This window comes from Equus przewalskii, chromosome 20 (assembly GCF_037783145.1).
Source record: "Equus przewalskii isolate Varuska chromosome 20, EquPr2, whole genome shotgun sequence".
Taxonomy (NCBI): Eukaryota; Metazoa; Chordata; class Mammalia; order Perissodactyla; family Equidae; genus Equus; species Equus przewalskii.
In genome coordinates, this window is record NC_091850.1 from 14,911,958 (window position 1) to 14,984,046 (window position 72,089).

Sequence of the window (72,089 nt, forward strand, 5' to 3'; positions counted from 1 at the left end):
TTTTGCCTCAGTTGGAGACGTGGTAATGTCCCATTCATTTATCCATTATGAGTAGGCAATTCATAAATCTGAAGTTCATAAGAATTATTTTAAACATTTAACAAGCACTTCTATGGTGCCTACTATGTACCAGATGCTGTTCTAAGCACTTTACAAATAATAGCTCATTTAATCCTCATAACAATCCATGTCTCCATTCACAGATAGGAAATCTGATGTCAGGAGGTACCTTGCCCAAGATCACTCACTAGGAAGTGGGGGGCCAAGTTTCTAACTCGGGGATCCTACATCCATCTCTCAATCACCATACTCTTCATCCTCTTTGTTGGGGCCCATAAGAGGTGACTTCAAGAAAGTATGGATGAAAAACGAACGCTGGTGTAGAATGAACTGAGGAATGTGCACCATCAGATCGGGGACATAAAAGAGTGACCACAGTGGATTGATGAGGCAGCAGCGCAGAGTCTCTGCTCACAAATCAAACGTTACTTGGGAATTTCAGGCTTCCCAATGTTCTCAACACCCTCTCGTCCCTCTCCAGCCCCCACACACCAGAAATAACCAATTTGGAAACATCTCACCAGCCATTGTACTTCCAGCTCACAACAAAGGAGGGGTAATTTGCAATATTTTCTGCCTCCTAAATGTCAAGATGCAGAGACTACATGGATCCATAAACAGAGGCAATGCTTTTATCATCTATAAATAATTGTTTAGTAGGCTGTGGCACAAAGACACTTCCCTTGAGCTGGCAAAAAAGGAAAAACCCTCAGTAATTTTACATCTCATCTATGACGCTATTGTTTAGGTGGGGGGTTGGGGGGTGGGTTATTTTGTTTTGGTTTGGAGGTTTGTTCATTTCTCTTTTTTTTTTCTTTTTGGCTTAATTTGATATTCAGATCACATGGTTGTGAAAATTAATTTGCTCCACACTCATCTGTAGGTCTTTTGTGTGGCAGCATTATATACATCTCACTATTTTCCTTAGATTCTGGTTTCTTTTATGGTGACTTAGAGAAAGTGGTAATGTTATAGCTGAAGAATTTATGTTATAATATTGGTCCTTCTCTGGCCTGAAAAGGACTAATTGTTCTCCACTCTGTGCTGCAGCGATTCCCTGCTTCACTGAGTTATTATTGACCTGTAGTTAACTATCTGGGTGGGCTTCTGGTAATAATTAAACTGCCGTCTCCATTAAATCCGGGGGAGAGCAAACCGTGAGGACGGCAGCGGGGCTTGTAGTAACATTTCACCATCGTAAAGAGGACGGCTTGAAGGACACTTGTGTGTTCTTTCTCTGTTCCTCCGGCCATAAAACTATGAACATCTGATGATAAAGCAGTCTTTGAAAACCCTGAATAATTTATTGGACTCTTGCTCACAGCAGGGTCCCATTGTTTTTTGACACTTCATTTCTACAGTCAGTCAGTGGCTTTGGAAGCACATTAAAGCCTCCTTCAAATGACACTTTAATCCAAAGCCCAATGAAGTCCAGATTTGGAATACTTAACCCTGCACCTCAGCATTTGGAAAAAAAGGAGAAAGAGAGAGGGAGGGGAAGAGAAAGAAAGAATATTATGGAAACGGCATGGATCATTGGCAAAAATGTCCTGGAATCCAGAATTGAGTATTAATTTCATCCCTCCAAAGGCTTCACTGGGATCCAAGAAAAACGAAAGCTTCCTTAGGCTCTTGTCTCCTAGATTCAAAACTCAGAGATTGGATGCTTCAGTTAAAACCAGGTGGGGCTGCATTATAAAAAAGATAACAGCAACGGTGGTGGAAACATGATATAGAAGCCTGAGGCAGATGTAGAGGGCTGATCTGGTGAATCCATAGTTTGGGCCTGGGCTTCCACTCCGCAGCCCTTCTCCGTCCTCAGCTAGCCAACTCATGGTTTAAGATGCTTCCTTGAGCTCCAGCCACTGTGTTCGCATTCCGAACAACAGGGAAAAGGAATGAAGAAGGAACATGCTCTCTCCCTTAAAGAGCTGTTCGGAATTCACAGCACATTTCCCTATCACATTTCATTGTCCAAACTTGGACATCGTCACACCTTAGTCACAAGAAAGCAAGAAAAGGTAGACTTTTAGCAAGTAGCAAAACAGAAAACAGGCCCAAAATGGAGTTAAAACAAGACAACAGGCTCCAAATGGAGTCACTCAAGCTAAGCCCCACATCACCAAACTGAGACTTAGCTTTATTACAGTTTTGGCTCTCCCAGATAGGGAATCTCAAACCAGTCAATCAAGAATTGCCTGATCAGCACTAGTTAGGTAATCTTCCTGAAAGATCGCTGCCATCCCCTAAGGGGAAGTAACCCTGCATTAACTAACCTAATATAACCTTTTTTCCTGCTCCCTTCTGCCTATAAAAGTCTTTCATTTTGTACTGCTCCTTGGAGCTCTGTTCTATCTGCTGCATTGGATACTTCCCAAATTGAATTGATTTATGTTCAAATAAACTCTTAAAACTTAATATGCCTCACTTTATCTTTTTTTTTTTTTTTTGAGGAATATGAGCCCTGAGCTAACATCAGCTGCCAATCTTCCTCTTTTTGCTAAGGAAGACTGGCCCTGAGCTAACATCTGTGCCCATCTTCCCCTTCTTTATATGTGGGACACCACCACAGCATGGCTTGATAAGCGGTGTGTAGGTCCACATCGAGGATCCAAACGTGCGAACCCCAGGCCACCGAAGTGGAGCATGCAAACTTAACCACTATGCCACCCAGCTGGCCCCTCAGTTTACCTTTTAACACCAGCTTAGCGGGAAGCAGAGAATGGATTTGTGGAAGCAATTGACAGTCTCTGCCCCATAGAAATATAGGCTCCCCTTCGGGCATATTGCAATGTGTCAATGAAATACTAATATTCCTTCTCCAAACATGGCATTTAGACAACATTGCACAGTGATAAACTGTTTTCTCTCGTCAATCTCGCCCTCTCTGACCTGTACCACTGTTGATAGTGCCCACCAGCATCATCCCCAAATCTGACAATGTCTTTCAGGTTTTCAGCTGGGTATCTACATTGTCTGCATTGTTTAGAGTTGTGAAATCAGAAGATGCTTTCTGGGGAAAAGCAAACCAAAACGTCAAAATGTAATAGTAAATACTAGAAGTAACTGGTACGACAAATTAACAAGAGAGAAAATTCCCTTCTGAAAGTGTTTGGGTGATGATCAGGGAGGAAATGGAGAGTCGTAATGATGCTAACCAGAGAGTGGCATGAGGACAAAGAACACTGAAGCTTATTGGTCATGTGATACATATGAGGCACACCAGAATCACCAGTATTATGCCAACCCTTGTATAGACTGTCTCATCGGTTATCACAAGAATCCTATGAGACAGGTAACCTTTTTTTTCCCCCACTATTTCACAAATAAGGAAATTAAGCTTCAGAAAGATTTGGAGACTTGTTTGAGGTCACACATAAGGTAAAGGGAAGAAATAAAATAAAAAGAGATTTGGAAAGGATCACGAAAATTACTGACCAGTAAAATGGCCCAGAAGAGAGGGCTCTTGCATGGAGACAGGTCACCTTGTGACGAGCAGGGACCTTTGCTGGAGGACATAGCCAGCCCCAGCCCAGGGCAGCCTAGCAGGAGGAGAGTGAGGAATCACTCCTTGAACTCCCTAGTGGCCCTTTTGCTGATCTCTTGAGGATGTCCCTGTTGGCTGAACCCAACCAAAAGTCCAAGGGCAAGGGGGTTCTTGACAGAGTCTACACGGGTCAGCTCCCTAGAGCAGAAAGCAGGGTTGAAAGGGAAGGGCTGAATGCAGAGGGGCAAACAAGATGCCAGCACAGAAGGCAGGCCATCATTGTCCTCCCCTCATTGCATTCAAGGACCACAATGGGTGAGTAATAGAACTTTGCCCATTTTACCCTAAAAACTTCCCTACCCATTCCCCCATCCACACCCACAAAGGGGAGTCAGGAGGCAGGATGTGATTCACCGCCCTCTTACTGCCAGCCGGTAAGAAGTTAGGACTTTGGCCTATTGTATTTAAAGGTTTCCAAAACATGATCTAAACTGTGTAAGAAAGAGGCAATTGACTATCCTATTTTTAAATTTTGCTGGGGGTTGGAAATTAGAGAACTCTTGCACATAATTTCTTCCATGGTATGTAGACACTCACAATCAAGAACTCTCTCCTTTTATTTCAATCATTTATTCACCAAAATGTCTTCCCCTTATGTCTCTTGATTCTCCTCAGGGAAAGAGAACAGCAAGGCAGCAAGATTCTTCAAGTGGCTATTTCCCCACCTGCAGACATGTCTCTACCAAGATCTTTCACCTCAGGCAGGCAGGTCTCTATTCCATCCTCTATGTGTGATTGGTTTTCCCTGTATCTGCTCTTTTGCGCACTATCCTTGTCTTTATTTTGCCCTCCTGAAATCCCTGCTTTTCTGGTCTTTTCTGTCTCAACACTTACTTCCCACCTACTCACTTCTTCAAGAAAGCCTGTTTTGACTAACTCATTCCCCAAAGGAGTGTCAGTTTACTTTAAATTTCCATAGCAACTATGCTCATCAGCAGAACACAGTGGATCCTCAGTATCTATTAGTCCTGCCTGAATTTTCCTTGACCTGTTTGAGTAAATGGTTTTGGTGTATAGAGAAGAGCTTCATTCTTTTTCATGAGGATGTACTCTTTCATTATGTGAACTTACCAATATTTTTAATCAATCTTCTATTGGTGGACACTTAGATACATTCCTTCATTGTTTCACCATTATGAACAATGCTATATTGAACATAACTATAAATATATCTCTGTGAGTATTCTGTAAGACAGATACTAAGGAGTAGATCTTAGTACTTAGTACATTGATCATTTTAGTACATTGATTATTTTAATATATACTACCAAATTCCTTTTTTTAAAAGTGGTAGCCATTTGCACTTCTACCTAGTGTATGAGAGTGTCCTCACACTCCTCCTCCATTGGCCCTGCAACAATGGATGCTACTAATCATTAAAATGTTTTCCCAGTCTAATAGGCAAAATGGTGTCTGAATATGCGAATTTGGATTTCTATGATTACCAGTAAGATTGAGCATTTTTTCATGTGTTTATAGAGCATTTGTATTCCTTCTCCAACTTGCCACTCTTAGCCTTTTGCCATTTTCTTATTGGAATGTCTTTTTCTCATTGGCTTGTAGATATTCTCTATTTAATATGGATTAAGCCCTCCTTCCTGTCCTATAGCACAAACGCTGTCTCCTAGTCTCATGCTTGCCATGCATTAATTGGTTTCTTTGTGGGTACAAATTCTTAAGTTTTATGTGGTAAAATATGTGAACCTTTTTAAATCTCCTAGTAATTCTAAAAATACAAAAACTTATAAAAAAATAAAACTTTCTCCCTCCCTTCTTCTCTCCTCCCCTCCCCCCCTTCTCTTTAGCCACACAGCTCTGAAATTTTTCATCCATTGTGTTGAGCATCTGATGTTCTCTTTCAATCTGGAAACAGTTCTTCAGCTTTGGAAATGTTTCTTGGATTATTTACAAAATCTCCTCCCCTCTATTTTCTTCATTCTCACTTTTGAAACATCTGGAACTCTTGAATCAGTCCCTTAAATTCTCTTTTCTCTCTAATCTATCTTTTGACCTTGTTGCTATATAGTTTCTGGAGATTTTCTCAAGTTTATCTTCCAAATCTTCTACTGAGATTTAAATTTGTTTTCATACTTTTAATTTCCAAACAATCTCATTTTTGTCCTTTAAATGTTTTATTTTTATAGCTTCCTGCTTTTTATATCAGAAGTGGAATACCTTATCTCTCCAAGGACATTAATGAGACTAAGTTTGTTCTTTTGTTTAATTTTTTTTTGAGTTTCCATCTTCCTGCATAGACTCTGTTTTCCCCAAGTTGCTTTTTGCTATTTTTTTTTCCTGGTCTCTGGCTTTTGTGTCAGAGGCTTTCTTTAAATGTCTGCTGATTCTTGCCACTCATTTACTTTTAAGAGTGAGGTGCCACAAAGCTGGGTATACGCTCTGCGCATGGGGCTTCTCTGGGAGGAAGGTCTGCCTGTGCCTCCCTGTTGAGGAAGCCCCAACGTCAGTCATTTTTAGGTGTCTTCTTAGACCGGTTAGGTGCCATGCTAGAAGGGCATAATTCTAGGCAAACGTTTAAATATGGGGGAAGGAGTTTGGTGGTCTTAATGGTCAGGAAGTAAACTTTCACTTAACCCTTTATTTTCAATATGGCACCCCACTCTCAACTGTGCTTACTGCCTCCTAGCCCAGATCCTCTGTTTATACGCTTCAGACAATAAACTTTCAGCCTCTGCCAGGAGTGGGTGGAGGCAGGCAGCAAATGCATGAACTGGGTTAAGATCTGGGAGCCTACTACTAATAAACAAGGTTTCAAGCCACCATACTGAACTAAACCCTGGCTTCTCCTCTCCCTTCCATAGGCACCTGGCACCGCCAATTCCTGAGACTAGGGATTCCACGGTGTATATCAGATTTCTTCTTCACATGTCCCTCTGCCAGTTTAAAATTCAGCTCTCTCTGTGTTGCTGGATCAGCAATCCCTCATTCTCCTTTCCAGTTCCCAAAATGTTGTTGCTATTGTCTCCTCTCCAGGGCTATTTTGCCTTGTGGGATTATAGCTGTAAAAAATACTTTTCCTGTAATCATAATGGATTTTCAAAAGGGAGTGGAGGCTAACAAATAGATTTGATTCACCAACTTTGACTAGAAATTTCTGAGAATTAAATTTTAACATACATATTTAAACATGTTTCCCTATCAATCTCCATGTTAATGAATATCTATATCCTATCCTCATACCCACACCCACATACAAACAAGAAAACAAAAATATAAATAAAGAGTCTCAACACACTTTTAAATTTCTTCTGCACTTTGCTTTGTCTCCTGAGTTAAAATCAAATTCTAGGTTTATTAAGATATATTAATTTTACTTAACTAGCAGTATTAATGATTCTTTTGCTCATACTGCCTCTTCCACTCACTCAACAAATATCTGAGTATTTCCTATGTTTCCAGAATTGTTTTAGGACCACATATTCTTCCCACATGTAGTTTACATAATAGTGGGAGCAATGGGCAATAAACAAATAAGCATGTAACCAAACATCATTGTTTTAGATAGTAATATTTGCTCTATAAAATAAAGCAAAGTAAAGAAATAGAAAAGAATGGGGGTGACATTTTGGATAATGTGGCCAAGGAAGGTCTTTCTACAGAAGTTACATCTGTGCGGAGAGCTGCATCATATTCAGAGCAATCTGTGAATACTAACGTTGTCTAGTTGTAATCGGCATTCATTCCCACTCCCTTCTATGCTCTCTGCTATATTACAGAGGCTGGAAATCTATATTTCTTACACTTCCTTGCCAGCAGGTTCTGGATACAGTTAGGTTCAGCCAACGTGATGAACTCATCTGAGAGCTGGAATGTGCAAAGGAAGGAATGGGCTTATGCCGCCAGGATCCACTGGTCCTACTATGTACCCCATCACCCAGAAGAAGCTGGTGTTTTTGACTGATGGAATAGCCTATTGCAAATTCAATTACAGCACCACCTGGGAAATAGGATTTTGCAAGGCTCAAGTGCTGGTCTATAAGTTGTAGGATACGGTCCCAAAGAATATCCAATAAATGGTGTTGTTTCTACTCTAGTCACAATAAGTCAGAGGATAGAAGTAGGAGTGGCTTCTCTCATTAATACAACTTATGAACCACTCATGAAATGTTCATTACCTTCCTTATGTCTTTGGAGTCTGCTAAACAGACATATTAGTTCCCAAAAGAGAAGTACTCCCACCAGTAGACACGACATGTATTCCACTGAATGGAAAGTTGCAACTGGCCTCCTGGTCACTTCAGGCCTCTCCTGTCACTGAACCAACCATCAAGGAAGAGGATTACTCTCTCACATAGAATGATTGCTCCTAATTATGAAAGGATATTAAGGTTGCTACTGAACAAAGGAGCAGAAAGATGATGCAGGGAACCCAGGGAATTTTTCTGGAGCACTTTCTACTATATCTATGCCCCATGATAAAAGTTTTAAAATAACTCTACACAAATAGGACGACTAATGACTCAGACCTTACAGAAATCCTATATAATTAAAACTGCTGAGAGCTCAGGCTTTTCAGGAGACAGTCTAGTTAGCTCATCAGGTAAAAAATATCCTGACTAACTGAGCTTCTGGATGAGGGCAAAGATATCATGAATAAAGACAGTTATACACTCCAACTGTAGCCTTACGACCAGTAGAAGAGACAGGGACTGCAGCAAGTATGCATCTTTTCCTTTGTTTTGAAGTTTATAAATTTGTGTTTCTCAATCAAATTTTCCCGCTCCTTTTTCCTAACATTTTATATAATTTATTTTTAGACTATATTTGCCTTATTCTACCATAAAATAGAGTTCCTTTTTTCAATAGTAATGTTAGGTGGAATATAATGAGTGTGGCAAAGGTCATTCTGAAATATAGAGATGAGGAAGAGAAAAAAGAATTAGTGAAGATAACAACGAAGGTGAGTCAGTGAAGTAGAAGAAAATTAGGAGTGTAGTGCTCTGGAAACCAAGAAAAGAAGAGGCAGTAAGAAGGGAGAAGCTTCCTCTGTATGATGTTGCTGAAGAATCCATGTGAGATCAAAGACTTGACCATGGGATTTGACAGGTTGTTGATTATTATTGGCCAACTAAGAACGGATTTTGTGGAATATGTGGTTTACAAAACCTGACTAGGGCCCGGCCCCATGGCCTAGTGGTTAAATTTGGGCCACTCTGCTTTGACAGCCTGGGTTCAGTTCCTGGGCACCTACACCACTCAGCAGCCATGCTGTAGCAGCTACCCACATACAAAATAGAGGAAGATTTCTACAGATGTATGCTCAGGGTGAATCTTCCTCAAACAAAAAGAGGAAGATTGGCAATGGATGTTAGCTCAGGGCAACTCATCCTCATCAAAAAAAATCCTGACCAAAGTGGGTTATAGAAGAGGTAGGAAGTAGAAACAGTGAGTATAGGAACCTCTTCCAAGAACGTCTGTGGTAAAGGGAAGGAGAGTTATGACAGTTTGGGTAACTGAAGGGGAATATAGTGTCACGGGAGGATTTTTTCAAAATCAACACTATTACATTTTAGTAGGCTTTTGAGAATGATCTGGTAGAGAAATGCGAAGATACAAGAGTGAATGAGGAAACCTCAGGGAGAAGTCCTGGAGTAGGTAAGAGAGGACGGAGTCTAGTGGGTATGTAGAGGGATTCACCTTAGTTGAGAATATGACAATTTGTCCATTGTAACAAGAGATAAGACAGAGAACATGGACACAGATACAGGTAGATTAGTAGATGGAAATATTCAAGGGTATTTATATTTCCTTTTTTCCTTCCAACAAAATAAGAGTCAAACACATCAGCTAAGTAGGGATGAGTGGAGAAGATTGGAGGGTCAGTTTAAAGAGAGAGAAGGTAAGAAATACAGAAAAATGGAAAGGCAAATTTATTGGAGATACATATTAGAAGTATTAATAATGACAGCAGGCATGAAATTTCTAGTCATAAATATAAAGTGAGATCAGTTAACAAGATTCTTTTACTCTAATTACATTCAACTGCTTAAATGCAGAGAAGTTGTAAATTTGGATTTAACTTGGGGTTGAGGATTTTTTCAGACAAAGGAAAGGGGCTTAGGGGTGTTTACAAATGCATGATCCGTGGATCATGCATTTGTAAATGAGGAACCATTTGGTAATGAGGAACCATGGAATCTAAGCTGGGTAAGAAGAAAAGTGAAGACAGATGGAAAGCAGGCTGTAACACAGAGGAAAATTGGCAGGTTAAAATATTGAAGGGGTTGAAATATTGTTTCCATCAAGCTACTAGAGTAGTGAGCTGGAGAGACAGGAAGTGGTAGTCAGCTTGACAATGAGATTTCAAGATGGTACAGTTGCTGCGTACGACAAAGTCTAGAGGATGACTGTGGGAGTGGAGAAAAATGATCACTGGAAATGAGAAGGTCCAGAAAGTAAGTGTATGATGAAGTTATCCAGAATTATGACTTAAGTATGAGGAGGAAGAGAGCAACTCTTCAATGAATGAAGAAGAGTCACAAAGTAGTGAGGGAATTCCTGCAACAAAGAAAAGTAGTGTGGGTATGGTTTGAAGTTCAGGCACTTCAAAATAACGAGGATTTTTACGGAAGAGGGAGTTATTTTGAGAACAGCTCCAGAAACAAGAAGAAAATTTACCCCATTGTCAAGCTCTGCAGTGTTGAGGGGCTTTAGAGAAAGCAATATCCTCTCAGGAAATAGTCAAGTTTCAGAAAGAATAAGCAAAACAGAGAAGAAAACAATTGAAGAACAAATTTCTTTATCCCAAATCTTCCTTCGTAGATACATGTTTTTGTTTTAGTGGAGTACATCCTCTAAAGATTCTTTCAGAGAGAGCCTATGGACAGTAATATTGAGTCCTTCACTGTTTAATAAATGTCTTCATTTTCTCTCAAACACTTGTATGTTTGCTACAAAAAGAACTCAAAATTTCAAATAATTTTGTCTTTCATATCTTAACTTTTCTTTCACATATTTCTATCTTTGGGTATTGGGCCTGAGTTCTGGGGACATTCCTCCACAATGTCTTTCAGTTCATGAATTACATCTTCAGCTGTGACCATCCTAACATACGTCCTGTCTGATATTTGATTTTTATAATTGCCTCTTGCAGCTTTTAAATGTCAATAATTTTAATTGGTTTTTTCATATCATTCTATTCTTTTTTTTTAAAGATTTTATTTTTTTCCTTTTTCTCCCCAAAACCCCCCAGTACATAGTTGTATATTCTTCGTTGTGGGTCCTTCTAGTTGTGGCATGTGGGACACTGCCTCAGCGTGGTTTGATGAGCAGTGCCATGTCCACACCCAGGATTTGAACCAATGAAACACTGGGTTGCCTGCAGCGGAGTGCACGAACTTAACCACTTGGCCAGGGGACCAGCCCCCATATCATTCTATTCTTGGTCCATGGTAGTAAAATTGTCTAGAATTCTTCTGAGAAATTTAATTTAGCTTATTTAAAAGTCTTCTGTCTGTCTTTTGAAATCTAATTGCTCCTGTGTTAGTTCTTTTGTTTAATGAATTTGGTGCCTTTCCTTTTTAGTAGTGGTTTTCTTCAAATGTTTAGTGATTCCTGGTTAAGTATTTGCATCTGTAAATGAGAATTCCTGTTTTCATGCCAATAAATAAACATTCTATTTATGACAGCTAGCCCCTTTGTACATGTGGAGGTGAGGTGATATGTGAAGTTGGGTGGAGTATGTGGGTCGATTGGTTTAAGTATGGGAATTCCTCAGTCCTCTTGGAGGTAGTCTGTAGCATACCATCCAGCCCTCTCTCTCAAGCCCCACCAGTCAGTGATTATCCCGGAACTCCCACCTCAAAGAGTTATACTCAAAGTTTATTCTAGAAGCAAACACTGAAGTCAATTGCCCCATTCCTCCCCCATCCCTTTCTTCTATCCTTGGAGAGATCTTATAATGCTTCAGTCTGCTTTTCTTTGCCATCTAGATCCAACACTGTTTGGAGTGCTTCCCAATCAAATTATCTTGTTTGGAAGACAACTCTCTGAGTTGTATCCTAGGAGAAAATTCTACTTCTGGCTGCTGCTCAGTTTAAACTGAGGGAGGAGGTGACACAAAGGATTCCCAAATGCTTCTTTAATCTATGGCTAACTGATCTTCAACAAGAGCAGCAAGACCATTCAACGTGGAAAGAACAGTCTCTTCAAAAAATAGTGCTGGAAAAACTGGAAATCCAAATGCAAAAGAATGAAGTTGTCCCTTACCTCACACCATACACAAAAATTAACTCAAAATGGATCAACATCCTGGGGCTGGCCCCGTGGCCGAGTGGTTAAGTTCGTGCGCTCTGCTGCAGGCTGTCCAGTGTTTCGTTGGTTCGAATCCTGGGCCCGGACATGGCACTGCTCATCAAACCACGCTGAGGCAGCGTCCCACATGCCACAACTAGAAGGACCCACAACGAAGAACAGACAACTATGTACTGGGGGGCTTTGGGGAGAAAAAGGAAAAAAATAAAATCTTGAAAAAAAATTTACAATTTAAAAAAAAAATGGATCAACATCCTAGATATAAGAGCTAAAACCATAAAACTCTCATAACAAGACAAAGGAGTAAATATTTATGACCTCAGATTTAACAATGGATTCTTAGATATGATGTGAAAGCACAAACAACAAAAGAATAAAAATAGATAAATTAGCCTTCATCAAAATTAAAAAGTTTTGTGCATCAAACAACACTATTAAGAAAGTGAAAAAGACAACCTACAGAATGAAGAAAATATTTGCAAAGCACATCCAGAATATACAAAGAATTCTTACAACTCAACAACAGAAAGACAAATAAACCATTTTTTAAATGGGCAAAGGACTTGAATAAACATTTCTCCAAAGAATATATGTAAATGGGCAACAAATACATGAAAAGATGCTCGACATCATTAGTCATTAGGAAAATGCAAATCAAAACCACAATGAGACACTGCTTCACACCCCCTAGGATGGCTATAATTTTCAAAAATGGAAAATAACCAGTGTTGGAGAAATTGGAACTCATGTACACCACTGATAGGATTGTGAAATGATTCAGTCTTTGTGAAAAGCAGTTTGGCAGTTTCTTAAAAATTTAAACATAGAGTTATCACATGACCCAGAAATTCCCTCTTAGGTATATACCCAAAAGAATTGAAAGCAGGTTTTCAAACAGATACTTGCAGATGAATATTATTAGCAGCCCTATTCACAGTAGCTGCTAGTGGATATAGAATTTCAGTTTTGCAAAATGAAAAAGTTCTGGAGATTGATTTCACAACAATATGAATATACTTAACACTACTGAACTGTATGCTTAAAAATGGTTTCATGTTATGTATATTTTACCAGAACTAAATTTTTTAAGTTAATACACTGGTTTTGTCTCCCAATTTTAAGTAACTTCCTAATTTCAAGAAGCATTCTTGAAACATATCAAATATTTGAATTTAAGCTAAAAATAAGGATTTATTTTAGTTTGCTAAGCATTCGTACATACACTCTTTTATTTGAATCAAGAAATTGTATTACTTTATTATTATTATCTTGCCATTACCCTGTCTGTGAGTTCCCATTCGTTATTGAGAATAATAGAGCATAGCACATTCTGCATGTCAGAGATAAGTAAGCAGGGCTGGGGAAATACAGACCCTGTGCTCGGTGTATAAAACTACAAGAGTTGAAAGTTTCAGAAAGATTTATTTTTGGAGAAAATGAGATTTTTGCTCAAATCCCTTCTCTATAACCTGAACAGAAGACCAAGAGATACGTAGACCATAATTCGTCTCCAAACTCCCTTATGACCTTCCTTTACACATACACACACCACTACCACCACCACCACATACCACACACCGGGGTCATCATAGGAAACCAGGTGCTACAGACTACAATCCAGCTGTCATAGCAACACAGTTGACTCCAAGCAGCTAAAACCAATATACTTTGCTCAAAATAAAAGCACTAATTCTTACACACAGTCTTTAATGGACCTTTCATTTAAGATTAGTCCCGATTGGTATAGCAGGTACAATAATCCCTCTAGGATCAAAAATTTGGAAGCTGTTCCAAAGGTCCATTTTAGCCATAAATATCTCTCTGTTGCCAAATGGTACCAATTTAGTCCCATGCCATTTCAGAACATAAACCAGACCCGTACATATAGCTCCTTGGCTGCTTACCTATGTCACTTGGCAGCCAAGAAGGAGGACATTACGGGGCACTCGATCCACAAAAGATTCAGTAGAAAAGCATTATTTCCAGATTCTACTTTTTATTGTCAGACTTTCCTTTTCTCTGTCCTACTGCCCCCGTCAGTCAAAAAAACATGTTCTCTCACTCTATCACACACACACACACATAAACCTTTAAAAACAAATGTCCCTTATTCTCACCAAGGTTCTGACACCCTACTAGGATATGGGGGAGATGAAACATGACTAGCTTTTTAAAAATCTCATTCCCTCTATGAGGCTTGTACTCTTTCCTCAGTTATCAAACTGTGCTGCCCGATCCTTATGGATCTTCACAATCCTGATTTAGACCAAGAAGAGGCTGCCCTAGCCAAATTGCCACAGCCAGAAGGTGTGGACTAATGTAAGTACCAGTCAGTGTAAGTTATCACATAAGGGCCAAGCCCTTTCATGATCCCAGCTCTCTCTCTCCTTCTGAAACTCCCATTTCCAAAGACCACGATAGATTGTAAATGTATCCATGACCGGAACCATTCCCTCTGCCTGGCCTCGCAGTGTATGAAACAGAGTGACCATAGAGACTCTGTGGGAGAGCTGGCTGGGCGAGTGCTCATGATGTTCCTGAAATATGGGAACCTACACTCCGCAGAGAATTTGGATCTCTGCTTATGGTCCACACATAGACTCAAAATACAGTCATGCACGGCATAACAACATTTCGGTCAACGATGGACCACATGTATGATGGTGGTCCCAATAGATTACTACCGTACAGCCTAGGTGTGTAGTAGACTATACCATCTAGGTTTGTGTAAGTGCACTCTATGATGTTCACATGATGGCAAAATTGCTTAATGGAACATTTCTCAGAACATGTCCCCACTGTTAAGCAACACGTGCCTGTAATACACTCTTGCACAAGCTAGACCACCACAACCACAAAGATAAGACTGAAGAGACTATCCTCAACGAGTCAAAGAAAACACTCTGGGGTGGGGCCTAGTTGTCATGAGCTTGTCTCAGTTATTGTTCTTCCTAAATTTCTAGATAGAATTAATAGGGGTAGGTTGCTTTGGAAAATATGCTGCCTTCTGCCACATTTATTCCATGGGCCTTTCCCTGGGAAACCTCATATGGACAACATTGCCACTCCCAAGTCAGAACACTACTGGACTTCGTTAGTGGAGAAAGAGCTCAGAAAACTCTCAGAGGAATGGAAGAGTAAAGAAGAAGAAAAGAGTTATTTATAAGCTATATGTCATTAGAGCTTTGGTTTTGTTTTCCCTGAAAAGTATTTCCACATTTCCCAATTGCCTCGAGTAGATCCACTGTCTAACTGGGTCTTCACCTTTGCCAGAAACAGCTCATATCTGTGTGTGGCTGACTTGGGATGGGTGGGAGCAGCTGGGTGTGGCATGCTTGCTCCAGCCATCCCAAGGGTAGGGTTTAAAGATCAAAAACCAAAAGGCTCCTGCTAGTTTGCTTCCCATAGAAGACACAAAATAAATTTTTTTTTAAAAAAATGAGAGGTACATGAAGATGCCAGACCTTTCTCTTGATAACTACTGGGCTTATATACAGAGTTCTCCTCATTTAGGGGTCTCGCAGGTCAATGTTCAGAGGCCCCTGGACTGAAGCAAACCTTATTTCTTTCTTCTCCACCCTCTGCTTCTATCTCATCATTTGTCTGGTTCGAAAATAACTCTATTAAATAGAAGTTTTCAACAAGGTCTGCTGGGATAGCATCCCATTTAGCCTTCAGTGCAGTATCTTATAAATGAGCAAACTTGCTTTGCCTCCAAAAACCAATCCAAAGAATATTCTTTAAGAATTGGGCTAGTTGAAATACTACTGTGCTGTGTGCAAAAGAGCATCTGAAGATGATAAAAAGAGACTGAGAAGAGCTGGCAAGAGACCTTTTGTGCCAGTCACTTGCTCATTTACCCCCAGGTAGAATAATGGCCCCCAAAGGTGTCCACATTCTAATGCCTGGCACTTACAAACATGTTACCTCACATGGCAAAAAGGACTTTGCAGATGTGGTTAAGACTCTGGAGATGGGGAGATTCTTCTGGGTTATCCGAGTGGGCCTAATGTAATCACAAAAAGGAGACAAGGATCAAAGTCAGGAAAAAAATAGATGTGACACTGAAACCAGAGGTTAGAGTGATGTACTTTGAGGACAGAGGAAGGGGCCACGATCCAAGAAATGCAGGTAGCCTCTTGATGCTGGAAAAGGAAAGGAAAAGATTTCCCCCAGAAGCCTCCAGAAGAAACACAGCTCTGCTGATACCTTGATTTTAGATTTCTAACTCTAGAACTATAAAAGTATTGATTTGTATAGTTTTAAGCCACTAAGTTTGTGGTAACTGACCACAGCAGCAAAAGGAAACTGACACTGCTCCCTGTGCCCAGTCATTCAAGAAGCCAACACCAGCCAACGACCTTTCCCTGGCCTCCTTGCTGCTTGCAGGCCTGTCCAGCAATGGGAGGTGCTAGAAAGAGATGGGAGGTTGGGAGGAAGAGAGAATCCAGGGTATTACTTTCCCTTCTCCCTGCTCCAGACAACGTCAGTTGCTGATTCCCTTCCATGGTCTCAGTTCCTATCCTATCACCCAGGGTCACAGGCTGTAGAAACACTAGAGCCTCACTTTGTCCCTCCAGCCCCATCTCTGTGTGGCCTCACTTTCCTCTGTTTGCTTGTGTAGCTCTTCTAACAGTTTTATGTGACTTTAGCATATTAAATTCCCCCTATTACAGTATCTGGCATAGGTTACGTTTTCTTGGCTGGATCCTTTCGACAACCAACCATATTCCTAACGTCTGCTTATATTTCTTTCCTGAACCAGTGTTGCTTGTTCCCCAGTGGTTGAGATGATTCATACATACCAAATTCTCTCCCATATTCTTTAGATCATGGTAGAGTAACATTGATGGCTTTCCAGGGGATTGACAGTCTTTTCCCCTCCCTCCTGCCCTGCTTCTGTCAGCTTAATGAATTGGATAACTCCTCACAACAGTGGTTGAGTTGCAATTTCACTAGTTTATGCAAATTGGTATAATTCAGGTGTGACTCAGGCAACCTCTTTCTATGATCTAGTGACCTAGAAAAATGAGAGCAACTATGTTCAGTGAGGAAGCCCTTGTTCAATCAGCCTAAATTTCATTAGCAAATCAGAACTCACATTTTTTGGTGTGTGAACTGAAAGATTACTCTCATCAATTTTACTTAGCTTTATTGCTGCAGCTGAGGTAATTAGGCAAAGTTTTAAGACATTGTCAAATGAGGTGATCATTTGGAACAATACAATTCAGTATTATTTCTTGAGCTTTATTTGCCAAGGTCTGGGGAACAGTGATCTTTGGAGTCATAGCATTGGCCCCTGTACATAGAATCTCAAGGTCCAGTTCCTACCCTGTTGTATTAATACACTAGAGCTGCCATAACAAAATACCACAAACTGAGTGACCTAAACAAACGGAAATTTATTGTCTCACAGTTCTAGAGACTAGAAGTTCAAAATCAAGGTGCCACCAGGGTTGGTTCCTTCTGAAGGCTGTGAGGGAGAATCTGGCAATCGTTGGTGTTCCTTGGCTTTTGAAGCCCCGTCTCGATTTCTGTCTGCTTTGATCATTCACAGGACGTTCTCCTTGTGTGCATGTCTCCAAATTTCCCCTTTTTAAAAGGAGAATAGACATATAGGATTAGGGCTCACCCTAGCGACCTCATTTTAATTTAATTACCTCTGTAAAGACCCCATCTCCAAAAAAAGTCACATTTTAAAGAACTAGGGGTTAAGACTTCAACATATGGATTTGGGGGTGGAGGGGGAGTGTACACGATTCAACCCATAACACCAGTTCTCCAAGGAAAGCCTTTTAACATTCATGGTTTAAATTCTGGTAGAGTGGGTTTATAGTCTCTGTGCCTGGACCTTTCACTCTTAGAGTATTCACAGGTTTCTCTTGTGCCAATGCCAAAAACAAAACTCACTTGACCCAAAGGACTATTTTCTCTCATTTTAATGTTCTTTTCAATGGGAGGAGCAAGAATGACTTTGAGAAATTTTTCTTATTAATCCTGAGAATACTAAGACAGATTGAGAATTCTCCCCTCCATTCCTTTTACTATTATTTGTAAGTCAAGAGTCATGGTGAACAGGGAAATCTAGTTGTGTATACCTACTAATCAAATCCTATGAAGTTAGAACAAAGGTAAAATATTTTCAGGACTACACACCAGGAGTAAGAAGTGATAATACACTTTAGACAAAGGAAAACATCCGATATCACATCATTAATGCAGAACTAGAACTATTCTGTCATGTTCTTCTTTCCTCCCAAGATAATATTTGAATAGGAAATTATTAAGTTCTTACAGTGTATTTCCCTACTTCTTATTCATTCTTTAGTTTTATTCATTCTTTCTAAACTTTTTAAGGGAGAATTTATTTTAGAATTTTTTTTTTAAAGATTTTATTTTTTCCTTTTTCTCCCCAAAGCCCCCTAGGGCATAGTTGTATATTCTTCATTGTGGGTCCTTCTAGTTGTGGCATGTGGGACGCCGCCTCAGCGTGGCTTGATGAGCAGTGCCATGTCCGCGCCCAGGATCCAAACCAACGAAACACTGGGCCACGTGCAGCAGAGCGCGTGAACTTAACCACTCGGCCACCGGGCCAGCCCCTATTTTAGAATATTTTTAAAAAGAGTGTTCAAGAACAACATTCTCTAAATCATATATAAGCATGGGACCAGACACACAGTCTGAGGCCCAGAAAAATGTCTGTGTTTGTATAGTTATGTGATAGATATTAATATACAAAGGCCTACTCACTAAACATATAGAACACATTCCTTTTCTCAGTTATATAAAAACAAAGCAAAAAGACAAAAGCATTTTTAACCAGATCAAAGTTATGTGTTTGGGTCACAGCCCCTAAAGAACACTTTCCTAGAGCAATCTGAACTAATTCAAGGCTGCTCTTCTCATGTTTAGAAGTAAATAAATCAACCATATAAAAAGAAGAAGTAACCAGCAACTGTTAGCTTCATTCACAAAAGAAATTCTCATTTTCCTTAATCTTTACAATTCATGTTCTTCTGAAATTGTATGAGCAGTGTATACAAAGTAAATACATTGAGGGGAATGTGTGATACTGGGATAAATGAGTTGTGATTCAACTAGTCCAGGCCAATTTTCTGGAACTGCAAGATATCTTATGAAAAGCTTTACTGAGGAGGAACATTGTAGAAAAATGAGCAGGAGCTCAGAATATTATTTCTCCACAGGTAGATTTTTGGCTAGCCACCCTTGCTAAGGGCCAGTTGCCTGACTCCAGCACACCCACCTCATCACCTAGCTGTATTAACCAAGCAACCTGATCCGCTTCCACAGTGGGATTCTCACAGACTCCTTTCCACCTAAAGCCATGAAGTTGTTATCTCCAGTTACTCCTGCCAGGTCCCAGCCCAGTAATCCTAAGCGTCTTTAGAAGGTACCTTGTTTTTTCTCTTAGGCCTAAGTCATCAACCACCTTTACTCATTCATCATATTAGAATGCAGCAAGCATTTTTCATATAAAGTCCTTTTGTTAAGACTAAAAACTGTAACATGATAAGAGTTGTCAGCAAAAATCCCAGAGAAACAATTACTCCTTTTAAGAAGCTTCAATCTTCTGTGAACCACACACACTAAAAATTAGTTGATTACAACCCTCAACAGGAAACATTTTTATCCCCTGTTTCAGGGGGAGGGAAGCCCCCACATGCTGGCTTCCTGATGGAAGTCTATTCTTTATTGTGTCTTCACTGTGTACTTAGGCACTCTCAGGATCAAATGTATCAAAGAGTTTGGCAAGAAACCTTTCCTTCCTTTTCCAATTTCCCAGAGATTTTACACACTTTGGCCCTTGAACACACAAAACCATACAAGTCTATTACCGTAAACTTACTCTGCCTGAAAATTAATAGACAGAGCAACTTTATATTCCAGTCGTAGTCTAAAATTGCAGTTCTTGAGATTTGGAACCAAGCGGAAAATTATAAGTCAGAACAAAGGCTATTTCAGTCCCCAAAGTCTGGAAGAAAATTAGCATTAATACCTGTAGTCTCCAACTCCATATGGACTAAGCAGAGGTAAAAGTATGTAATTTCAGCGGCTTCCTTTACTCTCTCATTCCCCCACCCCCTCACATCCAGCTCATATTCATACTGTTTAAATAAGCACATTTCCATTTTTGGAACTCTATTGCATATTAACCTTGGAACTCAATAATCTGAGGGTTTTTCTTTTTGAAAACCAACAGTTATTGGCATATATGATAGTCAAAATAATAGGGTAAAGCTTAAGAGAGGGCTCCGGAGTCAAACTACCCAAGTTCTAATCCCACTGCTGTCACCACCTACTATCAAGTTGAAACATGTGACATGGACTTTTTTCGTAGGTAAGGCAAAAACTATCTAATACTTGCAATTCCACATGGTTCCATTTTTTTTTCTGCTTTATCTCCCCAAATCCCCCCAGTACATAGTTGTATATCCTAGTTGCAGGTCCTTCTAGTTGTGGCATGTGGGATGCTGCCTCAACGTGGCCTGACAAGCGGTGCCATGTCCAAGCCCAGGATCTGAACCGGCGAAACCCTGGGCCGCCACAGTGGAGCGCGAGAACTTAACCACTCGGCCACGGGGCCAGCCCCTACATGGTTCAATTTAATTGAAGTCTCACTGATATGAAAACACAGGAATAACTGTTGCTGTGAGTAGTTAACGAGATAATAAAAGGATTTAGTTTGCATGATTAACTATAAAAGTAGCAAGTAAAAAGTACAGTGAGACAGTGCTTCTCAAACTTTAATGTACATAAGAATCACCTGGAGATCTGATAAAAATGCAGATCCTGATTCAGTAGTTCTGGGATGGAGCCCAAGATTCTGCATATCTAGCAAGCACCCAAATGATGTGATGCTGCTGGTCCAAGGGCCACAGTTTGAACAGCAAGTGATAGAAGATGTTTTCCTTCTCTGATGATAGGAATCACCTGGGGCATTTGTTAAACTACTCCATCCCATGCACTTCCCTTGGGGACTTTCATTCACTAAGTCTGGGATGGCACCCAGGTTGTTTTTATTTTTAACAAGTACCTGTAGGTGAGTCTCATAATGAGAAAAGTATCAGAAGCACAATTGTAAACAAGAGAGGTGGAAACCAAATTGTACGTGAATTAAGAGGAGGAGGACAGCATTTCCAGCACAGAGGTCAGAGAAAGATTCCCAGAGGAGACAACCTGTGAAACAGGACTTGAAAAGTGGGGAGGATTTGACTCTAAGGAGATGTGGAGGAGAGCATTCCAGAACAAAACTAGAATGAGTGAAAACAGAGAGAGTTAGGATATTGTGGCACAGAGGGAGCCAATCCAAGTAGTTCCATTTACCTGGAGTATAGGGCTCACCAAGGGGAAGATCTCAAATACTAAATAAATACATTAGGACTTTATTTTGAAAAAAAATAGAAAGATATTGGCCATTCGTGAACAGTACCATGATCAGAACTAGGCGTTTAGCACCACAGCTATTCATGACTGGACTTGGACCAAGACTGGGCGTAGAAAAATCATTGTAGCCTTGGAAGCAGAGTCTGTGACTGTGAGCTGGGGGATTAATGTGATGGGCTTGGGGGTGAGCTCTTTGTCTCAGCTTCATCAATGGCGAAGTGTCCATTTAAACATCTAGGTGTTGATGCGATGTGTGATTTTCCAAGGCATTTGGCTTTTATGTCCTCATTTCAGAGAGAACCATCTGTGGATGGCTATCTGGAGCCCCACAGCAGTGGAATGATGGGAAAGTCCTTTCAAATTACAAGGAAGATTAGCTCCCATCATCCACACAGACTTCAAGAAACTCAGATGGTGTCCTGAGGATCCCCTGTAGCTCACCCCAAACCTAATCTTTCTAAGAAGTTCTAGTTCTTTTCTAAAACAGCATTTTATGAAGTCCAGCCCCTGAGTTGCAGAGTAGTCAGTGACCAAACAAGCCTGTCTTAGGAGAGTGACAGTCTTTCAACTCCAGGACAGCCGCAAAACAGACTCCCTTTTATTTAGGACAATGTATTATTAATGCAGCAAAGTGTTTTACCTTTCTCCAAAGAGACGATCTGGAGGGATGGAGGGATGGATAAAATATCCTTATCCATCACCCGAGCTTGTTAGAGTGTTAAATTCTACTTTCAAACTTCTTCAAACTCTAATCCTTAAATCATTCTCTCCACCCCACTAGCAGCCCTCCCACCATTCTGGCTGCACCAGCTCTTTCTCCAGAATTATTCCCACCTGAGGGCCACCAGGGCCTCCCAAGGCTCCCATTATCCCACTGCCTCCCCGCACATCGGGGTCTGCCACTCCCTGACGCATTTGCTGCCTAAGCGGTCATGTTTTGCCCAACACGTCTCAGAGCCAGTGTTGTTCTGGTTACAATGAGGTTTTTATTCCCCCTAATTTATGGGATTAGATATTCAGCCAAGGCAGACTTCTCAAACATTGAAGTCATACCATCTCACACAGCTTTAAACTTTTTTTTTAAATGGCAAATGGGGTTCAAGAGCTTTCTGAGAGGAGCTAGACTGGCCTGGATGAGGTAACTTGATTAAGGTTTGTGAGTGCCCTGCAAGTTTGCACAAGATAATAACAAAGGAAAACCCCTATTTCATATGCCAGGAATTCAAGAGAATTATAAAATGAGTGGGAAAGGAAAAAAAAAAAACACTTGAGGAAGGCTCTTGGACAAACAAAGGAATAATAGCTTCTCTCTTTCTCTCTTAGATTCTAAACCAGCAGTATAAAGGATGCCCTCCACTAGACCCAAATATACAGAAAATAATTTAAAGATAAATTATAATTCACGTGCATTTAGACATTTTTGCCTCAGAAATAACTGGCACCGCCACCTCTCAGATCCCACGTGCTCCACTGTATGCAGGACTTCTGTCACAGCTGAAAGGCATAAATAGTCCTGAAATAGTACTTCGTGTTAGAGCTTTTATCCTCTTTAATACAGCACATTCTCTTTTATTCTCTTTAACACAGCCCACTGCTCCCCAGGATGTTTAAGGCATGCTCAGCACCACTGCTGACTTACCACAGGCCAGCTAACAGCTAACGTTTGTTTCTTAGTCAATGACTCTGTAAAAGGGAGACAGTACCAACTTGCCCATTAGATAACAGCTGCCATTTATTAAGTACCTACTGTGTGCTGGGCCATTTGAATACAGTACTGCTCATCCTTACACCAACCCGCCAGCATAGTTTTATTATTCTACCCATTTTACAGATGAAGAAACTAAAACTCAGAGGCTAAGTCGCTTGCCCAAAGCCACACAGTAAGTGGCAAAACCAAGAATTGGACCCAGGTTGATCTAGTCCTAGGACTTGCGTCACCATGCTTCCCTAAATGACATAGTGATTAACCTATTTCTGGGCAGCTAACTGCATTCCCAGGTAAAAAAATTCTGTGAAGGAAAAAACACAGGGACAGAGCACACACACACGCTTAAGCGCTTGGTCCTCATCAGTTATCTCCCACCCTTCCCCTGAGACCTTGTTCTTCTGAACTTCACCATAGAAAACAACACCTTCTCTAGATCTCTCCGATCTGACACCTATGCAATTGTCCCCCTGTGGCCACCGTACATATTCTGAACTGCTAAGCAGGGGTAGGTAGGTAGAAGGTGAGGACTGACCACTTCCCTTCATCACAGCTGAGTGTGACAAGGAGGAACACTCACCGGAAGACAGGAATGTGGAATTTCAGAAGAGTATTAACATCCCCAAAGAAGACAATTTGCCACCCTAAGCACAACTATCACAAACCCAGAGTTATGATTTTATTGGTGTATTAGTTTACTCCACCAGGAAAAACAAATATATAGTATTTTTTCTTAATGACTTTTAGACCTTTTGTCCCATCAACTTAAAATTACATGGCTTTGTTCACATGCATAAATTGCAGATTCAAGAAAATATTAATATATTTAATTTTTGGTCAATATGTAGATTCTCCTCTGGCTACCTCGTTACTGGGAGGTTTATCTGCAGTAACCCATCTTTAAATAAATTCACTGCACATTATAAAAGCCCTCTAAGTGTGGGGATATATTGCCAACACCAGAGTTTGGGGAAGCTGGCCTCACGGCTGGAGGGCAAGCTGGATCACATTTGCTTAACTGTCTGTTTGGGTTAACCAAAATCAGAACCACATGGTATTTAAGTGTACTCCTTTGCATCTATAAAATAGATTCCCGAAGACCAAATAAAACTTGCTTAACCAAGAGTGCTGCTCTCATTAACTCATTACCCTTGATGTTTGCTCATAAAAGCTGATTTTGGTCAGACTAGTGGTCATTTAGGGGAAGATCCATACCCTAACAAACCTCATAATGACCAAATAGCATGCACATGAAAGAGGCAGTGCTACGTCAAGACGAGGGTCAAAAGTGGAATGCTGGAGTCTTATTGCTTTCCATGGCAACTCTATCTAACCTCAGGAGCTGCACCAGAAATTAATGTTGCAATGTTTGCTAGGTTAGGAGTTGAGAAAAGGAAAAGACAGAACCTAATTGTTTGTTTTCTACTTAGGATTAAGACAATTTTAGGAGCAAAGAAAAGAAATACAAGTGGAACAGAATCTGTGTCTTGTCTTCTTCTCCTGCCCACAGAATCTCTCTTCTGCAGCTTCCTTGATGATAGAATGTCCTTTCCTTCCTTGCTTCCTTCCTCCTTCCCTCCATCCCTTCTTTCCTTTCTTCCTTTCTTCTTTCTTTCCTTTTCCCTTCCCCCTATATCCACTACGTGACCAAGCAGTTTTCTAACTGTTGATAGGGTAAGAGAAGGAGGAAAGGAGGGTGGGGGAAGAAATGCAGCCTTGGAATTAGGCTCTGGGAAACAAAATAAGCAGCCCACAGATGACTCATGTAGGGAGTTTTGACTTCAGTATGCAGGTCTAGAGAGAGATGTGGATTTGAATCCCACCCAGAAGCCATAGATCAAGGAAAGGCTGTCTCTTTCTTCCATCCCTCCTACCTCATTCCTAACCTAATTGAGACCATACCCTCCCTCAGAGACAGTAAAGAATTAGCTGTGAACTCAAATGGTTGTGGCTCATCCATGGTGCAGTCATTAGCTGTCTCACTTTTCCCTTATTTTTCACAGGGATGTAGAATAATAAGCACAGAGCTGGAGATATTCGGCAACAGAATGGTAGGACTCAGTAGGGACAACACTGGGAAATCTGCAGAGTTGCAGCAGCTCGGAGCCTGCCACACATGGAAGGAAATATGACGCTCCCCAGCAATATGTGCTCCCCTGGAAGAAGAGCTGATGACTACCCAAAGGCGGGGCAGACAACTTGGCTTTTCTTCCTGTTGGTTTATTCTTTGTTCTGATGTGGCTGATGGCATTTTTATGAGTCAAAAAAGCTTGATGGTTGGGGATGAACTGGTATTATGGTATCACAATAAACTCTGAATCGCAAAAACTTCCTGATGTGTTTGCTCAACTGTGATTCTAAAAGAGCTTTGTATCCTCTGAAAAGAGGCTCAGTACCTTCACACACTGCAGTTAGGAAGACTAACTGAGATACCGAGATCTTAAACTGCCCACCAATGAGTGGTCCTTCAGACCTCACCAATCCATGTGGCTTGTCCCTAATGGCAACAGTGGGAGTGGTAGTTGATGCACACAGCACCATATCCAGCAAAAAATTAAAGCAATATTCTTGCATTTTCTCCATTCCCACTGACACTTCATCATCTCACATCACCTCATGAGTGGAATACTACACCAGCTGGTCTCTCTTAGGATACGCAGCAGCCCAATGAATCAGCCTAACCACCTCTTCCATCAGATGATCTCTCTGCTCAAAAACCTAAATTCCTGCTTGCTAAAGCAAATCTAAGCTCCACTATCTGGCTATTTAAGGTGATCCCTAACTCGATCTTCCAACATGACTTCCCAACCTTTTTTCCTAGTAACTTCCAATATTATTCACTGCTTGAGCTCCCTTAACCTCTCACCTATTGTATACTACACATATTATGCTCATTTCTAATACTCTCCTTCCACTACTTTCATTAAATCCCCTGTCTGTGTTAACCCTACTTAGCACTGAAGTCCCACCGCCCAACAATTTCATCTCACACTGAAGACTCCTTCCTCTGAACTCCTACAGAATTTATGGTCTGTCCCAAGTAGGTTACCATTTAATTATTGTGGCAGAGATGGTAAATTTTCCTCCAGTTTCTATTATTCTCTTCTTCCTTTTAAGTAATGGAATCCTCTTTTTTATCTGAGCACATGACTCCCACCTAGGGACTAAATTTCCCAACTTCTGCATGAGCATGTAACTTAAATTCTGCCAAGAGAATATGAGCTGAAATCAATTATACAATTTTTTCGCATCCTGTAAAAAAAATTATCTAAAATCTTTTAAAGGTTTCAATCCTTTCTAGGTAATTGACAGAACTAATAGAAAAAATCAATAAGGATATAGAACATTTAAAAAGTACAGTAAACCAATTTGACCTAATCAATATTTATAAAACACTAGACCCAATAACAGCCAAATATACATTCAATTCAAGTGCCCATGAAACATTCACCAAGATAGCATGGCTATAAAACAAATTTCAATAAATTTATATGATTGATATCATATAAAGAATGTTCTCAGACCACAAAAGAATTAAACAATAAACCAATAAAATATCTGGAAAATCACCAAATATTTGGAAATTAAGTGACACATTTCTAAATAACCCATAGGTCAAAGAATAAGTCAAAAAGGAGATTACAAAGTATGCTAAACTGAATAAAAACAAAATGCAACATATTGTTTGTGAGGTGCAGCAAAAGTGGTGCTTAGAGGAAAATTCACAGCTTTAAATGAATATGGTGAAGAAGAATAAAAGGCTAAAGTCTATGACCTAAGATACTACCCTAAGAAGCTAGAAAAGGAAGAGAAGATTAAGCCAAATTAAATAAAAAGAAGGAAGTAATACAGAATAGAAATAAATGTATCATCCAACAAGCAAACAACAGAGAAAATCAATAAAACGAAAATCTGGCTCTTTTTGAAAATGTCGGTAAATTTTCTAAACTTCTATTTAGATTTATTTAAGAAAAGACAGAAAAAACACCAATTACCAATATCAAGAATGACACAGGTGACATGACTACAGATTCTACAGATACTAAAAGGGACACAGAAGAATCTTATTAGGGCCAGCACTGGTGGCCTAGCGGTTAAGTTTGGTGCGCTCCACTTTGGCAGCCCAGGTTCAGGTCCTGGGTGTGGACCTACACCGCTCTGTTGGCAGCCACGCTGTGCTGGCAGCCCACATACTAACAAACAATAGAGGGAGATTGGCATGGATGTTAGCTCAGGGTAAATCTTCTCTAGCAAAAGGAAAAAAAAGAATATTATTAACAACTTTATGACAATAAATTCAACAACTTGGATGAAATGGACAAATTCCCCAAAAGAAGTAAACTACCAAAAGAGACAAGAAGCAAAAGACCATCTGAATAACATATTCTATATTGAAAAATAAATGTGTAATTAAAATCTTTCTATAAAGAAAACTCTAGGCCTAGATGACTTCACTGGTGAATTGTATAAAATATTTAAGGAAGAAATAATACCATCTTTCAAAAATGCCTTAAGAAAATTGAGGAAGAAACATGTCACAATTCACTTTATGAGGCCAGCATTACCCTGACACCAAAAAGACATTGCAAGAAAACACAAAAAAAGACCAATATCCCTTATAATCATAATCATAGACACAAAAATTCTTTAAAAGATACCAGTAAACTGAATTCTACAATATATAAGATGGATACTATAGCATGACCAAAGGCGGGGGAATGGGGAGTAATATCCCAGGAATACAATGTGGTTTAATATTTGAATATAAATCAGTGTAATTCAACACAATAACAGAATAATGGAGAAAAACCATATGATCATCTTAATAGTTGCAGAAAAGGCATCTGAAAAATTCAACAACCGTTTGTGATAAACACTCTCAGCAAACCAGGAATTGAAGGAATTCCTCAACTCTACAAAGAAAATCTGTAAAAGACCTAGAACTAACATCAGACATAAGGGTGAAAGACTGAATGCTTTCTCCCCAAGATTGGGAATAAGCAAGGATATTGCTTTTACCACTTCTATTTAACATAAAATGGGAGGTCCTAACCAGTGTAACAAAGCAAGAAAAATAAATAGAAGCCTTATGGATTGGAAAGGAAGAAATAAACTATTTTTATTTACATAAGACACTTGAGTATATAGAAAACGCTAAAAATTTTAATAGCTATGAAAATTAATAAGTAACTTTAGCAAGTCCGCAGTATACAACGTCAATACATAGATCCTGTCTTTATATTGGAGGAGATCTGTACATGCCACTCCAAATACGCCACTTTGGCATAAGGATTATTTTGAGATGAAGACAACTGAAACAAAGCAAACACAGGAAGAGCTCTCTGCCCTCCCCATACCTTCCTAAAAGCAGGGCATAAATTTTCCTCTGTGAAGGTGTCCCCCTCCCCTCTTCTGTACCAGGAAGGGGAGAACAATCCTTATCATCCAATACAGAGAGACGGCACCAAGATGAGTCTGCACGACAAACCTTACTAACCAACTCTTACCTTCCATTAGTTTCCCCATATATTTACCTTCCCACATTCACTGCCTCTAGAAGCCCAAACCCCTTTTCCTTTGTCTAATCACCTCTCCACAATTTATCACCCTTTGTTAAAATGATATATAAGCCCCCAACTCTAACTGCTTCTTTAAGTTTCACTTCTTTTCTGTAAGCTCCCATGAACATAAAAATATTAATAAATTTATATTCCTTTTCTCCTGTTCATCTCTCTTGTCAGTTTCATTCGCAGGCCCAAGTCACAAATTTAAGAGGGCAAAGGAAAGTTTCTTCTCCTCAACACTATATATAAAAAAGAAAAATTGAGAAATATATAACAATACATTTTGAATAATTACAAAAACATTGTATACATAGAGATAAATTTACCAAAGACGTGGATACCGAAAACTATAAAACATTGCAGAGAGAAATTTAAAGAGGTCTTAAGATGTCAGTTCTCCCCCCAATTGATCTACATATTTAAAACAAGCAGAATAAAAATCCTAGCAGCATTTTTTGTGAAAATTGACAAGCCCATCCTAAAAAAATCATGTGGAAATACAGAGGATCTAGAATAGCCAAAACAATTTTGAAAAGGAAGACCAAAGTTGGGGGACAACACTATTTTTTAAGAATTACTATAGAGCTACCCTCGGGGCTGGCCCCGTGGCCGAGTGGTTAAGTTCGCGCGCTCCACTGCAGGTGGCCCAGTGTTTCGTTGGTTCGAATCCTGGGCGCGGACATGGCACTGCTCATCAAACCACGCTGAGGCAGCGTCCCACATGCCACAACTAGAAGGACCCACAACGAAGAATATACAGCTATGTACCAGGGGGCTTTGGGGAGAAAAAGGAAAAAATAAAATCTTTAAAAAAAAAAAAGTTTAATCTTTAAAAAAAAAAAAAAAGAATTACTATAGAGCTACCCTATTCAAGACACCACATAGATCATTGGAATAGATGTAGACCACACAAATATTGACAATTTATCTTTTACAAACACGCCAGGGTATTTCAACGAGGAAAGAATACTCTTTTCAACAAATGATGTTAGAACAATTGGATATCTATCTGGGGAAAAAATTACCCTTAATCCTTACCTCTCAATATACACAAAAAGCTAATTCAAAATGGATCATAGACCTAAATGCTAAAGCTAAAATTACAGCATTTTTAGAAGAAAATATAGGAAACTATCTTTTGACTCCTATATTATGCAAAGACTTCTTAGGTCATATAAATCATGCATCATAAAAACATTAATGGATTGGAATTCTTCAACATTAAAAACTTCAGTTCTTTGCAAGATCCCATTATGAAAATGAAAAGGAAAGCTACTTTGGAGAAGATACTTACAATACACATATCTGACATAGATTTTGTATTCAGAATATAAAAAGAACTCTTACTTCTCAATATTAAGAAGACAACCCAGTTTTTTTAATGGCCAAAAGATTTTAACAGATATTTCACACACACAAAAAAAACATACAAATGAACAAAAATCACATAAAATGATGCTCAATATTATTAATCATCAGGAGGATGCAAATTAAACCTGCAATGGATATCACTAAACAGCTACTAGAACAGCTAGTTAAAATAAAGGTTGATAGGGGCCATCCTGACAGTGTAGTGGTTAAGTTCGCATGCTCCACTTCAGTGGCCCAGGGTTTGCAGGTTCAGATCCTGGGCACGGACCTACAAACCACTCATCAAGGCATTCTGTGGTGGCGTCCCACATACAAAATAGAGAAAAATTGGCACAGATGTTAGCTCAGGGCCAATCTTCCTCACCAAAATAAAAAAACAAAGGTGAGGAATGAGAAGTGTTGGTGAGGCTGTGAAGCAACTAGAATTCTCATACGTTGCTGGTGAGAATACAAAGTATTACAACCACTTTTGAAAATAATTGGAAATCTTGTGAAGTTCAATACATACTTCCCACATGATCCAGCAATTCCACTCCTAACTATTTTCCCAAGAGAAATGAAAACATACGTCCACAAAAATACTTGTACACAATTGTTCATAGCAACTATATTCCTAAAAGCCTGAAAATGAAAAAAACCCATATGTCCCTCAATAGGAGAATGGATAAACAAATTATAGTATATTTATAACATAGAATACTATACTGCAATAAAAAGGAATGGACTAGTGATACAACAAAATAAAAGAATCTCAATAACACACACTGATCAAAAGAAACAGATACAGAAGAGTACGGTACAGGGTGCATTGCAGGGTCGGCACTAACAGGAAACCGAGAGTGGGTGTCTGCCTAAATGTGCATCTTAGGCCCCTCACTCGCACCACCCTAGGCCCAGCCTGAAAGTACTTACTGTATGATTCCATTGATGTGAAATTTTAGAACAGGCCAGACTAATCTATCATGAGACAAAGCAGACCAGTGGCTGCCTTAGGGCAAAAGTGGATGATGTTTACTGCAAAAGGCTCCTGGGAGCTTCTGGCAGTGACGGAAATATTCAGTATCTTGACTGGGGTGATGGTTAAATGGGTGCAAACATTTGTCAAAATCCATTAAACTTAGAATAGGTGCATCTTATTTTCTGTAAATTATACCCCAATAATCTGACCTTTTTTTTTTTTAAAGACATTGCACGTGCTCCACTTTCTCTCTTCTGCCTTGCTGCAAGCTGGAGTGTGGAGGAGGTAGGGATAAGCCAGCTTCACGCATGGCAGAACAACAAGGAGCAGGAACCTGGACCCCAGAAGCCCAGAGTCCCTGATGGCTAGACAATTGATCCCTGGAGAGAAATAAGTCCCTGTCTTGTTTGAGTCACTGCACTTTTGAAACATTAGCTAAAGCAGCTTAGCCTGAGCCCCAACTAACACAATTACATATAATTGAGTATTTTTATCAATCACTTTCATGTGTAATAGGCTCATCCATTCCAAATAGGCTATGAATTCTTCATAAGGCAGGCCTAGAGAAAAATGAATCTTATTCTCCAAATCACTCAGGACACACAGGCGCATCAATCTGAGCCACACCCCATGCTCTGCTCTATCACGCACAGTGCCTCGTCTAATTGAAGCCTGCGGAGGTGGCCAACACATTTTGGCAGGCTGATTCGTGCCTTCTCTGCCCCAGGAATATTCAACAATTAAGCAAACATACTGGAGTCATTTCATGATCTCCTGTGAAAAGAAAAAGGAGAAATTTTTTTAAGAACCAACAGTACAAATAGATAGTTAAAAACACAATAAGAACCGGATGAATTCTTAAGAATGATTAATAATAATATTGAAAAGTTCACAGAGTCCATATGGCACCAAAATAATCAACCAGTTTAAAAGAAAAATGTAATTGTTTGGATTATCAAAACACTACCTACACACACACACACACACACACACACACACACACATTGCTTTCAAATTTTAATTCATTTCACTGATATCGCATAAACAAACACCCCTATACCATTCTTCCCCCTCACCACTAGAATCTAAATTCACTTATACTTGGGAAAGTTAAAAAAAATAAGGATGATAGGGGTTCCTTCAAGTGGCTAGGTGGTAACAGTAGTTTTAGTGCAATTTATTCCTCCAACAAAAGTACGATGAAATGAAGGAAGAGTGGGTGCACATTAGTATTATAAATTGATGACTGGATCCTTTTTCACATTAAGCACCTACTGTGTGCAGGTCCTCATACAAAATTCTAAACAAAGATAGGTAGGCTAAACCCACCCTTTATAAATAATATTCCTGTTAGTCCTTGCTCAACTTTTGTAGAAGAAAGAGGGGATTGTTAATTTTTTTACTTCTTAAAAAATTGGTGAATTGAAATTTCAGGGCTCAGAGATTCCTATTTTCTCAGAAGATGCTAGTCTAAGTCCCTCTGTGGCACTCACCATCATTTCCGGAGTTTGAGGCTCCTATGTATAACCTATTAAATGAATGAAGGAATAGAATTAGTTGAAAAGCCATGAATCCCCATAGGACATTTGAAATCATTAGATATTTCACCAGAAACTTTTTCACTAGCTTTTTCACTTAACAGAATTCACTTTAGAAAGCAGAGCACTTTCTATTTTAGTCCTATCAAATTTTGTTTTAAAAATTTCCACTTCTAAATATTTAACATGTTTAGCTTTTACTTCACCAAAAAATTCTTACAACTAATAAATTGATTCAATAAATGTGCAGGATACAAAATCAATAACAAAAATATGTTGCATTTCTATTCACTAATAACAAACTATCAGAAAGAGAAATTAAGAAAACTACCCTATTTATAATTGCATCAAAAAGAATGAAATCCCTAGGAATAAATTTAACCAAGGAGGTGAAAGACCTGTAGACTGAAAACTATAAAATACTGATGAAAGACATGGAAGAAGACACAAATAAATGGAAAGATATTCCAAACTGAAGGACTAAAAGAATTAATGTCACTAAAATGTCCATACTACCCAAAGAAATCTACAGATTTGATGCAATCCCTATCAAAATTCCAATGGCATTTTTCACAGGAATAGAGCAAACAATCCTAAAATGTGTACGGAACCACAGAAGACCTCAAATAGCCAAAGCAATCTTGAGAAAGAAGAACAAAGCTGGAGGCATCTCACACTCCCTGATTTCAAACTATATTACAAACCTATAGTAATCAAAACAGTATGGTATTGGCATAAAAACAGACACATAGATCAGTGGAACAGAACAGAGAGCCCAGAAATAAACCAATGCATATAGGGTCAATTTGACAAAGGAGCCAAGAATATACAATGGGATAAGGACGGTCTCTTCAATAAACAGTGTTGGGAAAATAGATAACCATATGCAAAAGAATGGAACAAGGCCACTATGTTTCATCAAACACAAAAATTAACTCAAATGGATTAAAAACTTGAATGTAAGACCTAAAACCATAAAACTCCTAGAAGAAAACATAGGTAGAAATCTCCTTGACATTGTTCTTCGTGATGACTTTTTTAATCTGACACCAAAAGCAAAAGCAACAAAAGCAAAAATAAACAAGTGGGACTACATCAAACTAAAAAGCTTCAGCACAGCCAAGGAAACCATTAACAAAACGAAAATGTAAGCTACTGAATGGGAGAAAATACTTGTGAATCATATATCTGATAAGGGGTTAATATTCAAAATACATAAAGAACTCATACAATTCAATAAGAACAACAAAAAACAACCTGATTGAAAATGGGCAGAGAATCTAAATAAACATTTTTCCAAAGAAGGCATACAACAGCCAACAGGTACATGAAAAAATACTCAACATCACTAATTATCAGCAAAATGCAAATCAAAACCACAATAGGATATCACTTTACACTTGGTAGAACAGCTATTATCAAAAAGACAAGAAATAACAAGTGTTGGTGAGGTGTGGAGAAAAGGGAACACTTGTGCACTGTTGGTGGCAATGTAAATTGGTGCAGCCACTACGGCAAACAATATGGAGGTTCCTCAAAAAATTAAAAATAGAACTTCCACAGGATCCAGCAATTCCACTTAGGGGTATTTATTCAAAGAAAATGAAAACACTAATTCGAAAAGATACATGTACTCTCATATTTGTTGCAGCATTATTTATAATACACAAGACATGGAAACAATCTGAGTGTCCACCGATGGGTGAATGGATAAAGAAAATGTGGTATATATGATATATATACAATATAACGTTATTCATCTATTAAAAAAATAAGGGAACTCCTACCATTTGCAACAACATGGATGGACTTTAAGGGCATTATGCTAAGTAAAATAAGTCAGATAGAGAAAGACACAAATATTGTATAATCTCACTAATATGTGGAATCTACAAAAAAAGAAAACAAGGCCATAGGTACTGAGAACAGATTGGTGGTTGCTTGGTGGGGGCAGGGGGTGAGCAAAATGGGTGAAGGGGGTCAAAAGGTGCAAACTTCCAGCTATAAAACAAATAAGTCCTGGGGATGTAATGGACAGCACGGTGACTATGGTTAACAACACCATATTGCATATTTGAGAGTTGCTAAGTGTGTAGACCTTAAAAGTTCTCATCATAAAAAGAAAATTTTGTAACAATGCATAGTGACACATGTTAACTAGACTTATTGTGGTGATCGTTTCACAGTATATACAAATAAATCATTGCGTTGTACGCTGGATACTAATATAATGTTATATGTCAATTATATCTGAATAAAAAAAGAAGAAACTTGAAATTCAAAAAAATAATAAAATTTTTAACTTTTAAAAAGGCAAAAATAAGCAAAAATTAAGAATTCATTGATAGGATACAGTCATTCTTATTCCTCCCTTCCGTCTGAATGAAATGCCTACATTACTCATTATTAGCCAACTTGGAATGAAGGAACCAAAACTGAACATGCAACCTTCCAGTTCTTAAGAGAGACTGCTGTCTTTAGTCTCATTTCTTCATTTTATCTCTGAGAACTTAAAGAAATCCATATTGTATTAAGTCACAGGTATTAAGAAAGACCTTTGCTGTCTTACAGACACTTTGTGCTTACAGAAGTAGTTTTCTGCAATGCAGTCCATCTATTTATAATATGAAACATAAGACAGTTAATGTAATTCCTACATAACCACTAGCAAGGTTTCACTCTGGTGTCATCTTTAGGAAACAGGAGGAAACCCTCATACACACATAAACACACACACATCTCCATCTTCTTGCTAGATTTTCCTCTCAGATTGATTAGAGTGATGGCACTGACAAGGTACCAAACTCCTAGCTAAGAGATTTCTTTGGGGTCATAAATTGATAACTCCCCTAGAGTCCAATCATCAGCGTGGCTCCTATCCTTTCCTTCCCATGCCCCTTTGGGATGGCATATCTTTTTCTCTGAGTAGACACAGCTAAAGAGGGAACGTCCTCTCTTTGACACACACTTTCACCCTTCTGCCTACCCCTTCATGTGTTACCCCTCAGTTACAACTCCAAGGGAAGAGAAATTATTCATCTAATCCATCTGAGCCCAGGACTTAGATTGGACAAAGGCACAGGGAGCGATTGTGACTTGAAAGCAGGAGCCCTTGAATGTTCTTCCTGCCTCCATGTGGAACGCTGACCAAGGCTGGGCTCCAGGGCTCACCTCCTCAGTCACAACTAGTTAGCTCACCTGCTGACTCTTGCTCTCTTTCCATCTCACTGCACATCTATCACTCCTTCCCTTCCACCTCATCTGCTCATGATAACAGGGCTTTTATATGCAAGAGCAATCAAGTAGGAAACCTCACTTAGGCCTAGAGCCTAAACTATTTTCCAATACAACTCTTATAAAATGAGATTATTGGATGCTTATCAAATATTAATAAAGTAGTGTATTAGCCAGCGTTCTCCAGAGAAACTGAACCAACAGGATATAGATACGTACATACATACACACATACATATAAGAGAAGATTCATTACAGGAATTGGGTCACACTATAACGAAGGCCGAGAAATCCTAGGATCTGCCATCTGCAATCTAGAGAAACAAGAAACCCAGTGAAGTAATTCAGTCCAAGTCTGAAGGCCTGAGAATCAGGGGGCTGATAGCATAAGTCCTGGGCTGAGTCTGAAAGCCCAAGACCCAGCAGCACCAATGTCCAAGGGCAGGAGAAGATGGATGTCTCAAGTCAAATAGAGAACAAATTCACCCTTCCTCCACCTTTTTGTTCTCTTCAGGCCCTCAGTGATCTGGATGACGCCCCCACATTGGTGAGGGTGATCTTTACTCAGTCTACCAATTCAAATGCTAATAATCTCTTCCAGAGCCATCCTCACAGACACACCCAGAAATAATTTTTTACCAGCTAACTGGGCATCCCTTAGCCCAGCCAAGTTAGCGCATAAAATTAACCATCACATGCAGTATTTAGTTTCCCATTTGCCTATTGTTTCCTACTGTGTGCTTCCTCAATAGGGATCTCTCAAGGAAGGAAACGGAGTTATAAGGAGTCCCAAATGCTACCCTGAACCTCCAAGAGGCATCATGAATGTCCCCTCCCTGTCATCCTGCATTGACTAGACTGCAACGTGATACTCAAAACAACCGTGGTGTCGTTATGTGCACAATACTCTCTAATTCTCAATTTTCACATACAACACTGTGAGGTTAGTACAACAGAGATTATCAACTCTGTTTATAAGAACAGTTCTAAGGTTAAGAAGAATTAATTGGCTCATACAATGAATTTATAGAAGGGCCAAGACAAGAGCTGAGATCTCTAACTCATAGGTCAGGACATTTCCTGCATGGACTACCACAGTCTCTCAAGGTTCACTTGCTTCTAAAAGCGAGTAATGGAACTATCTTCAGGAAACAGATACAAGGGGGGGATGTTGTGAGTATTTGGATATAAGCGAGGGTACAAGTGTGTATCTGTGTGCACGCCTATGTTGGCAAAGGACCAGAATATAAAAGGGATGTATACATCCTTTGACAATTTTAGTGGGTCTTATTATTTTTGCAAATTATTCCAAGGCTAAACTTGTCCATTTCCCTGCCTCTTGGAAATTTGCACAATAGCAAGAGTCCTCATAATCTCTTTCTGTTGAGTGTTCTCAGTTTAACACAGGGAATCCCACCAGATTCCCCCTCCCACAGGAAGTAATCGAGAATATTACGACATGTAGTCATATGATTTCACGTCCTTCTTCTTTTCTTCTGTGAATAGACAACATAATTCGAAGGAAAAAGGTTTCGTTACTAGTAGTATAAAAGTTCACTTGCTGATATTTTCTCTTCCTGGCACTTTTTATCTACCAAGTACTACTTTTAAATTGGAATTGTACAATTAAACTAGAGCATGCCCAGAACAAATAAAAAACTGAGAAGAGGGGCCACCCACTTAGTGGTTAAGTCCAGTGTGTTCCGCTGCCACAGCCCAGGTTCACAGGTTTGGATCCCAGGCACGGACCTATACCGTTCATCAAGCCATGCTGTGGTGGCAAGCCACATACAAAATAGAGGAAGATTGACACAGATGTTAGCTCAGGTCTAATCTTCCTCAAGCCAAAAAAAAAAAAGAGGAAGATTTGCAACAGGTGTTAGCTCAGAGTGAATCTTCCTCACCAAAAAAAGAAGGAAAGTGAGAAGATAAATGAAGGTCATCAAGCAACTTTGTCAGGATAAATAAACAAGTCAGCCCAAGGATGGTTGGCTTAGAGATCTAGCTAACACTTCAGGACAAAAGCAATAACCATGGTTATTAACAGTAACAGTCTACACACAAAGTACAGCCAGACTGTAGATATGGAGCAAAGGGACAATAACAAAAACATCAAACAGACTTAGCAGGTAATGGAGTTTCAACAGCTAGAGCGAAACCAAATCACTCTCCCAGTTTATTCCCATAGAGAGACTTTGTTTGCCAAGTTCCCAGCGTGACAAATGCTGCCAGGGATCTCCAAAATGAGCAGACCAGTATGAGTGTTGACTGACTTGTTAGGTGTGGAGCAGCTGTCAGACACAGCTCTAATGCACAGGGTATGTGTTCCATTTGCTCATGGTTGTCATTTGGCTAAAGGATCTAACCAAATTTGCATATGCTGGAGTCTTAAGTAGTGTTCTCAGCAAACATCTGGATGTATAGTTAGAGTTGTAAAATGAATTTCACGGCATTTCCGTGAATTATGTATATCACTGCATCTGTTCATCAGTTGCGAAGCTCAGTTGCTCACAGGATGAAAAGCGGTCTCAGTCCCGAGACCTTTGCCAAACAGCATAACCTTGAGGTAAATTGAGTCCTCCATCTGTTAAATGATGACAACAATGTTACTTTACCCAGCTTGATTTTGTTCTGAAGCTTAACCAATTCATCTGTTGGTTTTTTCCCCATCAAATCCTTATGGAGCACCCACTAGTTTTCTGGCCACTGTTTGAGGGCTTGGGGAGGAGGGGGAACGGGATACAGCAGCAAACAAATAGACAAATATCCCTGCCCCATAGCGCTTACATTCAGGAGTGGGGGAGGTGTGGGGGGAGAAGACCTAACAATAAACAAATAAACAAGAAAAATGTGTAATATGTGCAAATGTAAAAAATGCTATGGAAAAACTAACGTCTGGAAGGGAGATAGGGAGTGTCAGGGTGACGCTGGTTTTCTGTTTTAAATGGAAGGATCAGGGAAGTCCTCACTGCTAAGGTGCCAAAACGATTGGAAATATTTCATCGTTTGTATCTTCCCAAAGGATGGAAAATACTCATTTAAGTCAAGAGAGTTCATTTTAGGAGGAAAAAGGCAGCCTACCCTTCATTGTGACCACCCTGTTTCAATCCTCTTCTGAAATGAATCATAATGAATTATCCGAATGCTCGTGAGTCAGTACTATAAGTTGTTAAGGATTAATCAAAATTTTTGTCCTGGGATCTTATTAGTTTTCCACTAGGGGAGTAATGAAAGGCCCATCTTTGAAGAGAGACCATAGAACTGAAATTTGGGGCTGTGAGGGTCCAATCTCCACTCTGCCTATAAATTCTTTTGTACACAAATTGCTGTTTTGTTTATTTGTTTTAATAGACCTCAGAACATTGGAGAAGTGAAGTATATGAAACGAAAATCATAAAATAAATTAGAAAGGGAAAAGAACTTTTCAGTACAACTTCTAATGGAAAAACTCTAAAAAGAGATTTGGGGAATGAAAGTGAAGTAATTTGTCAAGTGAGGAATGAGAAGCAAATCAAAACATTCGGAAGAGAGTGCACACTGGGCAGGAGTATGAGGAATGGGTGAAGATTAAAAAGAAATGCGATTTCCTTGACTGGAGCCAAAATACTGAAAAGGTTATTTGTAGATGATGAAAGAAAGAACGTAAACCAGAGCCAACTGAAGGATCAACTTGAGGATGGGAAAACTTCATATCTGATCTGAAACTTCAAGGAAAAAGGCGGCTAAATTACCCTAACTCTATAAAAGAAATCATGTGGTTAAAGCAACAGTCAAGAAAGAGAATTTGAGAAGTAAATTCGGAGAGGAAAGAGCAAAGTTCTTCAGGGTCAAAGATAACACCAACAGGACTGAGGAGATAACATCAAGATAAATTCTAAGGCTGATCTGTTATGCTTTTCTGTACTTTCCAGAACTGGTATTTAGTATTTTTATAATCAGAAATAAAATGTAAGTAAATATGAATATAGTCTGAATGAAAGACTACAATGCCAGAAGAAAAGAGAAAGCTAGAACTAAGAAGCCAAATAAAGCCATTGCCCCAAGGTCAGTGGTCTGATGACCATCTATTTCTATTAGAAATGTTTTGTGTAAAGGAAGGCTGTGACTTCATAAAACATTCAGACAGAGCCCCCTCTGCAGGTTGCTTCATTTGTTATAGATGTTTCTGCAGAGCAGAGGACTTGTTCAATCATAAGGGGCATAGAGCAATAGAGAGGGTCATGCAAGACAAGAATCCAAACCAGCAGCAGGACTACAGCCAAAAGAGGGTCATTACCCTAACCATTCCAGCAAGAAAGCTTTCGGCAATATCCCAGGAAGAAGAGATTGGTAGCTCACACTGGAATGACACTTTGAATCTGTGGTTTTAAAAATCTGGGCTAGAGAACTCTTCCAACAAAACCTCATCACAGCCCCCATATAAACAGATAAAAGAGGGTTTAGCTCAACTGTGCTGGAAAAGGCTAGAAGTCCACCTTCTCAGAGTCTCCCCCAGCCCCTGAAGTGCTCCTCTGGGGCACCTCTGTGGAGTCCCTAAGCTCAGTGAAACATGGCTTGGAAACTATTGGCTGTAAATCATATTAACACGTTAGGTGTTTAATTTACTCTACGGAGGAGTACCCATAAATATACATATATTTACATAAATAGACAAAAATATATTCATACCTTTAATGTATAAAAATGAATTTACGTTAACTTTTCAACAAGGCTGATCTCTCTCTGTCCAACTTTAGGGTCAGTGTCTTGATGGGTACACCAAGCTACGGGGTCATACTGAACAGGCTGCCTAACGGTCCAGCTCCATGAGAGTCAACTAAATGACACTCATCCTCTGCGTAAAGGGAGAGCACATTCAAGGACAGTCTGTGAAATCCAATGACAAGGTCATCTGAAAGTCTGAGAATGGCGTTTAGAAAGTGAAAGAAGCAGAAGTAGGACAAAAAAGGGCCAAAGTAAATCTAAAACTAGACACAGTCTTTTGCCTAAGTACACTCTACATTAATCGTTTATTGTTCTCTGGATTGTTGGGGGTTTCTTTATTTAGCTAATTTGCTTTTGCATTTTTTTGCCCCGATATTTTCCATTTACACATCTTTATCAAACAATCCACAGTGACATCTACATATGTGATTTTCTCTGAATTGCTGAAGAACGCAGCCCACTGATGTGTCAGAGACAGAGGTCTATTGAGATTACTATGAAAAGGCGTTGTGGAGGGTGATAAATGGTCCACATCGGACTCTAAGATAAATAAGCCCCAAAGTCCCAACTCTAACTCAACAGTAACGCATAAGGGAAATGAAATCACAGCTATTTATCCATTTTATTTGACATTTTTTATGGGTTAAGAAAAATAAGAAGAGCAGTCTTAGATCAGTACTTTCCATGAAGACAAGTTCAGGAAAAAAAAAAATGAGCTGGTTTATGAGTTGACTCTTAGAACAAATGGAAAAATTCAATGCGTGCATTCACCCATTTAGACTTCTAAATAAGAACTGTGTGAGAAGGCCGAGAGTTCTTCAGGAGGCTCTAGAGAACCTGGGGGAAGTGCCTCTCCAGCCCTCTCTCACCCTCACGTCCTCTCAACAGCAAATGGGGCTGTCTTCTTTCACCATCTAGTTGCTGAGGCCCAAAAACAAAGACATACGAGCCAGGGTTCTCTGAATTTTTAAGGAACTGGAAACAGAGCGGGGTGAGGGTTGGGAGAAGGAACCGCTCTTTCGCTTTCTAATGAAAATCCCTCTGAGGGAGGAAATTCCCTGTCCGTTCAAATTAAAACCAGAAATCAGAGATTACATTTTTGAAAAAATTGTCTTCAGGTACTATGAAATGGAAGATCATTTTCAATTTTTCTAGGAGCCAGCTTCACCAGCTGCTTAAGCCCTTTGTAGTTCAGAGGTTTTTCAGGCAATTGCTGGCTGCCAGCCAAGCACAGAAATGACAAAAACCCATTTTTAATAAAGGCCGCCATGTTGATATCCTCTGGAGAACTCAAAAGAGAGAGCAAAAAGGTGTCCGTGGGATTCCACTCAGCAGAGGTAGGTTTGGCTGGAACGATACATTTCAAAGAGTTTTATGATCCAGTTACAAAAAAGCAGCATTGGGAGGAGCTGCTGTCTGGGTTCTGAATGAGCACTAATAACACGCCTAGTTGGGGGTTTGGGGAAGGGAGTCCACCGCAGTGGAGTGTGGAGATAAAAAATGGAACAACACACTTAGCTAAACAAATTGTTACTGTGCCTGTTACATGCCGCTTCTCCTGGGGCCCTTGAGTAAGTCTCAGGAAGAGTCTAAAGGGAAAATACGACGTCTTTGTTTCTCCAGAAGAAAGAAATATCTGATTTCTTCCTTTAAAGCCTCCAAGTGAAAATAGGAAAAATGAAATTTTAAGTCTCAGTAAGTTTTCCTCTAACATCTCTTGTGTTGCCTTGAAACTTTGTAGTTCCGTTTAGACTTAACAGTCTAAATTTTTCAAGGATTTCTGCCGAGCTTTTGTTCAAAGCAGCAGCACAAGGTCGTCTAGGGAGAAAGAGGTGGGGAGGAAAGATCCAAAAATAGAAAAATCCTTATCATCTCATCTCACGAATTCTGCACCAATTAAAGCATCTTCCCTAGCCCACTTACCTCCATATTAATCAGATTTCAAAAGCTCTATATTGAATACACTTAAAGGGAATGGGAAAAGGAAAATCCATCAAAACTATCTTGAGACAAAGGAGTGTTTTTCTAGAGCTTGATACAATGCCCCTCCTTGACCGAATTTTAGTCAGGCGCCTCTGAGCCACCCTTTTTGACTAGGCCCCATCCCTGGGCATGTCTTCTAGAGCCCAGTTTTAGCAAGAATCCTGCTAAATCCATTTAGAGAGAATCTCTGCCCAGACTCCTCATTGTCCACCCTTGGCACTGTAGGGGAGGAAGACAATTCCTCTACCCTCTAGGTCCTTCTGGCTGGCCTAAGAATTATATTGACATGAGACAGAATAACGGGAAAATCAAACAAAGTTTAATAACATGTATACATGGGAGAAACCCAGGAAAGCTGAGTAATTTGTCAGAATGGCTGAAGCCACCACCTTAAATACCATCTTCAGCTAAAGACAAAGGAGGATGTTGGGGGTAGTGGTTTGGGACTTCAAAGGGGAGGAAGTGGGGCTGGCTCCACATGGCCAAGTGGTTAAGTTCGTGTGCTCCACTTAGGCAGCCTAGGGTTCACCAGTTTGGATCCTTGGTGCAGACCTAGCACCACTCATCAAGCCATGCCGTGGCAGCATCCCACAGAGAAGAACTAGAAGGACTTACAACTAGGATATACAACTACGTGCTGGGGCTTTGGGGAGAAAAAAAAACGAAAGAGGAAGATTGGCAACAGATGTTAGCTCAGGGCCAATCTTCCTCACCAAAAAAAAAGTAAGGGGGAGGAAGGCAATTTACATGGATGTGGAAATGCAAATGTTTGTTAAATAAGTGTTTGCTGGGCCACTTATAGGCAATGTGATCAGAGGGACAGAATTTTGATAAAAATGAACATGTGGGTGTCTTTCTATCACATCTATTTTACATTATACTATAGTTATCTTATGGTATTAGGTCCTTCCTGGAACAGGCCTTCTATCTTAAATTCTTTTAGACAGTTAGAGGGAAGGTCAAACTTTCTTTCAGAGTCTTTTGTTCTTAAAAATAATTAAGGCAGGGGCCGGCTCTGTGGTCGAGTGGTTAAGTTCGCACACTCCACTGCAGCGGCCCAGGGTTCGGATCCTGGGTGCGGACATGTCACCTCTCGTCAGGCCATGTTGAGGCAGCGTCCCACATCCCACACCTAGAAGGACCTGCAACTAAGATATACAACTGTGTACGGGGGGGTTTGGGGACATAAAGCAGAAAAAAAAAATAATCAAGGCAAAGAGACACATTTCGGGGTGGCCAATTCTGATCCCCCACAGTATCTGTTCTTCAGCAAGAATCCTGTTAAGTCAGTTTAGCCAGAACTCCCCTCGCCTTATTCCTGGTGCATCCTCTTAGTCATTGTCCATCCACTGACCCCAACCCTTCTCCTTGGCGATGAATTCCAACTTGCCCAGGCTGTATCCGCAATTGAGCCCATATGAGAGATCTATACTGAGGTTTCTTTTCACTTATTGCAATAGTCCTGAATAAAATCTGTTTTTACTGCTTTAACTGCTGTCCAGCTCTGGCTTTATTTAACAAGCTTATCCCTTCCATCAGGCTTGTACATAGGAACCTTGACTGTCTTACATGGACAAGGCTGTTTGTTTATTCACAAAATGGCAAGAATTTTGCTTCAAACAGATGGTTTGACAGAGATCCGACAGAGAATGGTTTTATTTATTGAGAATTCACAGAATCTGATTCTGAGTTCCACAGAATCAATTAATTGTTTCGTCTCAGTTTTATAGAGCAATCATGGGCTCCCTGACACTGTACTTGATAGAGGTGCTGTGGGATGAGAGCAAATTGGTAAGAACCCCTTAATGCCAGGAGTCTCCCAGACTCTGTGAAGGGGCCCCTTGCTCCTCAAGCCCTGATATTTTTCTCCCTAAGAAATCTAAATTTAGCACTCTTGTGGCTTTCTTTCCCCATAGCTAGATCTTAGAGTGGAATGCTAACCAATCTGTCAAATCACTACATACAAAAATCTTCCAGGGTCCTCATTTTACAGATGTGGCAACTGACACTCCCAAACATTTATATACTGCTCCCGACACTCGGTAACATCTCCCAGAGGAGTGATGCACTGCATGTGCAAACAAGCAAAGTTCCCAACGGATAAAACAAAGGAAAGAGTTTAATTTCAAAATATGTTCACATAATAGGCCCTTCTAATGAAAGAAAATAGGTCAATGAATTATTTTGCACCATAGAGACGAAAAGAAAACCAAGTTATCTGATTAAAATCTATCTACTTTCAATTGGTTTAACTCCACAGTTAAAAATCCATCTTCTTTATCAAAAAGGACAGTCTTCATGGGGGCTGGCCCGGTGGGATAGTGGTTAGGTTCATATACTCCGCTTTGGCAGCCCAGAGTTTTCAGGTTCAGATCCCGGGCACAGACCTACGCACTGCTCATCAAGCCATGCTGTGGTAGGCATCCCACATATAAAGTAGAGGAATATGGGCACAGGTGTTAGCCCAGGGCCACTCTTCCTCAGCAAAAAGGAGGAGGTTTGGTGGTAGATGTTAGCTCAGGGCTAATCTTCCTCAAAAGAAAAGAACAATCTTTGAAGTCTAAAAAAGAGAATAATTATGATTAATAGGGAATTGAGAGAAGACAGGTTCAGGAAATAGTTAAGAAAGCAGGGTGTCAGATCCAGACAAATGACATCTTAGAATAACAATAGAGCTCAATTTGCTGAGGGCCCACTACGTGGCAGGCACTAAGTCCTTTACAAGGGTTAACGTGTTTAATCTTCACAACAACTTATCTGATAAGTACTATTATTAAGCATATTTCACAGACAAGGAATCCAAGTTCAGAGAAGTAAATAAGTTGCCAGAAGTTTCACAGCCAGGATTCTTGCCCAGGCAGGTTAACTGCACTCCTCTCCACTATATTATACTGAGTTCCGAAGGAACCCGTAGATATGATAACTAAGACACTAATCTCAGGGGTGAGGGGAATACATAAGGTTGGGATAAGGGTCAAAAGACTTGAAAAGGTCAAAGGTTCTGATTTTCAAAAACAGACAAAAGAAGATTATGAAAAAGATATCCCCGTAATTCTGACATCAAACCCCAGGTAGTGCACATCTAAACAGACAGGTTATGAACTTAGCGAAGAAAGTGGTAGGTACTAAGTACCAGCCCAGGCTCATTAAGGGCAAGTCATACCTTCTGATAGGGTCACTAAAATGGCAGGCCAGGGAAATTCTGGAGACAAAGGACATCTGGGATCAACAACACATTGGCAATATCTGTCTTAATATTCTTAAAATCGTAATGGATAAATGTGCTTAGTTGAAAAAATATTCCTAAAGAGAGTTGGCTAGTACAGGTCCATCAAATAAGAAGGAGGTCTTGAGTGGTACAAAGCTCTCACTTAGTCCTCTTGAGCTTCTATCAGCGTTTAGGGTGAAATATACCTTTCAAACACAAAGATATCATGAAGTTTGGAGGTATCACAAGTAGAAAGATTAAGAGAATAACATTTGAAAATAATTGTTGATAGGCTGGAACAATGGATCCAAACTCACAAAATAAAATTTAATGGAACAAATGAAAAATATTACTCCTAAGTTCAAAAAAAAATCATTTCCAAAATAAAGAATTGCCTTGAAAACAGTTCATGTGAAAAAGACTTCAGGGCTTGCGTGGATGATGAGCTCAAAATAGGCCCTCAGCATGAGCCTGCTGCCAAAAGAGCTAACGCAGTCTTAGGCTGCATTTAAAAAATGTATCTGCCATTCCCCTGAGTTCTGATCACATCCAGGACTGGATTTACTGTGATCTAAAACCCATTGGAGATGTGCATTGGAGAGGATCCAAGAGGGGAGCAACAAGTATTGTGAAGGGTCTAGAAACCACATTAAGAAGCATAGTTGATAGGACTTGTGATTCCACATGTCCAAAACTCAACTTGCGATTCTCCCATCACCCCATCTGTTTCTCTTCCAGTAGGTCTACCCATCCTTCCTCCCAACCTGGAAACCTAGATATCACCCCCTAACCACCCACCCCACTAGTGACAATTGATCCCTTAATCCTGTCAATTTCTATAATAAATCCATTCTTTTCTCTCCATCCACCCTGACTTATTTGGTTTTCAACGTCCATTGCTTGGACTATTATAAAAGCCTTCCAACTGTCTCCTTGTTTGTCTTGTGTCCCTTTAACCCACCTTCATCACTATAAACAGAGTAATTTTATAAAAAGTCAAATACAAATTTGTTCCTCTGCTTTAAACCTATTGTCTATAAAGTCCAAACTCCCTAGCATGGCCTCCAAGGCCCTCTACCATCTGGATCTTTTTCCCCTTGGCCAAACTCACCACTTCTTGATTCTCTCCATATACTTTATACTCCAAACACACCAAATTCATTGCACTTCCCATGGATGGAATCAGATCTGTAAATCAGTCCTACCATGAGAGGAGTGAGTCTGGAGTGTGGGGTGCAGGCCACATGGGTAAAGCCTGAGCCCACAGCTCCTAGGAGTATCCTCCTGTGTGGCCATGAAAATATGCCACTCAGATCTTCTGCTACAGGGAGCATAATTGACTGAGTCCCCTGCTGCTGCTCCTCCAAATCCACTACCTCATTCACGCAGAGGCCACAGTCCCTGAGAGCTGCTCTCCATCTGAGCAGGGCAAGTGTACAAGGGCAGACCCATCCCAAAGGGATGCAGCACTCCTCTAATGGGCAACTTTGGCTTGAGGTCTGAAACTTTCTGGGAACTGTGCTACAGTGGGAGAATCTTCCTACCCAATCATCTTACCTCCCCTGCTGCCCTTCACAGGTAGAAGAGCTGCAAGGTGGTCTGGAGGCTCCTACTGCCTGCTTCTGCTCCCTCTCCCAAGCAATTTTTTGCATATTTAGTAACATCTTGACATCCACTTCTTGGCAGACAGAACAAACACACCTTCTGTGCGTGTCTCATAGTTTTACCTTTCCTGAATTTTATTTAGTGTCTTTTCATCAAAGCCTTATCAATACATTACCATCATGTCAACATATTACCTTAAAAATTATTGAAAAGTACCTCTTTTTAAAGAATGTACTCAGGAGGAAAAACTGTTCTCTTTCCCATTTATGGATTTGAACATCACGCTTTGTTACATCTCCGTGCTCTTTTTTCTACCTAAAATACCTTTATTCTGTTTGTCCTCCTATAGACTCCTACTCGTCCTTCAAGACCCAGCCCCAGAGTCCTCTCCTTTGTGAAGACGTCCTTGATACACCTATGACTATGTGATTAGTCTTTCTATTGGGGCAGTTCCTATTACATTCTCTATGATTATGCTGTCTTTCTTAGTCAACACTAAACCTTAACCTATTCCTTGGAATATAGCAGGGCTCAAAATTTTAATTGAAATAAACAACAGTTATTTAATCTGCAAATGATAAGACTTAATGAGGACACAACTACCTGCAAATATTTGAGGCCTTGTCACCAGGCACTCACATCAGGTGTTCTCAGACACTCTCAATGAGTACTTTGGGATGGTATGAAAGCAAAACCTGGAGCGGAAGCCTCCGCTAAAAAAAAGAAAATCAAAGGATCAAATATAACTGATTAGTCTCCGCCTCCAACATGAAATTACTGTGGTCTGAAAGTGTTTTTACTCCACAAGGCACAGCAACAGTATAGGCATGCTCTGATCTAGCAATCAGGTTTTAGAAGACAGATAAGTAACAGAACTCTTTTTCATTGGCTACCTGTAGCAACAGTGCATGAAGGTAGCACTTTCGTTTCTTGAGGCAATCTTAGAAACATGGTTTACAAGGATCATTTCTCTCCTGATAGAATAAATTCCAATTTCAGCATTCTTCTCTCTGATGCTAACCCTAGGCCCAGCATGGACCATTCCTTAAACTTAAATTCATAATATATAAAGCAACAGAAACCAATCTTAATCCTCTGCTCAAAGTTTCTAAGAAAATGCCATAACTGGCTCATCAAAATATTTTCTCAGGTGAAAGTTTCTTGTTTTGGGGAGCAGCATTCTCTTCTGCTTGATTTCTGTTTTGATAGAGCTCTTGTGGGAATTTCTTTATTCTCACTAGTAACAACCCTTTCCTACATACCTGCACGTGTTTCCTACTCCTAGGCAAATTGAAGCTCAATTAGGAACAAGTTCTGCAGCCTCTCTACCATAATGTCTCCCCAATTTTATAACATCCCCGTTACACACAGAACACCATGTTGGGACAGGAAGTGCCTGCTCTACACTCCACAGCCACCGGTAACTACCTTTCATCGCCCTGTGCTTGTGTGGTTGTTTTATTGATGTTTTCTCCCACACGTCCCATAAGGTTAGGTAGAGTTTCTGTCTGTTTTGCTCAATTCCTAGCACCATAATAGGCTCTCAGTAAATATTTATAGAGTGAGTGAAAGTCCTTGAGAAGAAAAACATTGTAACTCTCCAAACTGAGATAGGAAATGAAACATGAGAGTCTATGAACTCAGAGGCGAACCATGTCCCATCCTATTTCTTCTACAGCAACATTGACATCATCATTTTGAGGGAACGAGGAGGTAGAGCAAGAACAAAACTCAAACATAGATAACGTAGCAGGCTACATAAGGGCCTCCAAAATAGCCAGGCCCTAATCCCTGGGACCTGGGACTGTTACCTTATGCGGCAAAATGGACTTTGCAGATGTGATGAAGTCAAGGATCTTCAGATGGAGACATTATCCTGGATGACCTAGGGGCCCGAAATGCAACACAAGGGTCCTCATAAGAGGGAAGCAGAGGGAGATCTGACACAGAGACAGAAGAGAGAGGTGACATGACGACAAAGCAGAGAGAGATTTGGAGATGCTACATTGATGGTTTTGAAGACGGAAGAAGGGGCCATAAGCCAAATAATGTGAGAATAAAGCTCTAAAAGCTACAAAAGGCAGGGAAATGAATTCTCCCCTAGAGCGTGCCAAGGGAGTGTGACCCAGACAACCCTTGGTTTTAGTCCAGTGAAACTGATTTTGGACTTCTGACCTCCAGAACTGTAAGAGAATAAATGTGTGTTGTTTTAAGCCACCGAGTTTGCAGTAATTTGTTACAGGAGCCATAGGGAACTAACATAGATAAAGGACCATCTCTTGGCACAATCTGTAACATTGGTAATCATGAATATCTAGCAAGGCTTACGATGTAGCAAGCTCTAAGTCCCTTGGTGTATTGGTTCTTGTGAACCGCGTATATAGCATCTATGAGGGAAGTACTATTAAGAGCCTCAATTTATAGGTATAAAACCCATGTCACACAATGAGCACAGTACAGAGCTGGAATTGGAAGCAAAGCAGCCCACAGTCTAGAGTTTGTTCACTTGACTTCTATTCTTTAATGTCTACCGTTCACGCGTCTCTTTTGTATTCTGATATGTTTGGGGGATGAGGCGATGTGATGGGCCACCCAGAAACTACACCGTTACACCGATACATTTTGTCTGTTACCATTATATCATTGACTTCAAAGGGTCGTTTCAAATATTTCCTGCTTAACAGCTGGAAAAACTGAGTCATCAAGAGATTAAGGGTACTCAACAAGCCTGTGGCAGCACTGGGAACAGAGCCACTGCTGAATGGCTGGCTCCACTTAAGCAATTACATCATATTTAACATGCTTTCAACTCTTCAAAGCACCTTCACACCTTTTATCTCTTCTGAGTCTCATAACAATTCTGCAAGGTGAGTAAAACAAGTATTATGACTTTCATTTTAAAGAGAAAGCAACCAAAATACAAAGGTAGAGCAAAGTTCATACATTCACTCTGCTAGTTTGTATGTTACCAAGAATAGAGCTCAGGTCTCTTGTCTTCAGCCCTGAGCTCTCTCACTCATCCACACTCAGCCATCTCATAAATGGTCTAGCACCGTTTTCTGGGATATTCTATAAATGATTTCAGAAATAAGACTTACCACTGGAACAGGTCCTATGTAGACCTGTGATATCCAACGTGGTAGCCAATAGCCACTAGCTACATGTGACTATTGAGCACTTAAAATGTGGCTAGCCCAAGTTGAGATGTGTTGTAAGTGTAAAATGCACACTAGATTTTGAAGGCTTATTATGCAAAAAAATAAAATAAAGTATCTCGGGGCCAGCCCGGTGGCGCAGTGGTTGAGTTCGCACGTTCTGCTTCGGCAGCCCAAGGTTTGCCAGTTCGGATCAGTTTGCCAATTTGGAAGCAATTAAGATGCCCATTAGTAAACTAACTGATAAATAAACTGTGGTACATCCAGACAATGGAATATTATTCAATGCTACAAAGAACTGAGCTATCAAGCCATGAAAAGACATGGAAGATCCTTAAATGCATATTACTAAGTGAAAGAAGCTGATGTGAAAAGGTTACATATTATATGATTCCAACTATATGACATTCTGGAAAAGGCAAAACTGTGGAGATAGTAAAAGGGTCGGGGGTTAGGAAAGAGAGAGGGATAAATAAGTAGAGCACAGAGGATTTGTAGGGCAGGGAAACTATTCTGTATGACACTATGATGGTGGCTACATGTCATGACTCATTTGTCAAAACCCCTAGGATGTACACCATCAAGGGTGAACCTAATGTAAACTATGGATTTCGGGTGATACTGTTGTGTCAATGTAGGTTCACTGATTGTAACAAATGCACCACTCTGGTGGGGGATGTTGATAGTGGAGTAGGCTGTGTGTATGGGCATATGTGGGGGCAGGGAATATATGGGAAATCTCCATACTCTTTGCTTAATTTTGCTATGAATCTAAATCTGCTCTAAAAACTTGTCTATTAAAAAAAATTACAATCAAAAAAAAAAGAAAGAGAAGACAGGTTATGATGGTTAATTCTATGTATCAACTTGCCTGGACCACGAAGTGCCCAGATATTTGGTCAAATACTATTTTGCGTGCGTCTGTGAGGGTGTATTTGGATAAGGTTAACATTTGAATTGGTAGACTCAGTAAAGTAGATTGTCCTCCCTAATATGGGAAGCCCTCATCCCATCAGCTGAAGGCCTGAATGGAATAAAGAGGCTGAACTTCCCGCAAATAAGGGGGACTCCTCCCACCTGACTCCTGGAGCCGGGACACTGGTCTCTTCTAGCCTTTGAACTCAGACTGAAACATTAGCTTTTCTCGGGTCTTGCCAACTACAGATCTAGGGACTTGTCAGCCTCCACAACCATGTGAGCCAATTCCTTACAATACATAATTCCTTATAATAGATCCTATTGGTTCTGTTTCTCTAAAGAACCCTGAATAATACACAGGTCTATAAGAATTGCCCTACAAGATACTTCATTAAATGAAAAAAAAATTTTTAAAGAGTCATACGGGTAAAAAGAAAGAAAGTAAAAGAAAAGAAACCAAAACAACAAAAATAAAAACAAGACCTTTATCCATACAGTCTTGTTTGTATACAGAATATCTCTAGAAAATAGAACAAGAACCAGGTAACCGTGATGACCTCAAGAGTGGGAAATTAGGGGCCTGAGCAAAGAGGTGAGTGGAATACACAGTTTTCACATATGCCTTTGGTAGCCTTTAGTTATTTTTCTTTGAACACGTGTTTTCTATTTAAATAAATACACTTGGAATGAGAAGTTTAAATGCCTTGACTAAAAATCCCTGTCAAGAAACTTAAGAACAGTCAGTTTAAGGAAGACTCTTCAGCTTGTGAACTTGAACAGGGAGTAGCCGGCCAGAGTTTTGTAGCATGAAATGATATTTTGCTGCCTCAAACAATGGACTTAAGGCTCACTCCATGTCTGAAAGGACATCAGCAGGGACAGACCCTGAGGACCAAAGGAAGGACACTATGCCCACACCTCCTTCGCAGAATCACACTCTAACCAGGCTCACCCCTGCCCTTCTCTATAGGAAGGTGGATGGCAGCGGGGCAAACCCCAGAGCTAAGCTGTAGACAGGCCCATGAACCCCTTCTCCCTCCCCTTGGGCAAAAGTGACATGAGTCCCCAGGTGGGGAGCCCCAGACGCAGGGCTCCTCTCCTCCCCGACACGTATGCCAGTGACAGCAAGGGATCTCTGACAGCTGACGCAGGATCAACTAAGAACCCTACGAGGCTGGTGGCCAATTGGGAACCCAAACAACTGAAGGGTGAGGATCCAGGCAGGGCAGCCTGTTTTCACAATATGAACCAGGTACTAACTATGGTACCAAAAACCTTTCCTTGCTCGTACAAAGTTTTCAAAATGAACTGGTTATCAGAAGAATCTAGCTCAGTGACACAGTTTTACAAAACATACCGTCACACACCAGTTTACCTCCCGATGAGACATTTTCTCCTTTCCATAGACAGGGAAGGACAGTGTTGACACCTATGCCCTTGATTCACGAACACGCATGCTAAGTCGTTCAGAGTGATTCGCTACCACCCCCTGGACATGTCTCATCTGCCATCGACAGTGTTCAGTAGACATTCAGGAACTGTAATCACAACAGTAGAGGTTGGAATACATGCTGAGCAATCCCTCAGGTCCTCTATAATTTCAAGAGAAAAATCCCTGTTTTTCTTGGAGGGAAGAGGGTAAAGCATTGTTTGTAATGCTTTCATCACACGGACACAGTTTAGGAGTCGCTTACTAGCTATTTGCCTGTAGACTTGTAACCTAATGGCTCTCAATTTATTTCCTTGTCTGCAAAGTGAGAATAATGATGCCTTTCTCGCGGAATAGTGATAAGGACCAAAAGAGATAACATATGGGAAAGCACTTAGTACTCTGTCAGTCACTGGATTTAATTTCCTCTCCTGAGAAGAGGAGTGCAGATACTTGTACAGCATTCTGCACACAGAAAATAAGTGACACCTTCTCAATCCACTAGTAGCCTTACAAGCTTTTCACGTTGTCTCCATATTTCACCTGAAATTTTGACCCATGCATTTCTTTTGATGTCATCTGGAAACTAACAGAACAGAGGACCACTAGGTACCTTGCATGCTGGATGTCCAATCTCCAGTTTCCAGGACATGTTTCAGCAAAGGAGAGCCTCTGTAATAAAGGCCATGCCCAGGTAGTGGCCCAGCTCTTCATACGCTTTGACTCTTTTAATTCTCTCAACAACCCTGTCGTAGGTCCTGTTATTTTCCACCATTTTGCTGATGGGGAAGTTGAAGCACAGAGAGGTTAATTTGCCCCAGGTCACCCAACCAATATGGCGGACCTGGGATTAACAAAATCCCTGTGCTTAATCACTAGCTTAATCTGTCCTCAAGAGACCGACGCCCTGCCAGCCTGACGGCAGGAAGAGGAAGAGGCCAGAGTTTGAGGTCAGGAAGGAAACACAAACCCTTATCTTCTCCTCAAGCCCGCCTTCAATGTAAGGTTATCTTTTAATTCCACGTCTGCCCAATTCTCTAATCTGTTAGTTCTATTCTCCCTGAATCTTTGATCCCTTAATTTAAATTAGGGTTCTATTTTTAGATGTTTGACCTGGGTCTTCTTTTCCCAGATTTTCTCTCCACTTCTGCCTCTTGACCCTTGCTTTTCCCAGCTCGCTGTTCTCCATTCACCTTCCAAGCTCCCGACTCTTAATTCTGCTCGAGTTTAGTGGGTCTATTCACTCTCCCCCAGTTCACCTCTGGATTCTCGACCTTCCTAACTTTCTCCCTTCAGTCCCTCTGCCTAGAATACCCTTCCTCCTCTCCACCTCTCAACACCCACGTGCCGTTCAAAATATAGGTGAGTCCCGCCCCTGCATGAAGACTTCCTCTCATGATCACTCCTGCAAGGAGAGATGTCGCCTCTCTGGATTTCTATGGTCTGCTTGTGACAACCTTCGGCAAGCATTCAGTGAGTCTCTTCAATATTTTGAAATATCCCATCTCACCTAACACAATGCTTATATACGTTAGAAGCCTGATGGGCTGTGGCTAATACTGATGTTCTAATCAAGCCCGCCAGCTATGCCAGCCATATACACTCTGTCTCCATGTGGGTCAATTAAAGGCCCACTGTAAAATTCACATTCATAAAACCCATGTCTACACACGATCATTCTTGTTGCCAGCAAAAAGCAATACAACTACATTTTGCAAGCAATTGAGAAAGAGAGCTATTCCTCACACAGAGACAGAAGAGAAGAAAATATTCAGTATGAGGAGGAGGAGAAGGGAGAATGGCGATGAGGCAACAAACGGCAAGGGGAAAAGCTGGAGAGCTGAATTTGGGTCAGTCTTAAAACAAAGAGACAATCCCCATGCCAAAGCCTATTCTAAAGGAGAAGAGAGGTTCAAGACAAATTCTGTGGATGCACTGAAAAAGCATGTCAATGAATTCAATATTATTTAAACTCCTGCCGCATGTTATGAGACAGTTACAGAATCACACCCATTTTTCATTGGCTTTTATTTACTTTCTGATTCACAAATATATATTTGTACAGCTCTGAGGGAAAAAAAAGAAGCCACGGTTTTGTCTATATTATTTTGTTTGTTTTTGCTAATCATATTTAACTAAGAGGAGTTTTCGTTTTTAAATAAAAATAAGTCAAAATAGAATTTGAAGCCAAGTGCCGCTTTCCAAATTCACCAGACCATTGCTAACTCACCGAAGTCAGGAAGCAATAATAATTCTTTCTCTTCAGAGAGCGCCTTTTCTCCCCAGGAAACTTCAAAGCTCTCGGCTGACTGACGCTGGGGCTCTGCAGCTGCCAGGAAAGAAATGTGGCTCCACTTACCTCAAAGGGAGTGTCAGAAGCACATGGGGGACCAGCTGACCACAGCAGTGTGCCCCCCCCACCACACGCACCTCCGCCTCCGCTTTCTCAGAGACCACATCCAGTGCTCTGACTTGGGGGCAAGAAAATAGAAGAGGCCAGGGTAGCACCAAGATACTCACAGCCCTCACCCACCCAGACTAGTGTCCTAAGGACAGGATGACCAGATGCAATGTTGTGAGTCAGGAAACCATGTCAGTTGTCAGAATGAATGGTACTAAACAGGCAAAATCATGTAGCTCTTCACTGGTGGAAAAATTGTCTGAGCCAATCCTACTTATGTTCCTGCAAGAACACAGTCTTCGTATAAATAGGAAAAAAAACCCAAAACCCTATGAACTCTGGTATCTCCTGGCATGCACATCTTCTCATACTCAACCCTGTCCCCTTAGATAAAGCAAAGCATTGCTTACTGAACACCTAATACACGTGAGTCATTCCAGTTTTATTGTGGTGAATCCTTGCAGCCATCCTGAGAGGGCGGCAATATTATCCATATTTTATAAGTGATAACATTAAGGTTCAAAAAGATTTAGTTTTTTTAAAGGCAATGCTAGGGTCTGGCCCAGTGCCATAGTGGTTAAGTTCGTGCGCTGCGCTTTGGCAGCCCAGGGTTCACCAGTTTAGATCCCAGTACAGACCTAGCACCGCTCACTAAGCCATGCTGTGGCAGGCGTCCCACACATAAAGTAGAGGAAGATGGGCATAGATGTTAACTCAGCACCAATCTTCCTCAAAAAGGAAAGAAAAGAAAAAGTCAATGCTAGCTACCTAAGGAGGAAATGTTTCTAATAGTTCTCAACAATCAGTTTGGCCTGGGAGAAATAACTTCACAGCTGCTCAATATGGTGATGCCACAAGGACAATCTCCACCTTGCAGACCCAGGTCAGTTTGATTTCAACTCAATTATCAGCAATGTATCTTTGTCCAGCTCCATGATTCCCATAAACATCCAGTTTTTTGGGTGCAAATGAATGGATACAGCCAGACTATCATCCAGACTCTGTTTCTGCTTTTAGTCCCTCCATTTATGGTTTTGCTGTCAGCTAAAAGTTGAAGAAAATGAGGCAAATGTGAAAATATAAACCAGTGGTCAGCTGATGAACCAGCTGAATGCAGTGTCATGAGTGCACCCAGGTGAAACCACGCAGAGGCTGGACTGGCCACAACTTAACAGATGAACAGACTGAGACTCACAGAGACTGATTCTCTTGCCCAAGAACACAAAACTAGTTGCTGAATCAAGAATCAGGATTTGAACTTGAATCTACCTGCTCCCATGGCACATGCCCTTTGCATAGCAACCCACTGCATCAGCATCCACTATGGCTCTTCTAGACTGAGTCAATCTATGGGCACGGGCACTGAGCAAGACTTCTCTGTGGTATCATAATTAAGCTTTAGTTTTAGCATTAGCCTCTAAGTTAATCAAATCCCGGATTTAATGATTTACAAGGGAGCGGGAGTTGTTTCTGGAATGACATGGTCTTCCAGTAGGAAGAACATAAAACGCTTTACCTAGGGGGACTCTAGACCTCACAGATTCCTCACTTCAATGGGCTGCTGACCATCAGTATCACCCTGAGCCATCACTCCGCACAGGGGTCAGAGTGGCACAAGGTATCCTTTGCCTATGATGCTTCATACCATTTACGATATAATTTGTGAACAGAAATGACCCAGGCCTCTGAGTTTTATTTCTGCCATTACTAGACCTAACACGACCCATGAAGAGGCTTACCTGTTGTCAGTATAAATTTTAGAAGAATGGCCAGCCACAAGGAAATTGTGGGCAGTGATGGTCTTTCTGTCAATTTGCCTAGTTTTATCCTGTAGATTGAACAGTTACTCATTGTTCTGAGGAGGGAGAGCTCTCCTCCATGTTGAGATTTCCAGAAAAATGTTGGAACACAGTTAACTTCCAAGGATGGGTACATTACACAGTGTCAAAGAGAGGGCAAGAAAATTTCCAGTGGATGGAGAGAGGAGGAGGGGTGAAAAACGGGAAAGTTATGGGCAAAAATGTGGAGATGGCAATGCACAAAGCACATGACTAAAAAATATATATAAGTAGCCTGTACTGGCTGGAAGACAGGGGAATGATGACAGACAGCATGAACTTGATCAGTTTTTGTATCTGTTGAGAAAACACTTTTTTTCCTTTGGGAATAAATGCCAAAAAACTGGCACAAGCCCCTCAGTGCTTTGGAAGACCCGTAATTGCAGAACAGGGTGAATGGTACTCTCTGATTCACCCTTTAATTTCCCTACTCAAGTGAGCACTGACACCCATATTTTATGAGAACTCCTCGAAGGACAGGGCAGCCTTTTTCTGATCATTTTTAGATCGTTCCCACGTTGCAGACAACTTCCATGTGAGGGTCCCGATGACTGAGCACAGAGCCAAGAAGCAGGTAGTAGATGCCTCTCTTCCTTCCCCTCCACACCATGGTGACCATGGTGGCTCACTGGAGAAATTCACAGTTTTCAAGATGTGAACAAAGTCAATAACTAATGGGAAAGGAGCAAGTTTGGAAATCATGTCGGGACCCCAGGACTCTGGTCTTGGCTCTCCTACTCTATCTCTGTGACTGCAGGCGTGGTAAAGGAGGGCAACCAACATGACATGAAGTCCTAATCCGCGTCAGGCATGCATGTATGCTTTATGTACATTATCTTATTTCATCATCCCCACAAACAGATAAGTGCTATTTATCCCCATTTTATAGATAGAAAATCAAGACTCCACAAACTCACAGAAGATCAGACAGAAACTATGGAGCTAGGATTCACATCCAAGTTTTGCTAACTTCAAAACCAATCCTGTTTTTATCACACCAAATTGCTTTTCTCTTTCAAGTATTAAGACTCCTCTTTGTCTTTCATCCCTGTTAACTCTAAAATTCTGACATTATTCTGATTCTGGATAGATTCATAATATTTGAGTTATTTCTTTTGTTGATTTATTATTCTATTTTTTATTGAGATGCAATTAACATATAACATTATATTAGTTTCAACTGTACAGCATAACGATTTGATATATGTATGTACTGCAAAAATAGTTGAGTTCTAATAGGAAAAAATAATTGTATCCATATGCCCTATGACTGTTACCAAAGGAGATCAAAATAAATGAGAACATATTCAATTTATAAGATATTGCAATAAAATTCTAATAAAAATGTGTACTTTCCCCCAATGCCTTTGACATTTCAAGAAATACGAGGTACAAGGTACCCCATGAACATCTGAATATCTGAATCATTCTAAAACAACTAATACGTTGTCAATCTATAATTCAATAAGTTAAAAAAAGTGCAAAAAATACGTTTAAAGGAGGTACTCTAATAATATTACTCAATTTCCATGTGTATCTATATGTATATACATATGTATGTATATACATCAGTGTGTGCATATATGTATACATATACAGACACAGAGAGGCAGAGATTTCCATCCACCTGGCCAAATCTAGTATGCATCTCTATCACTATCTTGCGTTTCCTCCTGGCTTTTGATAGAGTTAATATCTCCCTCATTCTTGAAACACTGTCTCCACCTGTTTGCTGGACCTCCATACTTTGGATACTGGCAATGCTTCTCAGTCTCCTTTGCTCCTCTTCCTTCTGACTTCTAAATGTTGGAAGGCTCCAGGACCCAGTCCTCTCTCTAGATTATCCCAAAATTTTTGCATCCAAACTTACAACTTTCAATGACATTTATACACTTATGGCCCCAAAATGTATATCTCAACTTCAACTTTTCCTCTTAAGCTCCCAGTTTATATATCTAGTCACCTTCTTGACATCACCTGTTGGCATCCATCAGGCATTTCAAACTTAACATATCTAAAACATCACTCCCAATAAACTGAATCTCCTTTCACATAATTTTCAGTCCAGAAACCCAGGAGTCATTCTGAGTCCTCTTTTTCCTCCAACCTCTTATCCAATCCATCAGCAAATCCTTTTGACTCAATCTTCAAAATATGCCTCAAGTCCAAATCTTTTTACCACCTCCATGGATACCACCTGTGGTCCAAGTCCCCATCATCTCCCATTTGCACAGCTGCTGAAACTTACCAGATCTCCTGACTTTGGCTTCTTTCCCCCTTCAGTCTAGTCTTGATGTTGTAACCAGTCAGAACTTTTAAAGATGAATCAAATTATGCCATCCACCATTGCTCAACTCCTTCATTGGATTTCCACCCACTTATAATAAAATCCAATGGCCTACAATGCTTATATAAGCCAGACCTGTCTGCCCCTTGAGGCTTATCAACTACCCCTCTCTCCTTGCTTAACTCTGACCCCTCCACCTAGCCCTTTTTGCTACTTCCAGGTATGTTTCAAGCTTATTTCTTCCTCAGGACTTTATACTAGCTCTTTCTCCTCCTGGGATGGTATTTCCCCAGATGCTCACATAGTCCACTCCCTCATATAACTCAAGTCTCTTCAAATGTAACCTCTCCAGAGAAGACTTCCCTGAATGTCCTAGATAAATTCACACTGTTAACTACAACCATCCTTGGCTCTATTCCTTTATCTTGCTTTAACTTCTTCGGAGCTCTTCCTGTTGTCTGGAATTATGTTATTTTAATTATTACTGTAATAATTATATTACTTGTCCATATACATTTATCTATAAGTGGATTTATTTACCCATTTACTTGTTTATTCTTGGCCTCCCCATCAGAATGTAATCTCCAAGGGAACGTGTCTGTCTTGTTCACCACTGTACTCCGGTGCTCACCATAGTGCTTGAAACCACACTCAAACCTGAAACAGCATGCACTCAATAAATATGTGTTAACTGAATAACTGAATCTTCTGGGTGTCCTGTGCCATTCTGTGATGCTCTGTTGCTCTTTTGAATACGGCCTTTATCTCTGGTACCTTCCTATGTACTTGCCCAAAGTTCATTTTGTTTATAGTTCTTATCTACTGAATTTTTATCTTTTTCATAACCAGCTACCCACTTCACTAATTATGGCTAGAATCGCACCTCTTTCTATTTTTCAAATGCTGCGTCTCTGCCTTTTTTACCTAAACGCTCTGTTCTCTGAGCAGTCCAAAAACAGCCTATGTACCCACAATGGTAAGAGTATTTTTATTATGTTCCTCTGGAGACAAGCATAATCTTCTGATTAGGCTCTAGAGACAAACATTTTCTCTTCTTATCTCTGTCTCCCCCCAGCACCTCAGCCCTGGACACACACAAATACTAGACAGCGGTGCTGGTCTGATGTCACTTCCTGTGCTGTGCTGGGCAGCAGTCCACTGGGCTGCTGTGATCGGTCCACATTTACTCTGTGAAGGCCGGCAGCCCCCGAGTGCCCTGAGCCCTCTCCCCCACCCCCAGGCAGGGCAGAATAAATATTTGCATGGATTAAAAAAAAAAACGCTGCATAATCATAGAGGAAAGATGAGGAGAAAACCATGTGATTCCTCCCCTTGACCGGGGCTGGGGCAGAAGGTTATCACAGCATGGATAAGACTGTGTGTCTGTGTTCTGCTGGGACTGGTATGCAGAAATAAAACTAGAGTCAGACTGGCCCCAGTCTGGAAACAGCCAATTAGCAATGCTCACAAACTAAAAAAATTAAAGACCATTCTAGATCATCTTAAAAATAAACAAATCTTTGAAAGAGGTATATTACAAATCATTTCTAGAAGATGTTTACAAGTTTTTGCTTCTAAAGAACATTAAACAATCGAAAGAACAATACAGGTTTGCTGGTCCAGAGAGAGACTCGATCACTGGAAAATGTTCAAAAATGATTGATAGCAACATTACTTTCCCATACTTTACAGAAACCACATTTGCATAATTGCATAAAGTGATTCAGATTGACCTCACGCATGAAAACAGGCAACAGATGGCATTAAAATGTGATGGTGAAGGAAAATGCATTATGGAAATCACTTGCAAAAGCTAAGAGATCAGCCTGTTTTTCAGAGTCCATGGAATTTATAATCACATATTTGTTGCCATATTCATTCTTTTTGAAAGATGTGACCCAGACTATTGTGAAGGCTCCGTATATGGCCTCTGACTTTTTACTTACTTATGCTTTGCTAAGAAGAAAAAAAGAGCTTCCATAATCTTTGCAGTCCATGCAATCGAGTCATTTTCATATTTTATGTCCCATTTCCATTCTCACCTGTTCTGGAGGTAAATCTTCAGTTGTCCTCAGAGAGCCAGCTCCAGGAGGACCCAGAGATTTCCCCTTGTTGACCTGGAATTCATTTGGAGCAGCACAAATCTCAAGCCACCTTATTGAATGAATCTTGGATACAAATAGGATTTTAATTCATGTAGAGTCAAGATAGGAACTTGGATTATCGGAGAAAGGCTGAGTATCCATGAAAATGGTGTTTTCCATTATAAGATACACAATTAACATTGAAATAAAGAAAACAGCTGTTTTCTGAACCAACACAGTCTTCTTCTAAAGCAGGCAGTTTCCTAGGTAATACAAACGTATGAAAATTTTTTTCTGAGAATTGCTACCTTTCCCTCCAGAGGAATCACATTCATGAGCTTTTCATAGAAAACAGAAAGGAAAAATAATAAGCACTGCTTGGTTCCTAGGCAACCCTTGCCACGTACCTACTATGTGTCAGGTGTGTATCCTGAGCTCTGAAAACAGAGTGGCCTTTCCTGTATTAGTAAGGAAAAGAACACACTGCAACTTCATGACTCATAAAGCAACCCATTGTCTAAAACATACAGCTTCCATTGTAAGACAATGCACACAAAGCGAGGCTCATCTGGTTTTACTCATCCAAGGAACACCCTCATCACTCATCAAGGCAGAGAACTTTCACTGGCCTCACCTACACACTCTCAGCTGACACGTGGCCCATGTGTGTAGAACTGATGCTACTCTTCGGCCCATGCCTGCAGTCTGCCCTGCTCCTGACAAAACCCCAGCTACGGCTGCCCCCTACTCCTGGAGGACAGCTCTAAGAAAGGCTGAGTTTGCTGTGCAGCACCCTAATGGCTTGTGGGAATGTCTGCTCTCCTGGTGGTTGCTGACATCAGAGCCCCCCTTTCCCCCTCTCACTTGGACTCCCCAGCCCCAGCCCTATTCACCATCAGGATCAGTAGAAGTCCCCCGCTGGTGGAGCCCGCCGCATTTGTGTACCTGCTGCCTTGCAAGGCCTATGCTCCTTAACTACATTTTACCAGCTGGAAGGGGAGAGACTGAAGAGCGGTGGGGGGTAGGGAGAGCGGGGGTCCTGATCCACTTAGAACCCTCATTGGGGTGAATGTGTTCTGAACATTCCAATCTAGTGCCTAAAACTTTTTTCCCCTGCCTAAAGTAAAGCGTATTATAGGTCAAGCCCATATAAAATTGCCAATATTCAACCATTTTTGACATACCAAAATGTCAATTTCGTATGGTTCAACCTAATAATAAAGACTGACTTGATTCTTTGGATCTGTTTGTTCTGAAGTTCAGCTTTTTAAGGATTCAGGAGACTGTTGTGACCTGCCACTTTCCTTGGTAACTTTGTTACTATGGGAATTGGGTTCTACATCCCTAACAACTGACCACAAACAAATTTTGGAACACAACCCATTCATAAGCTGAGGACTCCTACAAAGGATGTTCTTTCTTGGGCAAGACAAGGCTGATGGATTCCATTTATTAGAATTACAGGCTAAAGAAACCACAAAAGGCTTACTTTGGGTCTCCAGATATCCCTCTCAGCCTTCTGGCTCCAAAACATAATCATACTCAAGGTTGTCTGGTGGTGAGCCAGGCCATCCCAGGGAAAACTGGAACCAGGGATGCAATCCAGCTCACGAGGCTGGGTAAAGGCTGCAGGTCTGAACACGGAGTCTCGGCAAAGGCCAATTACTCTAGGGATGGACAGACATGGGGATGCGAGTCCAAAACAGCACTTCTCAGTCATGGCTGCCTGATGGAAAAACTGTGGAGGTTTAAAAATCCTGGTGGCTCTGCATCCCCAGAAATTCTGATTTCATTGATCTGGCGGGCATCCTGGGCATACAAATTTTACAAAGTTCCCCAGCCAATTCCAATAAGGAGTCACTTTTGAGAACCGTTGTACCAAAGCTTAGTTCAAAACCAAAAGATAGATAGACGGAGCAAATGCATAAATAGTATTTGTGGGTTCAAAAGTAGCCCTTGATCCAGGATGTCACCCCAACAGGCAGGCCAGTAGTCGGAAGTCCCTGTGGTGGGTGCCTGGAGGCACACAGGCTGCCAGAAAGTCAGGAAGGCCTAGGGAACAGCCCTGAGGGTCACAGGGCCCTCAGTCACAGGTTCAGGTAAAACTCCATGGGGAGAAAGGGGTGGCAGTGAGGAGAAGGCCGGAAACCAGGCACGTAATCCCACCACTAAGAAAACTCTGAGGACACGGCAGGGATCAAAAACAGGGAACAGCGCTGGACAGACAGGAGGCAGCACCATGAAGCCCAAAGGTGAGGAAATCATTCAGTGCTGAGTTCTCAGCTCGTTCTCTTCCTTCTCCCTACAGTCGGGACTGTTCCTCCAGCTGCAAGGAGGCTTTATGAACCCATCTGTAGGGGTAAAGACTTCAGGGGCAAGAACCCAGCAGGTCTTTAGAGTTTTTCCCTCAGAAAAAACAACCTACCTCCTCCTGTCTGCCATCCCCAATAAAGAGGGCCATCTCTTTTAAACTCTGCTCAGGACCTAATTCTTCAGGAAATTTTCCAATCTAATGTCATAATTGATGGCCCATTCTCTCACCCCAATATACAGTCATGTACAGTTGTACAGTTTGTACACTGCACAAACAAAACCAACTGAGAGGGGACGGAGACTGATGTCATGTGGCCTGGTGCAGGGCTCTTTCTGCCCAGAGGACCCCCGTTTCTCTAATTTGCATAACTCAGCGTAGGCTAGCAGCAGCTCTGACAATGACGATTGACTTGTATCTGCTCAAGTATTTGTTGCCTGAATGATTAATCTACTGACTCTAATCCATCTCCCTGCCAAAACAGATGGATAAATGCTATATTTTAGGCACTTCACAAGGCATTCTTTGCACACATGCACTTTCTTCCTAAAAATGCTCACACAACTAAAAAAAAATTTCATCAAGTATACCAAGAGAAACCTTGTACTCTGCCCAGCCAATTTCATCCACGGACGACAGCACAGAAAAGTATAAGGATCCTTTGTTTTGCTGCCTTTTTTTTTCATGCTCTGAGCAAAATTGCACAGGAATTATGAACAGCTAGCAAATAGTATATGAGTGACCAAAAATCAAATGACAGCTCCATGAACAGAACCAGGCTGGCCCCAGCAAAGCTAGGCTCATGGAGTCCTGGAACAAGAAGCAGGGAACCAAGTTACATCCCCGGCCCTGGCCCCAGTTCACGGCTGACCTTCTCTTGCTCTCACATCCCCAGCCTCCCAGAGCACCCACAATGCTTTGTGATCCATAGTGCAGGGCAAAGATCATTAAGACACTACTTCAAGGAATCTGAACATCGTGGACGGAGGCCACCGAGTCAGGTCACTGCTGGAAGACCTCCTCAGATGTGTCTCTCCCTGCGGCCCAGCTCTTCAAAGGATCTCTCCCTGGGGCTGTTCAGCTGCTGTTTGGATATCAGACCTTGACTCGGTGGGACTCATGGAAGGAGAAATGGGTTGTAGGGAATACCTCATACCCCAATGGGACAGACATTCTTGAAAACACTTAATTCAACAGTGTAGACGAAGTCAAGTAAAACGTGACTACATCTTCAAAGAACAGACACACCCTGTGCATCTGAACTGGGCTTTCTCTCCATCCTCCCGTGTTATCCCTCCCCCCGGCCTCACTCAATATCACATCCTTTAACACCATGTGCTTCATCCTGTGAGCCCATCACAACCTTACACGTTCAGATGAAGATGACCCAAATGATTCCATAGGGACCTCATTTTCCAGCCTTTGTTTTTTCTCCACCAGAATAAGCATCCCTTCTATTTTGGAAATCAGAGCATCTATTCTAAAGGTGTGAACGTAGTCCCTTCCCAGCTGACAAGGTCCTCTGGATACATATCTAAGCCTGATTTGGTTGGTTGCCCAGAGAACTGTGTCCCTTCTCTAAAACCAGAGGCATCCCAAAGAGGGAGGACTGGGGGACTCACCTGCTGAATTTGTTCGTATTTCGGTTCTAGCCTCACATCTCTTTCTTTCTCCTACTCGCTCACTGGAATGCTCTAATAATGTGTGCAGTGTTTGGATCAAATAGGAAAAAAAAAAGCTCCTACTTGATATAAAGTGGAGATTTTGTCATCCCACCTGGGTCCCCTCACTCTCCCAGGTGGGCCTGATTCAGGGGTCCTGCTTTAATAATTCCTCCGGTCCAGGTGCCACCTTCTTCCGGGAACTGACAATGTCAGACCCGGTCCGGGAGGGCTGGCTCTGGTTTCCTGTGTTTTGCGTTGCTGCATTATTTTTCACCTGTTTTGCAGAGAACCACGTCTCTCTCTTTACTTCCAAACTGGCTCTCACCTTGCTCACCTAGAGAAGCCACAGGCCTGAGACTTGGGGTGGGGGGTGCTGCCCTTCCTTCCACTCTCTTTCCACCTCAACCCCTTCACCCCAGGTTTCAGAGACTCAGAAGTTGGACCAAATGGCTTCAAAGTTTCAAATTCGATCATTCTTTGAAACTTTTTCATCTACTGAAAACCTTTTTGCAAGTATAGCCTCTCATGGTTTTTCTCCTTCTCATGACTGACGTTCAGCTAGGCTGAATGTTAAAATCGAAAGGAGTAAAAAGTAACAGAACCATATGTCTGTGGTTATTGTTAATAGGGAACTAGTAATTTGAAAACGATCTTCTCATTTGGGGGGGAGGTGTATGACACCTATACTTGTACCTTTAATCGTCTTTGCTACTTCATTTTTTTCTTCTCCAGATAAAGTACCCCCAAGCAGACAAACAAGTAGAATATATTTAAGTTGTAAGTGGAAATGCCTTAATTTACTCACCCCTACTGAATTAAATGGGTAGAAATACAGGGTCCGATCTTTGGAGATAGATTAAAAAAAACCTAGTTAAGTGGTTCTCAACCAGGGGCAACTGTGCTCCCCAGGAGACATATGCAATGTCTGGGGACATCTTTGATGTCACAACTGAGTGGGTAGGGGTGCTACTGTCATCTACTGGGTAAAGGCTAGAGATGCTGCTAAACATTCTGCAACACACAGGGTAGCCCCCCACAACAGAGAATTATCCAGCCCAAAATGTCAATAATGCCAATGTTGAGAAAGCCTGGTCTAGATTTATGAATGATCCTGGAAATACAAAGCCATCATTTTTCCATACAAAAGAGAAAAATCACTTATTCTCATTAATAAACAATAGACTCACTAAGTCAGGCAGCCACATAAATAGCAGTAAATTTAAAGGGACTACATAAATTTTAGTGAAAGACCAAAGAGGTGGGGCTTTCAGCTTCTGCCTTTAATAGAGATTTGCAGTGCTAGAGAGTGATTTCCTAGCTGGCCACGAAAGAATGCTGCTGCCACCTAGGGGAGGAAAAGAGGCTCCTCAGATGCACCCCATTCCTAGCTCCAAGGGCACAAGTACAAGATCTGCGGGCATACAATGCACTCATTTCCCACAGTCATAACAGTGACAAGAAAAAATACTTTGGGTTTAATGGCCAGCAATTGTTTACAACTTTTTAAAAATATACATGACTTAAGAGTCTACAGTGCCTTCCATCAATTTGTTTTCTCCGTTTGATGTGGGTGGTACGAAATGGGAAGCCCAATTTCCAATAAGGATGACACGTGGCTGTCGTTATTCTGCTAGTTCATTGGGGTGGAAAGGGGAGAGTCAATCAATGGCTCCAGAACTCTCTGGTAGGACCTGTCTTTCTACCCACCCTTTTCTTTGGATCACAGCAAGACAATGGTAAGTTCTAGGCAAACTATAAATCAAGGGAATTCTTCTGCTTTTAAAAAAAAATTACAAAACTTTAAAAATTAAATCAACTCTAATTAAATGAAAATTAAGATGAACAAGAATGTAGACAGGAGTCTTTGTCCAGCCAAACACATTGTTGTTACTCCTACACACACACACACACACACACACACGTGTGCACGCACACAGTCCATACAGAGAACAGTGCTGAAAGGACTGTCTAAGAGCTTTGAGAAGAATGGAAAGAAGGATTTTGCACCACCTTCCCTGCAGTTTCCAGAGACCTCAGGCTGGAGGAGCACAGTGTACCCAGAGTTATAGCTCCCTTTCCATTCTTTCCCGTGGTCATCTTCAAGATTTTCATGCCTGGATGGGCTGAACCTTGACTATTTGTCATGTGCCAGAGGTAGACAGCTTCCAACTCCTTCACCATAAGGATTCCAAAACATTTTACACAATGGGAGAACATACTGAGATCTTCACAACGTGCCTTTTGAATAGGTTCTGAACTCTATTTCTGTGTTTCAGACAAAGACATCAGTTTTGTTTGTTTTTTTCAGATTTGGACATTTTACCCTGACTGGCGCACCCAATCCTCTAGATCCCACACCAACTCCTAATTCAGGGTAGTTGCCTAAAATGAGGTGGCTCTGCCTCCGCACTGTTTTAATGGAGCAGCCTCGCCCCCTCTCTCACTTTGTGGGGGTCCTGCAGATACCACAAGCTGAGCTTATTCTACGCAAGGGGGAAAGTCTTGAGGGAAACCACCATTAGAGCCAGAGAAGGGAAACTCACGTTATAACTGAGACATGATTCCAAAGTCAGCCAAAAGGAAGAACTATATGATGATCCATGTGACCTCTTTTACAGTCCACAGACCACGAGTGGAGGGATGGATGGATAGATGGATGGATGGATGGAGAGATGGACAAACAGAGGTGGGCAAGGCACAAAATTTCCATTAGAGTTTCAGCATTCCTACGAATTTACTACAGCCCAATTCTCCCAAACAAAGAATCTCATGCAACATTACATGTGAAAGCCCTTTCTTAGATACATGCAAAGTGTTATTCAGGAATGATACTATTATTAAAATTTACATTATATTAAATATTAATGTGCTTGGGTTGCATAAAAAATCATCTGTTTACCTACTTCACAGAGTTATTGTCAAAATCAAGTGAGATAAGGCAAAGAAAGCTCTTAAAAGTTCTTGAAATAACACTATTCATATATAAGATGTCATTGTTATTGTCAAATACACTAAAATGGAATCAAAGAAACTCATATGTCACAAGTCAATTTTCCTCACAGTATGTCTCCATGGACACAGATGCTTATTCCTTCAAAGATAACATATTCTGAACTACCCCTCCCCCTAAAAAGGTAACATCATTTGGTAAGTGGACAGCATCATTTGAAATTGGTCTGTCGCCCACACAATTTCAGGAAACAGTGCTTGTATCTAGTCCAACTCACTACATTATTTTATCTTATAGAAGGAAATGATCCTTAAAGAACATCTATTGGAAGCTCTTCTTATCAATTTATTTATTGTTTGTGTTTTATATGATGTAAGAGGGGAAATGTTCATGATATACCAATATGTAAAGAAAGCAAGATAAAAAATTGTATACATACAAGGTCTCAACTATGTAGGAGAACATGTGAAAATAATAGTAGCGATAATCTCTGGATGCTGAGATTAGAAAGTTTTTTCTGCTTTAATGAGGGTCCATATTTTTTAATCTTTTGATTTTTATCAAAGTTTTATGTGCATATTTTTTAAGTTATTTAGTTATAAAAGGCCTATAATAAAAAACTGGATTTCCCTGTCCCACTCTTTCTACCACCAATTTCTTCTCCTCAGAGGCCACAACAACACTTCTTTTAGATGTTTGGTTTGGTTTTTGTCTCATCTTTAAATAACATTTATCTTTGTACGTTATTTGATGTTTTAGATTTAGATACTATCTCTGTCTTCCTACTAGGGAAGAGGAAGATTTGGTGTTCTTAATGCCTCTGCACACTCATGAATTCCCCGGTTCCCCATCCTCCAGTATAATTATACTGTTAATTATGATTGAATCATTATTCAGGGTATACAGTACTATGACCATTTCAGGATCATTCATATTTCCACTTACATACAATTTTTGAGTTAATAACAGTCTCTTTTCTTTGTTCAATTAATATTCTATGTATCCATCCCCAAAATCTCTATCAAAGGAATAAGTATTTTCCCAGTACACATTCAAGCACATTAGGAATTCTATGAGCTTCAACCTTCCCTTTTTAACATCTTTCTGGAGCCTTCTGTGCCCCAGTTCTTTCAGGATTTGTAGTTCCTGAAGCCTGTTTCACACCTATTGTATCTTTATGTCCCTTCACCATCATCCTAGAGATTTCTTTGGCTTATCTCCTGAGCTGAGTTTCTTATTTCCTGGATTCCCATGTTTTCCTCTTAGAATATCCTCTGGTTTTCCTTGAGCACATATGCTAACATTACCTAAGGAGAGGTAGGTGTGAGATAAATTTTGCGACCTTCTATGTCTGAAAAGGCTGTTATTGATCCGTCATATTAATTGTGAGATTGGCGGGGTATGGAACTCTAGCTTGGATATGATTTTCCCTCAGAATCCCCATTTTTCTACTGAGAAAACTGATGATGCTTTGATTCTTATTTCTTTTTTTAAAAAAATTATTTTATTGAGGTCATATTGGCTTATAACATTGTGTAAATTTCAGGTGTACATTATTATATGTCAGTTTCTGTATAGACTGCATCATGTTCACCACCAATAGTCTAGTTTTTATCCGATCTGTTGGGGTTTTGTTCTTACTTAAAGCTTTTAGGACCTTTTCTTTAAGCCAGTGTCCTAGAATTTCACAATAAGGTGGGTTGTGAGATGGGTTCTCCCATCTATTTGTAAGTTTAACAGTTCAGTCTAGAAGCGTCTGTCTTTCAGTTCTGGAAAATTTTCTTAATTCGTTTATAATATCCTTCCTTCTGTTTTTTTTTTTTTGTTTTTTTTTTTTTGCTATTCTGTGACTTCTATTAGTTGGATATTGCACCTGCTGAATTAATCCTCTAATTTTTTGAAATTTATTTTCTCCTATTTTTCTGCCTTTGTATCATTTTGTTATACTTTCTGAAAGATTTCCTCAACTTCATCTTCCAATTATCCTATTGAAATTTTTATTTGTGCAATCTCATTTTTAAGTTCTAAGAGCTCTTTTTGGTTCTCAGAATATTTCTTTTTATGTCATTCTGTTCTTGCTTTATGGATGTAATATCATCTTTTATCTCCCTGAGGATATTATTTATAGTTTTACTTTTTTTAGGCTTTTCTTGTTTCTGTTTCTTGCATTTTCTCGGCTTCTTTCATGTTCCTTTTATTTCCATTGTCTCTTTGGGTTCTGCCTTTCATATTAGAAGCTTTTATCAGATGGCCGGTATTCTTGGCCATAACTCATACTTTAAGAGCGAAGCAATAAAAGGCTGACTGGAAGCTCTGTGTGCTGGAAGAAATAGACTTCGCTGTAGGTGGATTTGAGAGATCCCTTACTGACAATATTTGTAGACCTTTCCTCTTGGGCTCATTTCACCCTCCACTCTCTTACCTAGGTGGTACCAGCCTGGCTGGAGGCATGCTTTGGAAGCCAAATTGGGAAAGGAGTTTGAGGATCTCTCTATGCACTATGCAGACTTTTACTCAATCCCTCAGTAGAATCAATTCCACTGCCAGGGGTGGTTCTACAATACAAATTAGCTCATACGCAGAGGCACACAGGAAAATTACGTCAGCATAACACAGAAGTCACATTAATTCACATGCAATATATCCTAGGCATGGGAGAATAGAATGTGGAATGGAATTACAACATTTAGTGGAAAAACAAAAAGCTTTCAAATCAGTTGTTTCACTGACAACAGGAACTGTTTTGTCTGTATTTTGAAAATTAAAAACAACCACCTTACACCTGAGCTTCCACCCCAAAGAGGCTGCACCTCAGCCCGGTGTGGCTATTGACTTCCAGCAAGTTATACTACCTCTGTGGCACCTTAAGGGCAGCCACACTGACTTAGAATGCCACTTCTGTCAGCCCGGTGTCAGTTCCTAGCAGGCCTGCTCTCCTGTAAGTGTTACCAACATTCCCTCTCAATTATTTATCTGGCTTTTTATTACCTGTCATAACAAGCCCCAGCCACAATAAGCTGTCTGCTTCAACAGTCCAAGTTATTTCTATGAGTATCAATTATTGTTTTTATTAATGTTTTGCATGAGCTTTGAGTTCTCTGCCCCATCCTTTTTTTTTGTTTTTTGTGTGATTTTTTGCATATGGCCTTTTGTTTTTGGTGTCCAAATTTGAAAACTGAATTTTTTCAGGAATTCCATTCTTATTGTGTCTTATGGTAGATTGTTTGCAAAACTGGCCACAATTTTTCCTCCCTCTACATCCACACCCTTTTGCAGCAAATGTGACTTTGCAGCTCTGCCCATCAAGAGGTAGAATCTATCTCTCCTCCCCTGGAATCTGAGCTGGCCTTGTAACTTGCTTTGCCCAGTTGAATGCATGGAAGGGACATTGTGTCATTTCCCAGTCTAGGCCTCAAGTGTCTTGCACGCTTCGACTCACTCTTGGAACCCTGCCCAGCCAAGGTGAAAAGTCTGGGCTTAGCCTGTTAGAAGATGAAAGACCATCTGGACTAGAAATGAGTCAGCCCAGCTTTCCCAGCTGAAGCCCCAGATATGGGGCAGGGTCAAGGAGGGTATCTTTGATATAGCTACTTTTGATCCATATTTTTAGCCAATTTTCCTGTTTCTGACCCCAATGCACCCCCAGTTTTAGAAGTACCTGGGGCCTCAGACTGCTGAGCTTTTCTGGGACCCTGCAATAAGAAGACGATTGCTTCTGGGCTTCCCCCACTCCCCAGTGAGCTTCCTGTTTCCTCAAGTCAGCTCCCCTCTTTGCTGCTTTCAAAACGTTATTGCTGTGATGTCCTCTCCTGTTGTCTTTGTCCTTGTTTTCAGTGCCTTTTTATTTCTTTACTGTAAATTTTAGTGGTGTTTGGAAAGAAAGTGCAGACAAATACATA

At 40.6% G+C, this 72,089-nt stretch overlaps 1 long non-coding RNA gene across 1 annotated transcript; it reads right to left on the reverse strand.

Annotated features, from left to right (window-relative positions):
- Positions 1 to 29,923: 29,923 nt before the first annotated feature.
- On the reverse strand, positions 29,924 to 55,019 carry LOC139077806 (uncharacterized). The gene is made up of 3 exons (XR_011530322.1): positions 54,886 to 55,019; positions 32,375 to 32,409; positions 29,924 to 31,655 (listed from the first exon to the last, which is right to left on the reverse strand). It is a non-coding gene; the product is annotated as an uncharacterized lncRNA (long non-coding RNA).
- Between the last annotated feature and the right edge of the window lie 17,070 nt (positions 55,020 to 72,089).